The 64,526-nt window shown below is 52.3% G+C and overlaps 1 protein-coding gene across 1 annotated transcript; it reads left to right on the forward strand.

Annotated features, from left to right (window-relative positions):
- The first annotated feature begins 2,202 nt into the window (after positions 1–2,202).
- JPH3 (junctophilin 3) lies at positions 2,203–56,728 on the forward strand. The gene is made up of 5 exons (XM_065641023.1): positions 2,203–2,584; positions 18,761–19,538; positions 39,006–39,130; positions 44,452–45,371; positions 56,640–56,728. Exons 1-5 carry the CDS (start codon positions 2,203–2,205, stop codon positions 56,718–56,720), a joined length of 2,286 nt encoding a protein of 761 aa, XP_065497095.1. The 3' UTR covers positions 56,721–56,728.
- The last annotated feature ends 7,798 nt before the right edge of the window (positions 56,729–64,526 follow it).

The following is a 64,526-nucleotide window of genomic DNA, read 5'->3' on the forward strand; positions in this document are numbered from 1 at the left end:
TTCTACCCACTCTGGTTGCATCTCTTCCAGCTGAGGGACAGGAAGAGTTTCTTCCCGATGTGATGTGTTTCAATGGATGGACAAGAAAATGCATCAATATAGAAAAAAAAAAACGGAGTGGGAAAACACAGTGTGAAACTTCCTACTAGGTGGGGAACCGAGGCAGGTACGGAGCGCAACCATTCCAGTGGGATGCACATGCCTAAATCTCGCGGGTTTCCATCACCAGGGTTTCTAAAGCTCATTTTTCTCCTTGGAGTCCTGGCTGAGCTGGGTCTCAAATCCGAGCCGACAGTCTTGGCTCAAAACTCCAGTAACGCCGGCGGTGACGGCAGGACACGAACACAATTCGGTGCGCCCGGCAGTCCTGCTGGAGATTTTCTGGAAGAATCATGGTTTTGTACATTGCCCAAATTTTGCTTTATAGGCACTTGTGAGCATCTTTTTAATTTTTGTTAAGCAGAGCTCCCCCTTTAATATTTGTGCATTAATACACTCATGTATTAATACAAATATATATATATATGCATGCACACAGACCCACACAGAGACCAAGATACCACAAATATTTGGTATGTTTAGAAACAAGAGGGTGTGTGGCAGGACCAGGACCCGGCGTGCTCCAGAGGCACTAAGTGAGCTGTCACTGCTGGCTGGGGGGGATTTCACATTTTCAGCAATCCTAGGAAAAAAAAAAATCTGCGGACAGGACTGGCGAGATCCTCCTGCTGTTTTGCACCTTCCCGGCGGATGGGAAGGATCCCGATGAGACGCTCTGTGTTGAAGGGAGGGGACCGAGATGCGCAGCATCCCAGCCGGGAAGGGATACAGCCCGGACCGCTGCCATAAACCCCGAGCGGCAGCACGGCCTTTTCATGAATAAATAATTTGTGTTGCAGTGTGCACGGAGCAAATTCTGCCTGGAGACTTGGCGTTGGTGCTGCTGAAACGAGGCGTTTGGCCTTTTCCCATTGTGTCCCCCCCACCCAACCCACCTGCAAATGGGCTCTTGGCGGGGGGCACGGTCGCCCCTCGTCGCATCGAAGCGCGGTGATGGAGGGATGCAGGGATCAATAGACCCCCGGGAGCATCCCGGGTGGCGGGGGCTGCGGGGGCCGCGGCCCTGCTGGGGTGGGAGGCGAAAGCGACGCAGTTCCTGTCTCTTTAAATCCACCCTGAGCCCGCAGCCGGGAGCCGAGGCAGAGCAGCAAGCCCAGGATCGTTCCTAAGCAGGATTTATCCCCGGGGGGAGCCGGGAAGGAGCGGCGCGGGGGGAGAGGCCGTGGGGGAGAGCGCGGGTGGGGGGTTCCTCTTCCCGCCCCCTCCAGACCCCCCAGCATCCAACCCCCGAGCATCCAACCCCCGAGCATCCTCCGGCCAAGATGCGGGATCCGCCGGGCGAGGCGAGCGGGTCCCCCCGGGAGTGAGGTTTGCGGCGGGGGTGTGTGCGTGTGCGCGCGTGTGTGTGCGTGTGCGTGTGTGTGTGTGCAGGGGCGGGGGGGGCGGGCGGATCAGGGAGGCGATGGCGGCTTTTTAGGGCGCGGGGGGTGCGTGCGCGTTTGCGGGAGAGGCCGGGGGAGCGGAGCGGGAGGCGGCGGAGGCACCGCATTGCTGCTGAGCCGCCGCGCCCGGCCCCGCCAGGCCCCGCCGGGCCCGCCATGCGCCCGCCGCCCCCCCCGGCCCCGCGCCGGAGCCCCGGCCGCCCGGGCAGCGCTGCCCGGCTCGCAGCGCGGGGGCTGTGAGAGCCTCTGGGGGTGCGCCGGGCTGCGCAGAGCAGCGCGGGGTTGATTTTTCCTGCTCTTGGCATTTGGCCTCTTTTTCTCTTTTTTTTTTTTTTTTTTTTTTCCTTCCTCCCCCCACCCCCCGTTCCCTGCCTTGGATGGTTTTTAGGTGGAGTCGTTTGCACCAAAACCCAATAGCTGCTGCTGTTCTTGCTGCTATTTTTTTTTTTTTTTTTTAATGATACTGTTTCCACAGCAGGGGAAGAGAGAACTGATCCTGAACATACTCCCAGAGAATGAATAATCACAAGAAACTGGCTTAAGCAGCTCCCTGGATCTGGTGCATGATTGCGATTTAGTTTGATTTGATTTAATTTTTTAATTTATTTTTTTTCCCAAGTCATCGTTTGCATTTTATTTTCTGTCTTTTTTTTTTTTTTTTTTTTCACCTTTTGGGAGATTTTCAAACCGAATTACATGCATGTCCAGTGGGGGAAGGTTTAATTTTGACGATGGAGGGTCGTACTGTGGAGGCTGGGAGGACGGAAAGGCTCATGGCCACGGAATCTGTACCGGCCCAAAGGGTCAAGGTGAATATTCGGGCTCCTGGAGTCACGGCTTTGAGGTGCTGGGGGTCTACACTTGGCCCAGCGGCAACACTTACCAGGGCACCTGGGCGCAGGGCAAGCGCCATGGCATTGGCATGGAGAGCAAGGGGAAGTGGGTGTACAAAGGAGAGTGGACCCATGGATTTAAGGGACGGTACGGGGTCCGAGAATGCACTGGAAATGGGGCCAAGTACGAAGGCACCTGGAGCAATGGATTACAGGATGGCTACGGGACAGAGACCTACTCGGATGGAGGTAGGTGCTGCATCCGTACCTTCCCGGTGGGGCGGGCGGTGATGTGGGGGGACGAGCCTTCACTGGGGGACCTTGGCTTTGGGCTGGAGCCGGTGAGTTTGCAACCTGCTAGCTTGGACATCGGGATGCTCGTACCCCCCCTGGAGAAAAGGAACCAGCCCAGCATGGCAACAGCCCATTGCCACAGGTAGCCCGAAATGTTCAGCGGGTCTCTGGGTGCCAGATCCTCCCCACTTCCTCCTCGACCAGTCTTTTTTTGGGGAGGGGAGCTGGCTGTGCTGGTGGGGGGACGCCCAAGTTGCACGTGGGATTTGCAGTTCTGACTGCACCAGCGGTACCTGTAGGATTTGCATCAAAGCAACCCGGGGCAGGGGGGGTCTGGGGTGGGTGGGTGCAGCTCTGGTGCTGCAAATGCTTCCAGCGAGGGGCTGGGGTCTCTGCACGCCCCGCAGCCCCTCCGAACGCGGCCGCGTGCTTCATAATACCGGGCAAAAGACTTTAATTCAGTCAAGAGTCTTACATTCCTAGTTTACGGCTTAATGCTTAGCGTAGGGGCTCAGAGGGATCACCAAAGCTATTCTCTGCCGTCAACACAGCTTAACGAGATGTTGAGGGGAAACTAGGATTAAAGAAAAAAAACAAGAAAACCCAATTGGAGCGATCGGGGAAAATTGCTGGACTAAAAAGCTTTAGGGCCGAATTAGGATGACAGCTGGTGCTGTGCTGTAAGTGGCTGTATCATCCTCTCGCATGTTTTGTGGCCACTTCCATCTAAATTGCCACCATAATCCCAGGCAGGCCTACCTGCCGGGCCGGGGGCGTTCGGCAGCTCTGCCCCCTTGTTTTGCTGGCAAACGTGTCCATTTAAAGCAGGCTCATTTGGGGTTTTTTTTCAAGGCGTTATAGTTTTGCAGGACTGCCACGTTAAGGAAACTGCAGCATTGATGAGCTCCATCGCAGCCTTCCTGAAAGGTGCTGCAAAGACCTTTCTCTGGAAAACCCAGTTTGCCGCTTTGTGATTATACGGGGAGGGAAGATTAAATGTTACCTGCAGCTGCTCTTTTCTGCTCTGGAAGGGAGAAATGGAATGATCTCTCGATTTTTTTTAATTTTTTAAAATTTTTTTTTAATGATGATTTTGTGCTGGTGGCTTTCTCCGAAAGGAAAATAGAGCTGCATCCTTTTGTTTCAGCCGCCTGGAATAGTGCTGGGGTCTGAGCTGGAATCTGCCGGGCGTGTGTTTGCAAGCGGTGGATAAATCCCGGCAGTCCTTCCGTTGAGAATAAACCTCGCTCGGAGGATAACCGCGGTCTCCCACGTTCGAAGCGGTCGGGGAGGGGGCGCGGGGGGGTTTCTGCGTGCTCCCAACACTGGTGCCGTCGCCCCGCTCCCTTCCCGGCACTGCCAGGGACGGACAGACAGAAGTCTCGACAAACTCTGGGTCTCTGAGGGTTGTTGCGGGGCTGGCCCCGTCCCCGGACACACACGTGCCCCCACCCCGGCACCTTCCCCATCAACTGCAGCGTGGCGGCTCCTTGGGAAACCTGGGGAGCATCTCCAAATCGGGGTGGCTTCCCAACAGTTTCCCCCTTTCTAAGAACCTACCAGAAGCAAAGAGCTTTTTCTTCCATCTTGTCAGGCCAGCCCGGCTCCTCGGTGTTTGGGGACGGAGAAGCTTTACTGCATGTTTGTTGTTTTAGGAGGAGGTAGGAGGATCAGTGGGAGACACGGGCAGGGTCTGTAGCACAATTCTCCCCCCAGGGACTCTGCAAACCGTCCTGGGAGGAGGGGACAGCTGCGCTGGGGACGTGCAGAGCGATGGTACCTGTGGCCGAGCCCGTCCTGCTGCTGGGAACCGGGACAGCCCGCGCACACCCCGACCAGGCTCCTCCACACCAGCTTTCCCCCTGTTTTGGTTGGGCCATCGCCGCCGAGTGACTGAACCCAGCCAAAATTGCACTTCCACCAACTCGGTTGCAAGTCCCCAGAGGCCCTTTCCCAGTTGCCTGTCTCCATTCTGGGTGGGAAACACCCAAGTTGGGCATTTCCGGCCTTTTTGACACCGAACCTTAATGAACTTTGTGCGTTTGCATCCGAGAGGCTGGTGTGTGCAGGAGCTCTGCTGGAGGGGTGCGATTGCACAGAGGAGGCAACTGTTGGGAAGGATGTTTCTCATTAATCTATTCAAGTTATTACCTTCATCAAGCTGAAGTATCCTAGAATCCTCGCCCCAGCATCTGTCACTTGCCACCCACAGATAAATATTCATCCCTTGCATTTTTATTTTTTTAGCCCATCAACCAAGGCTAGGGGATGGGTCCCTAAATGCGCAGCGAAGCTCAGGAAGTGAGGTGCCCCAGAATTCATGGTTTTCACTCCAATTTTACCATTTCCTTGCGCGACAAGGGTAAGGGCAAATCTCAGCGCTCCACCGACAGTTGCCGGCGCTGTCTTGGGGAGCGGTATTTTGCGTGACTGACGGACACGTGTTGGCGCGTGGCGCTTGGATTTAGGATGTGGCCCGTGGTGGCCTGAGCCACGCTGTCACCACCCGGCTTCGCTCGCCGCCCCGGGGACCGCGTGCCCCCCCCAGGCCGGGTGCTCGCGCCTGCCGTGCACACACACACACACACACACACACGCGTGTGCCCACGCTTCCCCCACGCGCAGCTTGCAGCTCTCGCACCTCCCACGCGGACACGCGCCCATCGCCGTGCACACACGCCTCTCCTCCCCACGCCGAGACGCCGCTTCGCCCCTCCCCGGTTTGTGTTACCCACGCGCACGTGGGCTGCCCCCAGCCCCCTCCGACCCGTGCACGGATAAATGCAAACCGTGCAGGGCCCAAATAAGCAAGCGCAGCCTCGCTGGTCCCCTCGGAGCCCACGCTTTGCCAAGTCTCCCTGGCACCGCCGCACGCCCGCCGCACCTCCCTGCACCTGCGGCACACGCGGGCACCGTCCTGTGATCCCCCTGCACGCAAGTGCTTACTCGAACCCCCCGCAAACCACGATACCGCTGCCATGTCCTTATCCTTCTGCCAAAAATCCCTGCCCCCCTCCAGCAGCACCCCGATGTTGCACAAATTCCTGGGGGTTGCTTTGGTTGGGTGCTGGAGTTGCACCACTCGTTTGCTGGGCCTGATTCAGCCCAGCCCTGCAGCGGGATTACTCCCTTGATTCTGGGAAAATGGGCTGGATCCTCCTGGATCAGCCCCGACGTGAGCCGGGGACGCTGCCGTCACCCTTGCTGGAGCTGGTGGAACCTCTCTGGAGGGTCGGGGACTTCGCATTGGAGACGCTCTGCCAAGCAGGTCTGGAGATCAAGAGCCATCTCAGCTGGTTCTGTAACCCCTGGGACACTTTGGAAATACGCAGCGATTTTCCCCTGGGGACAGGTTGGGTTGTAACTGCAGACTTGCCTTGGGAATCCTCGGGCTGTGTGTTGGGTTTGGGTTTCGCTGCCGAAGCCATGGTTGTTGGGGTGGATGACGTGGGGCGGATGAAGAAAGCCCCACATCTGCTTTTACCCATTCCGTCCCTACCAACGCTGTTTTCCTCCTCCCTCCACCTTTCCCCAGCTGAACATTTGGGATCTGAGAGCAGACGGGAGCTTGAGGAGGGTACCAGCCCCTCTCCTGTGTCCCCACTGCTCGGCCAACCCTCGGGGAACATCTTGCAGTGGTTCCCCAGGCTCGAGGTGTCCGTGGGGGACATGCGTGTCCCTCCTGCTGCCACCCCCTCACCCATCCCGGGTACCCACGTGCTCCACGCAGCCTCGTTTCTCGGGAGGGCTACCCCAAAACGGCCGCATCGCCGTGTTCGTCTTGTGTAATCCTCCGTGCCCACTCACCTAAGTGAATCATCCCTTTGATAGGTGAGTGAAATATAATTAGTGTTTTCATTGTTAGCACCGTGTGAGTAGGCAAGTGGGTTTTCTTGGCTTGGGCTGGGAAATTTTTTGCGCTTTGCGAGCGATGGGGAGAGGGAAGCGGTGCGGTGGGAGCTGCTGGCATGGGCTCTCCTCTCCTCTCCTCTCCTCTCCTCTCCTCTCCTCTCCTCTCCTCTCCTCTCCCAGCCTGTCCTGCTCCGTGTCCCACTTTCCCCACCTCTGCGGTGGCACCGGTGCCACCTCCAGCCCCTTCCTTCGCAGGTGCGCCAGGAGCCACCAACCAAATGGCTTTGGAGTGGTTGAGGAGATGAAAAACAGGAAATATTCTGCAAAAGCAGGTCCCTTGCCAGTGTAAAGGGTCGCTCCGAGGGGATAGAGCAGGGATGCCCTGGGGACCTGCCTGTCTGCCCCTGTCCTGAGCCAAAAAGTGGGTTTGGATGAACCACCACCGGCTGGTGCCGCTAAGGGCAGCAGCATCAGCTGCCCCGTGCCTCTCTCCGTACCGGGGTTTTTCACAGGTTACTCCACAGCTGCAGGAAACCAACTAGCGAGGGCAAATTTCCCTGCGATCTATTCATAGCACGGATGTCAGAATTACCTTAAAAGTATCAGCTCCCGTCTTATTTTTGCTGCCGGGAAGGAATTGTTGATGCGCTTTCAACAGTGGGCGGCAACAAGCAAATACAAATGCGCCCTGATCCCCAGTGCTCCCAGTTCCTGCAGAATCTCGGCACGACCCCGGCTGGTCCTAATAAACCTCTTAAAAACCGGCTAATTAAAAAAAACAAGCTACGAACTTTGTGTGTGAAGCATCTCAGTATCCAGACGTGGTACAGAAGATGCTTGCAGTGCAGCAGGGGTTATAGGAGAGCGATAACCGAAACGTCAGGACCAGCCGAACATGAATCAAAATACTAAATGAAGATTCTGGCCAGCGTCATTAAAAATAAATGATATGAACTCATGGTAATTACTTATCTCACTGGAACATGCTGCTTCGTTTCAGGTACAGCTCGGGACAGAGGAAGAAGGATTTTGACCCCAGGGAAAAGTGCGGGAGATAGAAATTGCCAGGCAGGCTCAGACCCCAGCTCCTTCCTCTCGAGTATTTTATCCGGCGTGCGATGCTCAGGGGGTGGTGTAGGACCCCAACCTTGGGGCGATCTGACCCCCTTACCCGCCTCTCCCTGACCCAAAATAGAGGGTGACTTAATTTCCAAAAGCACAATTTCAATGTCCTTTCACTGGGGATGCTGGAGTGGGTTTCTCGTGGCTTTTAATGCAACTCTCAGGATATTTGCATGTGATAAGAGGGATGGGATTTGATATCCCATGGGGCTCCTCGTGGTTGGGTGACATCTGCTCCTGTAGCTGAACATTTTTTTTTTTCCTTGAAGCTCCAGCTTGTGGAATCATGTGATTTTGCAAGATTTTCGGCTTCATTTTTGAAGAAAGGTTTCCACCCAGACTATTGCAGAAAAGTCATTCTTACAGACTTGGAAACTAGCAGACGGGAGCTAAAAATGCCTCCTGTTTAAAAATGCCTTGATTTTCAAATGAACCTGATAAATTTTGAATGCTTTGACTCAGGTAACGCTGATGTAGATGAATGATCTGTATTAATGTAGGCATGACTTGAAGACACAGAAGCCGGGCAGAATGAGGTGGATGATGGTCTCATAGGGGGCAACACTACGGTTTAGCATCTGTCTTGTGAGATTTTGGCAGTTTTTACCTCTTTGGGGTCTGACTGTGGCATTGCCTGAAATCCTGACCATGGAAAGATTTTTATTGCAGGAGTTTGCAATAGTTACAGAAGACTCTTGATGCTAGTTTGCCCCTGCAGTAAGCTGTTTAATTTACGGTTAATGCATTTAACTGTTAACAAAAAAAGGGGAGCTTGGAGGAAAAAAAAAAATGCTCGAGTGGCAAGTGTGTATATTTTGGAGTTTTGGCTTTTCAAATATTGGCTTTATTCAGACATTGGCAGTATTCAGATATTGGCTTTTCAAAGACAGATTCTGGCCTTTCTTTGAATCAAAAATCCTTAAAAATTGCAATGGATGCATGAGCATTCCCTTAGAACAGCCACTTCTTTCCCAAAATTATTCCCCGAAGAGGTTCCACTTACTCTTAGCATACAGCAGAGCATCATGAATTTTCATGAATGAGTGAACAGCCAGAGCAAGGTCCCTACATTTGCAGATATTCGCACCAAGATGATCACTAGAATGATAAGATTTCCTGCGTGGGGGCATCACTTTGGGTCTGCAAGGTGTTTCCTTGGACTGAATAAGGGATTAATGGTTTATTTCAGAAGAAATAAATAAACCCTGCTCTTGCCTTGTCCCACCCTATGCTGGGTGCAGCCTTGTGTCCCCAATCCCATAGGATGATGCTGAGCATCTCCCATCCCTCCCAAGGGCTGCAGCCCCCCAAAAAAACCTCAGTGCCGGTACCCAGCACCGTTTGCAAGCGCCGGAGAATTAGCCCTTTCTCCCATGAGCTCTGCTGAGAAATGGGGTGAGATCACAGAGTTTGCGATGAGGATTAGAGCGCCGGCGGATTAACGGACTAAGCATTAGCCCGATTTCACTCTGCTTTGTGCGAGGAGCACATTAGCCATAATAAACGTGCTGAGTGATATGTTAATGTGTTTCACATCCCTCATGCTAAAGCCTTGTCACCGTTTTGGACGCAATCGGTGGCCAAATCCGCAGGGATTCAGGTACCCTGGGCAACGTTATGGGCCCATTTCACCAGGGGATGATGCTTCCCTTTCCAGTGGACCCAGCGCTTCCCATTCCCAGGAAGACTAGAAATTTCTTTCTTTACCTCTTTCCTTTTGAAAAGCTATGATTTCCCCTGTCTCCAGGACCTGGCGCTTTAAGAAGAATCACAACTGGCCTGAGACGCATTATGAGCCCCATCAGAATTAGCGATGCTGAGATTTGATTGTCATTATAATTGCAGCATTTCTCCGAATGCTGGCTGGAAAAGGCAATTACTAATGAAGGCAAACAGGCTCCGGGAAGCTGGAGATATAGAAATGATGAGAGGAAAGAGGGAGGGGATGCTCAGGACAGACTTGCATTTTCCTGCACACAGTGGAGAGCAAATTTGAGTTTTTCCGCCTTGAAGCAAATAGCCAAAATGCCTCAAAAGCCATTGTAGGGCGAGCCCGAACCTGGTGACGGGTCTGAGGGAATGCTCCTTGTGCAGATATTATCCGAGCTGAATTTCCATTTGTGATTTTTATGGGGTGACTTCTCCTTAGTATTATAAGGGCACATATTCATCACCGGCCGTTCCCTATTGAAAATAGTTTAATTCCTGCAGCTGGGGTTATGCTCAGAGGTATCACATCAGCTTCAGGGCTTTGCCCCATCCCCTGTCCTGCGGTAGTTTTGCTGTAGGTTGTGCAAAGCCACTTTGTGCCCGCAACAGAAGGAGGAACGCACCGTGTTTTGTTGGAGAAACTCATCCTTTCATTCCGTGCCTCAGTTTCCCGTCTGTAAGTGCGAATATCAGCAGTCTTTGCAACACCATGGTGCACATCGATGTTTGCCAGCGGGGAAGGTAGCTTCATTCTGCTGATCTCTTGATTGCAAAGCAATGTCCTCTCTCCAGCCCCTGGCTCTCGCTCCTGCAGAGGTGCCCAGCGAGGTGCTGGCTCGTCTCCAGCACCCATCTCGACCTGTTTGCAAAGCCACCTCCTGCGCTACATCACCCAAACCCAACCACCCCACTGGCTCGTTTCCTTAGATGGCAGGTCCCTGCCATTTAGCTTTAAAAAGTGCAAGCTAACCATGCTGGTAGGAGCTGCAGACTTGTAATTTATTATTTGTTGAGCCCCAGCAACAGACTTAATGCTGCCCAGCACCCAGCTCTGCTCCAATCCTTCTCCCTTCTCCCTTCTCCTTTCCCTTCCCCTTCTCCACGGATGCCCAAACCTCACCGTTCCCATCGTGTATGTGCATATCCAGCCTCGCATTAAGCGATGTGACTAACACCCATCACGTGTTCGTGCCTGCAGATCGTATTTGCATACTCAAAGATCCATACTTGATTTCTTCCCCTGTGTAAGCACTTACCAGAACGTATTTTTGGCAAACAAGCAGCCACAGCAGAAGCATCTGACTGTGTTTTTAGCGTGGCTTGGTGATGGGCAGAGCCATGGGGAGCCTTGGCAGGGCTGGGGGGGAGATAATTTGCCGCCGATACCGTATCCACGCGGCATTGCAGGCGTGCACCGTCACCGATTCCCACCTTTCACCATGGGCGACGCAGGTGGCGAGTCCCAGCCCTTCATATCATGCTGGTGTGGGATTTGGGGGGCAATCGCTGCTCTCCAAGTGGCAGCTGGGGACAGGGCAGGGAATGCAAGTCACCCAGTGCAATGCTTGTCCCGCTGCCGGGAGCGACAGTGGCGGCAGGACAGCTCTTGGGTTCCTCGGCAGCAAACGTGCACCCACGTGCGTGCTCGGGAGGACCCACACGTGCAGGTAGCACCTTTGTGGGGGCAAAATTTTACCAGCGAGACCCCCTGACTGCTGGACATCAGCTGGCGTGGCCAACAAGGATGTCCCCGTAATGAATTATTAATTATTATTAATAGCATCCTCCAGTTCTCTCTTTTCTCTCGTACATCTCTTTGGGATAGATGTTTCTGAGATGCAAAGCATGATTTTTGCGTGAATCCTCCCTGGACTGTTCTGCGATCTAATAGCTGGAAAGTGATATCTGTAAAACTTGCTCCTTCTGTTGTAATTCAAGAGACCAGCCTAATTATTGCCATCAGACGTCTTTAATTAATACACCGCAGAGTTCGAAGATAAGAGGGGAGGTGAGCATACCAGGAAAGATCCTTTGCAAGATAAACTAGTAATTTGCAAGGACTGATTACTTCGCGCTGGGTTTGGGAAAGTGGACGGGCGCTTGGGGCAACTCAGACCTCGTTCCCAAATTTCGCGGAGTGGCAAAAGCAAGCCGGGAGGTTTGGATCGCTGCCGCTGCCCAGCGCGGTCACTGTAACGGGTGGATCTGGCTGTGATTCAGGGATGGGACAGAGGCTGCAGAGAAACCTGCCTGCTGCTCCCATGTGCTGGGAAAGCCCGGGGAGCTGCACCCGTGGCGCTGAGTATTTTAACTAACCTGGAAATACCTTGCGTTGACCCATGATGGTGGGTTACTTGTGTTGGGGTTTTTTTGTTTTAAACTCAGTATTAGTGATGGATAAAGAATACTTCCCTAAACGTTAGACTTTTTGCAAGGTCATGTTGTGATAATAACACGTATGTGTCCGCGGGCCTCGAAATGCTTTACAACATCCTAACCCACTGCTTGAATTTCTCCGCGTGAGGAACGGCGGCGGAGCGAAGCGGGGCAGGGCTGTGCGAACCTCCCCGTGTGCTTTACCCGCTGTGCTCGGCAAGGGCTGCGTCCTGCAGGACCCGGGACCGGCCATCTCGGTTCAGGAAAAGCCTGCGAGGAGGCTTCAGACCGTAAGGCTGGTGCTTAATGGTGTTCCTAGAGTGGAGCCAGAGGGCTCAGCAGCCTGCGAAATGCCAAATCCGTGGGTACAGAGGGAGGGAGGAAAGAAAATGCAGCCATTCCAACCCCAAAAGTCCTGATTTCTGTCTCCTCCCCATGCCACGGTGAAGATGGATGAGGTTTATATCCAAGTGAACGGTCCCAACTCCAGCCAAGGGAACTCCCATGTTTACTGCTGGGCTGTGAGCAGCTCATCTCCATCCCTTGGGATCCCTCTGGATCATTCAAAATCCACCTCTTGCTCCGGCATGCCCTAAGGTGCTGCTTATTTATCTGAAAGACGGACTCCCCCGGGCATTGTGGTTGATCTTCACCATCTCTCCGTGAGCAGGAGAGGACTGTGGACACCAGGCAGCCTCTTGGCCAAGGCAGCAAGCGGCAAAGCCAGGTGCTTTCCACCCCATAGCATTCCTGACCTTCACGTGCTGGGCGCAGCGTTGTAGGCCACCTCCGTCTGGGCCAGAAAGGCCATTTTCTACATATTTCAGCTCTCCTTTCCCTCTCCATCACTCTCTTATGGGCAAAAAGCACCTGGTACAGAGTCAAATGGCATCAATGAAGGGATTTGTCTTCTTGCCCGAGGTTTCAGCCCCATGTGCTGCATGTGGGAAGAGCAAGCCATGAGCTGGTTGTCTCTTCCCACCATGGTGAAGACCTCGTCTGCAAGAGCGAGCAGGTCCCTCCTCAGATGTGGGGCCACAAGCCCCACCACAGTGGCTGTACCCTGGATAGATGAGATGGAGATGGAGGTGGAGATGGAGATGATGGAGATGGAGATGGAGATGGAGATAGATGGAGGTGGAGGTGGAGGTGGAGGTGATGGAGATGGAGGTGATGGAAACGGAGACGGAGACAGAGACGGAGACAGAGACAGAGACAGAGATAGAGATAGAGATAGAGATAGAGATAGAGATAGAGATAGAGATAGAGATAGAGATAGAGATAGAGATAGAGATAGAGATAGAGATGGGTCTCCTCAGGAAAAAACTCAAAAACTGGCAAAGCCAAGGAAATGAATGGAAATCCATTGTTCTTCCTGGTGTCTGCAATGCCTTAGATCCTCCTGGAGCACTTTGCTAATAGGAGCTAATTAGTCTTCCCAATATGGGGCTGAATTGCTGGAGTGCTGCTGCATTATCCCTGTTTCCAGCAGGGAATGTGGAGGTGATGAGGCTGCACGGGGTCCCACTCACTTCCCCGTTTCTGCAAGGTACAAACCAGGGCGAACCCCAATTTCGGGGATTTTGGAGATGACAGGAGCAGCCCTGCAGACTCTCTGCTCCCTTCCCAGAATGAATTTCAGCCTCCTGAGCCAAATGCTGAGAAAGCACTGAATAACTGCAACAAATGAGATTACTTTTTGGTGCTTGTCACTTCTCGAAACATACGATCTTCTGCTGGAGCATCAGGAATGATGCTTTGGAGGCCAGTGACTTCCCACTTTCTGCTTCCAGCCTGACTGGCTCCAGCTGAGGATGGGGCTCCGCACGGTCTTCAAGGCAATGGAAATTCCTGCAGGAGTGTTAAAAGCCATTTGGAAAGAACCCAGCCTTGCTCCAAGGGGAGCCAGCCAAAAAAAAAAACCAACCCACCCCAAGCTTAAGAACACAAGTGGAAGTGACCAACAACGGCATTGCCCATTTTCTTCTCTCCATGTTTCCATCCCATCCTGATTTTCCATCCCATCCTGATTTTCCATCCTATCCTGCTTTTCCTCGACTTTCTCACGAGCCCATTCCCTTTCTCACACTCCACCTGCTGTTTCCCAAAGGGGAATATTCTCCCTGATCCATCTTTCAGGGTGACTTCAGTTATTTTCTCCCAGCCTCGGGTTGTGCCCTCTCCTTATCTCTGCTCCATTCGCGTACAGGCGCGTGGCCACATCCTCGCCCTTCTTGGCATCACCTTGATCTTGGCCAAATCCCGCTGGAGTGATTACACCAGGAGACAAGAAATCTTCACCAGAGTAAAACTAGCACAACCTGCTTATTCCCTCGGGCTCTGATTTTGCTGCCATTATGATGAAAGGTGAAATTGCCATTCCCAGGGCAGGATCAGGCCCTTTTTTCAGCAGGGTGGTATTGGTGGCTGAGATTTCTTTGCCCAGCTGTCCAGTGCTCTCTTGTTGTTCATCTGCTCCTGTCCACGACCTCCCTCCAAGCCCGGTCCTGCCTGCAGCCGCCTGCATGATGCTGCCCTGGCCACGTAATGGATGCTGCGTTTTCCTCGATGCAACCACTCCATTAATCACATGCAATTAATGCTTCAGGAAGCATTTTGCAAACATTGATAGTAAAGGAAGGGCTACAGGGCAGAAGTGGCTGCTGCTTTAGTTGTATGACCATAGTAAGTCACAAAATACCGAGCTCAGGAGGACTTTCTCTGTCCGAGGCTTTCTTGGCTGCTCTTTGTTCTTCTTTCCCGGTGCAAAAGGGTCACACAGGGAGGGGACGGATATTTGTGGCGTCTTGGTGGCATCCATAAGAGTGACCTGCATGGCTGGGAAAGTGGCTGGCACATTTTCCTCCTCAGCGATTCTCCTCCATCATGGAACACTGGCCCAGGCTGCCCAGGGAGGTTGTGGAGTCTCCTTCTCTGCAGACATTCCAACCCGCCTGGACACCTTCCTGTGTAACCTCAGCTGGGTGTTCCTGCTCCGGTGGGGGGATTGCACTGGAGGAGCTTTCAAGGTCCCTTCCAATCCCTGGCATTCTGTGACTCTGTGATGGTGGCTTTGCCTCTTTTCCGTAGTGCCCCGGCTTGGGCAATGTAATCACTTTGTGGCCAGGGTTGCAGCAGCGTTGGCTTGTTCCCCACTTCCCATCCCAATGGAGGCATCTTCCCCTCGTGCACACAGTAACAAAGGGCATCTGCTCTTCTGCCCCGACCCTGGGAGCTGCTCAGCTCTCTGCATTTGCACTGAAGTCCTCAAGAACCTCTGTTCAGCATCTCAGCAGATCAATCTGGGGATGTTTTGCATCAGACGTGCTTGTCCTGTTACCCCCAGCCCCATACTATGTTCCCCCCTGCATGGGTTTCCCATCGACCGCTCCCTTTTCAGCTCTGAAATAGCTGTAGCCTGTCCATCCTGGCACGGAAAGTGGAAAATCATAAAATCCTGTTTCCTCTGCAGGGAGGAAGAGTCTCTCGGCTCCTTGTGAGATTAAGCTTTGTGTGTATATCTGCAAATGTGAAGGGGCAGAGGTTAAGCTGAGCAGTGCAAGAGGAGGAGGTGACAGTGCTTAGCAATGCAGATCAGATGGCTCTGAGACCTTCCAGTATTCACAGCCAAATCCTGGGATATTTAGGGGTTTAAAAGGTAATGAAGTCAGATGGAGGAAGGAGTGCTGTTGGGGTGAGGGAGGACGGGTGAAGTCAGCTCCTCAGAAGGAAGCGCTTTATCTGCTGGTGGCCATGAAGGTGGCCAGATGTCTTGCTGGCCATCGAGGAGGTGACTGTCCCCTCCTAGACAGTCCCCAGGGGCAGGGAAGCAAGCAGGAGAGCAATGACACCCATGAAAGTGGAGCTGGGGTTTGGGTTTTGCTCTCCAGTGCTGGGAGGGAACAGCAGGATGGGACGGCTCCTCATGTCCTTGCATCCTCTGCTTCGAAAAACCAGCCTTGCCAAGGAGATGCAGTGATTGCTCCGGGCAGCCGTGCAGTTCTTGGAGTAGGTTCTGAGGCCGTGTGAAGATGACAGCTTGTCGGGCACCTCTGCCTTGCTGGAGATACGCATGGGCTGCAGCTGGAACCTGCTGTGCCCAATTTGCTGCCTCTGCTCCAGCTGAGACGCGCTGGCTCGGCTGCTCGTTCCGCTCCCTGCTTCTGGGTTTCAGCAAAGGGCTGCGCTTGCTTTATGGTGCTTCGGTTTAATCCGTGCTTATTTTTTTCAGCTGCAGATTTGCCAGGAGATGGGTAGGTCAAGGGACCTGCCCCGGGGCCAGGGACTGAGTCAAGTGATTCAGCCAAGGGAAGGGAGCCCAGGACTTGGGCAGGGCTGGTTCTGACAGATCTCGTGCAGGGAATTTTCTCCTTTTCCCTTTGCCCACGCTGGCATCTTATTGCTCTCTACATCTACCTAAAAGGAGGTTGTAGCATGGAGGGTGTTGGTCTCTTCTCCCAAGTAACAAGTGGTAGGATGAGAGGAAATGGCCTCAAGTTGTGCCTCCGGAGGTTTAGGTTGGATATTAGGAAAATTTCTTGACGAAGAGGGTGGTCGGACATTGGAACAGGCTGCCCAGGGAGGTGCTAGAGTCACCTTCCCTGGAGGGGTTGAAGAGACTTGGAGATGTGGTGCTTAGAGACGTGGTTTAGAGGTGAACTTGGCACTGTTGGGTTAATGGTTGGACTTGATGGTCTTAAAGCTCTTTTCCAATAAAAATTCTATGGTCTTTTCCTGAAACCCATTGAATCCATCTCTAGGGGAAAGAGGAGGCTGAGCCTGGTGCAAGGACACCCCAAGGCACCTGGGGGCTGCATTGCAGGGGTGCTCTGAGGAACCTCTCTCACCCAGCTGCTGCCCACCACCCCCGGTAGTTTGTCCTGCTGAGATGTTCCGGGAAGGCACCAGAAAGGGGAGCGAGATGGTGCCAGGTCTGTAGGAGATGGACAGGTGGTTTGGGGGGCTTTCCCCTGCCACAGACATGGTTACAGGTGCCGCTGGGCATGGGAAGAGCCATGGGTGCACGGCGTCGCTTCTTGGGGACACCAAAGTGGGCTGAACCACAGCAAGCCAAGCTCACTGTTCAAACTCAACCAGAGGACGTCTGACATCTCCTCTGAGCTGTTTGCCAGCCGTCTTACTGGCTGTCCCTCATCTTCCTCCCTGCCAGCACCGCCATCGCCTCCTCGCCCTGCCCCGCTGGTGCTCGCCGTAATCCCAGAGCTCTGCCTCCCTCCCTGCTGCTAATCCTATAAACCCTTGGTAAATCCTTCCTGCCCGGCCCTGCCTCTCCGTGTCCCTTCTCCAAGGCAGTCTTCGTGGGGTCCCCTAGTATTTTTTTTGGGTGCAGAAGGCTGTCACCCAGATAGTGTAGCACCTGGGGGGTTGCTTGCATCGGAGCACCAGGAAGGATGCCCAAACCCCAGGGGGTTTGTGCAAGACAAGGTAACACAGCTGATGCACTTGAAAATGCATGCCAAAATGTGCCTGGGTGCTGGTTTCATGCTCTCCGTAAGCAGCTCCCATGCTCAGTGTGAGCTGTTCCAGCACGTTCCTGTCTCCAGAGCTACCGCTGAGCCCCAGGGACTGGGCGGTGGAAACCTCTGAGGGGTTCCTGGGAGTAGGGTCGGGCTGAGGAATGAAATGGAGCTAAAGGATGTGTAGCTGTAGGGTTGGGATTGCTCCTTGCAGCCAGAGTAGGGTTTATCTGGGATGAGGATGGCCAGAACAGCCTGTTTTAATAATCCTTTTTGGTGGGCTGTCAGAAAATATTGAGACAGAAAACCTTGCAACAAAGCAAATAGTTCTCAGGGGACAATATTTTTGCAGCCAAGAGAGCTGGCTCAGGTGCACCTGATGGGTCACTCATGTCTACATATTGCAGCCTGATTGCTAAGGCCAAAAAGCACCTTGTGCAGAGAAGGGCTAGAAAACCTCTACCAGACCGAGCTGGGGGTTGTCACCAGGGCTGTTTCGGTTGGATTCCCACAGGGTTCACTATTTCAGCAAGTCTATTTTAAGACTCCTTTGGCCGGCACAAAGGGAGGTCCCGATGCCGCGAGGTGGTGCCTGCGCCCGTCCCGGTGCAGGACCCTGCTCTTTGCATCGCTGGCCGGGGATGGAGGCAGCAGCCCCGGCTGGGACCGGCTGCAGCATCGCAGTAGCACCAGTGCCCGGTGAGGAGCCGTCCTTGGGCTCATCAATCCACCCCGTGAGCTTAGGTGGGCAGTGAATCACTGCATCTTGAGCTAGTCCAGAAAAGATTAAGCTGATCTAAGAATAAAAACAAGCCCTGTGGTTCAACCGGCTGGGATAAAATGTGAAAGCATGCCAATGGCCGAGCTGCGGAGGGGAAGGGATTATAAACCCCGGGCAGATTACCACCGCGTGTTGCGGTGCACAGCGCAGGCGGTGTGCTCTGGTTGTGGGTGGGATAATGGATGGGATCCTTGTGCCTCTGTTCCCAGTCCCGTGACAAGGTCCTGTGTGCGTTTCATCCCACTAACAACCAGTTAAGCAACTCCAGTAAGTGCTCACGCAAATGTAGGAGTTCAAACAGGGGCATGTTTCCGAGGACAATAACCAAGCAGATCTCTCCCCGTGAGGCCTTTATTTCTGTAGAGCCCCTCCCTTCCGCTGCGTGCCGGATGAAAGGCACTATGTATATAAATAAATGCATTGTGATATACCATCCGCTTTGATCACTGCTGGCAGCGCGGGTGGGACCTGAGTCTGCTCCTGGATAACGATTCCCCTACCCCTCCCCTGCTCCCTTCCCTTGCAAATTAGGGGTTGCTCCACGGGGCAATTCTTGGAAGCATCGCTCCCTATGCGCTGGCGCCTTGGCTGGTTTCTAATATTTGCACGCTGCAGCTGGAGCGCACACCTGCAGTCTCACCGAAATGTTGTTTTCTCTTCCCAGAACATGACATTACAGTCTTTGTCACGGGGGTGGGACTGGCATCCAGAGCTGCGCTTTGCGAAGGGCTCGCAGAGGGGTTTGATGCTGTTAGCCGTCGGCAGGACGCCGTGCCATGAAACCCCTCTTTGCTTTTTGTCTCCTCTTCCCAGGGACATACCAGGGCCAGTGGGTCGGAGGGATGCGCCAGGGTTACGGCGTCCGGCAGAGCGTTCCCTACGGCATGGCTGCGGTTATCAGGTCACCCCTGAGGACGTCCATCAACTCCCTGCGCAGCGAGCACACCAACGGCACGGCGCTGCACCCCGACTCCTCTCCGGCGGTGGCCGGCAGCCCCGCCGTCTCCCGCGGTGGCTTCGTCCTCATGGCCCACAGCGATGCCGAGATCCTCAAGAGCAAGAAGAAGGGCATCTTCCGACGGTCGCTGCTGAGCGGGCTCAAGCTCCGTAAGTCCGAGTCGAAGAGCTCCTTGGCCAGCCAGCGGAGCAAGCAGAGCTCATTCCGGAGCGAAGCCGGGATGAGCACGGTCAGCTCCACCGCCAGCGACATCAACTCTACCATCAGCCTGGGCGAGGGCGAAGCCGAGCTCTCCGTCATCGAAGACGACATCGATGCCACCACCACCGAGATCTACGTCGGCGAGTGGAAGAACGACAAGCGGTCGGGCTTCGGGGTGAGCCAGCGCTCGGATGGGCTGAAGTACGAGGGAGAATGGGCCAACAACAAGCGCCACGGCTACGGCTGCATGACCTTCCCCGACGGCACCAAGGAGGAGGGCAAGTACAAGCAGAACGTCCTGGTCAGCGGCAAGAGGAAGAACCTCATCCCGCTGCGGGCCAGCAAGATCCGCGAGAAGGTGGATCGGGCCATGGAGGCGGCCGAGCGGGCAGCCACCATCGCCAAGCAGAAAGCGGAGATCGCGGCGTCCAGGTAGGGTGGTCCTTGTCCCAACGTGGCGTCTCAGCAAGGGCCCTGTCCCAATGGTTGCAGTTTGATGGGAGAAGTGGGATGAGACTTTTCGCAGTAGTAGGTGCTCCGGGGGGTATTTTAAGGAAGGTACTGGAGCTGGGCAGGTGTTGCGATGGGCATCTGTTGGCACAGGCAGTGGTCAGTGTAATGTGGACAACCTGATCTGGGTGAAGATGTCCCTGTTCATTGCAAGATGGTTGGACTAGATGAGCTTTGTAGGTCCCTTCCAACCCAAACTGTTCTGTGGTTCTGTGGACCCTGAAGAAGGAGCAGGCAGCATCCTGGAAAGCCAAGCAGCTGGGCTTGCCCAAGCATCATGGGTGTCGTTCAAAATGGGGTGGATCCAAACTAAATTGTCCCTCTGCTAACTTCAAGTGAGCTGTGGATGACAGTGTTGGGTTAGCAGTTGGACTTGATGATCTTGAGGATCTTTTCCAACCAAAGTGACTCTATGATTCTGTGACCTTCCCGAACCATCTGGAGAGGCCATGCCGGGTGACCCAGCGTTCACTGCAGCCTTTGCAAGGGGTAGCGGCACTGTGGTGGGACTGCACTTGTAGGTCACTGCGTGGGGCTCGTAGGCTGGTGCTAGCTGTCATTTAGGGTATATTGGCTTATTTACCCCGTTTCTCCTTAGCCTTTTTAATATGCAGGATGATACCTTTAGCAGAAGAGCTCCTGAGATGCTCTTTCCCTGTATCCTCTGACTTATATCCAAGAGAAACCATCCCAGGGTTAGGAGGATTCCCAGCTATTTCTGTTCCCAAAAGAGGTTTGGAGTGGAAAAGCAGTCAAATCCCTGGCTGCAGCTGATGCTTGGGGTGGGTTTGCCCTGCCTGAGGCTCTGCTAGAAAGCAGCAGATCTGGCTGCCCAAATAATCCCTACGAGCCCCAGGAAGCCCCTGCTCCCTGGGCCAGCTGGAGCCACCATGGAACTGCTCAGTGGTTCAGAGCAGGACCCTGATCCGGCTGAAAACCAACAAGAGGGGGGCAAAAACGGTTCATGTCCAATTTGGGTAGAAATAGGGTCCAACTGCCAGCTCAAAGCAGGGGCAACATGAGCACCTTGGAGCTTGGTGACTTTTAGCGAGTGCCCAGGCAAGAGGGGAGCTCCTCTGCCAAATTCAGGGCCCTTTGTATCACTTTTTGGGGGTGGTTTATTACAGCATGGTCATTGCTTTCTGGTTTCTGAGCGAGCACCACACATAGCAGCCATGCTGGGGAAAAAGGGCTGGGGTTAGGGGAAAAACCCAGGTACCTCCCCAGTCTCCTGTGCTGGATTAATTGTTGGGTCTGGATGATTTGTATGCAGAGTCACACTTGAAATCTTTATCAGCATGTCTGCCGATGACTTATCTGCAATGTGAATGAGACTCCCAGGCCTGCTTTGGGAGCATATTTGGGCTTGATGATGTTTTCGAGCTGATGTTGTACCAAATTGTTGTCAAAGCTTCGGAAAAAAAAAAAAAGAAAATCCCACTAGATTGCCAGGTAGGAAACAGACTGCAGAGCAGCAGAAAAAACAGATCTTTCCCTGTGATCGGGGGATGTGAATGCCTTGATATAAGGGCCTGAGCCCTGGAAATGTGGAGCTCTAGTCTGCCATGGGATGCCGGGTTTGAGCATCTGAGCATCCTTCATCCCCAGGCTGTGATGGTCCTAGAAATCCATGAGAGCAAGAGTTGGAAGAGAAATACCCCCCTCATGTTGGAAATACTTTAATGAGCTCTTGGCATATAGCGTTCCACCTTCTAATTATGAGAGAGGAGAAGGAAATAATCAAGTTGGATAGGAAAGCTGGGTACCGTGGTCCTGAGCTCTGCGGGAGCGCAGCAGCGGTGCTGGGAGGGAGGATGGAGCCTGCGGCCGTGCGTGTGCACGGAGGAGGAGAAAAGCTGTGGGATGTGGGGACCAGCCAGGGGACCCCTTTAACCATGGGTGAAGATGCAAAGAAATGAAGAAGTGGGAGCGCAGTGCTTTGAGGATAATCTGTCAGAGACTGAACCTGGTCCCACCAGAAAACGCTCCGCGAGCAACCTGACATCTCCATCCCACCTCCCAGCTCCCTCCACCGTTTCTGCTCGGTCTTAACTAGTCTGTTCCTGAGTAGACACATGTAGAAGAAAACCAGCGCTGGGAAGCCAGGGTTTTGCTCTTTTTGTGGCACAGCCATCGCCTGCGGTGCACGAGGGCTGCTGGTGTGTTGAAAAGCCCTTTATTGATCTGCACAGCCCGTCTCTCGCTGCGGGAGCTGGGGACGGACAGGCTCCGACGTGATGCGCGGTGCATTAACGCTGGGTTACGCACTGCCGATGACATCCGTCCCGGGAATTTTCACTGCCTGTGTTGATGTTCATGCTGAGACCCCAAAATCTATCAACGACAAGCCAAACCATTCGGTTATGGCCGGGCAGGATCCTGGGTTTTAGGCTTTGCTGGAGACACAGGGCAGGTGGGATTAGGCGGGCGTGTAGGCTCGGCCCCAAGGTCTTGGAGGGTGTCTCAGGTTTGTGATTCAGCTGCATGCAGGAGAGGTCCAAGGAGCTCGAAATGCAAGTGAGGAGACATGCTTTGTGTGAAACCCATGCTCCTTCAGCTCAAGCTCTTCCCCTTTGCAAGGGTATTTTGCACCGACAGTCTCTCCTCAGCATGCTGAACCAAAACACAGCAAGGTTTTACAAACCTAGAAGCAGCTAGAAAGGCTTTCATATAATTAGTCCGATTAATTTTAAAGCTTCTAAATGAATAAACACGCCCCTGCAGCGTCCACAAACAAAATTGTATCGTCTAAACGGGAAGAAATGCACAAAATAGGCAGTGGGTGCATTGGAGGAGGATCCTGATGCTCGTTTTGGTGGTTTGGGGGCTCAGGGGTGTGATATGCCCTGTCTAAAACTGATGTGAGCTCTGGCTTACCAGCACCCGCGGGTTTAGAGCAGCACCGGTGTGTGTCTGTGTATGTGTGTGTGTGTATTCTCTTCTGTCTGATAATATGGCTGAGTTCACTCTGCAGCCTTTCCCTTGGTGGGGGAAAATATGCGCCCACCCACGTATTTCATTAAATTTGTGAGAATTCAGTATTTTTGAAAACTCTACCTCTCTGTCAGATTTGGTTGGAATTGGCCAACACGTTCAAAAGTTATTAGTGTGGGAGTGATGGCATATAGATATATAAACAGCACAATCACATAAGTAAGCCCCATTTCCTGAGGAAAGTAGGCTAAAAACATAGTGTACTGAAGACAAGTAAATTGGATTCTTAAAGTTGTTTTAGTCTGAACAGAGTACAATGTTATCTGTGACACAGAAAAGTAAGCTCATTTAGGGAATAGTTTTTTAGGTTCGGTAGATGATTCTCCTGAATTTTCTTTGATGCAATTAAAACAAAATAACACTTGCTTTCCTCTTATATCTCCCACTCGCTGAAACAGTTTGTGTAAATTCAATGGGTGAGAAAGGCTACGAGTCAGATCTGAAGAACTACTGTTGATATCAAATATTGGTTTTCAGAGGTAGCCAGGAAGGGAACCCTTTTTCAGTCCGTTTAAAATGAAGGTGCAGGGTGTCCTCTTTGTGCTCTGGGGTGTTTTATTCCCCTCTCATATGAGCCAAGAGCCATCACTCTTTCTGCTGCTGCCCTGGAAGAATGAAGGATGCACCGCAGACACCATTAGCGATAACATCGATACCTAAGGCAAATTGTCCATAGGCACTGGTGTGTCCTGGTCAACTAAAATATAATATCTAGGCAAGAGAGGTGGGTCAGAAAGCTCATCTTCACCCCTTGGCTTTCAGCATAGATGCTGGCCATGGAGGCCAGATGCGCGTGGAGCATTGGAGAGGACCATCCCCGGCTCTCTGCGACAGATGATGGCAGTTTTAATGCAGAGCAGACAGAGCCTGATTCTCTCCAGGCTTTCCTTCAGCTACCACAATTCAAGGTTTTGTAATTAGAGGCTGGATTACTGGTGAGAGGAAGGGACGTCACCAGCGCTAGGGATGTGAGTCCCAGAGATGGGTGACATTTGGTGAGCACTCAGCTCCTCTCCAGCGCAAGGTCCCGTTGTTCAGCACCTTAAATAACAGCTCCTTGCAGCAGCTGATGCCCGAGCACCCCGGAGGGGATCCTGTTCTCAGGTTAGTCCTAAGCAACTAATGCACTTCCAGGCATAATTACAGCCGAGCCATTCACCAACGATGAGAAAAATATAATTAAGCTCAATACTCTCAGGAGGAGTCAGGCTACGAATTAGCACAGTGTCATTTGACTTCAGAGAGGGAAACTGGAGAAAAAAGAAAAGGAAGCAAATAAAGACAACCTGGCAGCAAGGACGGGTAAAGAAAAATGTTTGGACTCAGCCTGGATGCTCTTTCAGGATGCTGCAGTGAGGGCGAAGCATCCGTCCGCGTTTGACGTACCGTGGGGAGCAGGAACGCAAATAAAAGCCCTGGAGAGCTGAACAGCAAAGTGCAGAAGGTTGTTTGAGCCAAACAGGTATTTTCTTCAGAAAAAAAAAAAATGGAAGTGCAGCCCAGGCAAAACCAACAGAAAAGAATAGGTTCTGCAGTTCCGATCCCAAACATTTTAAGTTGCGGTAATGTCACTACCGGCAGTACGCCGAGCCGTGATAATGCTGCTTAATGCTCTCTCAGACCTGTGCCTGCAGCTTTGCGATTGTACTCGACTGCATTTCATTTACGGTTTCCACTGGCTTTTCGGATGCCGCGGCTGCGGGGGTCCTGCATTAGTGTCATCCTAGTCCCACCTCGGGGCTTTCCCTGCGGATGGCGAGGGGCAATGCGGGGGGACGTGGGTGATGGGGAACACTGGTGCGTGTCCCCTTCCTCGGGTTGGGATGATGGGGACGAGGTGGCAGCGGATTGAAGCCGAAATGGGTCATGACAGAACCAGCTGTGGGGATGGGGCTGAGCAAAACAATTCAGGGTTCAGACCAAGCGTGTTTGGGTCCAGCCCCTTTTTGGGCATGTCTGGGTCCAGGACCCGAGGCTGGACCAGCTCTGCTGGGAGGACAGGCTGAGAGAGTTGGGGGGTTCAGCTGGAGAAGAGAAGCTCCAGGGAGACCTTAGTGTGGCCTTCCCAGACTTAAAAGGGACCGATAAGAAAGATGGGGACAGACTTTTAGGGCCTGTTGTGATATAGGACAAGGGGGGATGGTTTTAAACTAAAGGAGGAAGACTCAGGCTGGATATGAGGAAGGAGTTTTTTGCCCCTGAGGGTGGTGAGAGCCTGGCCCAGATTGCCCGGAGAGGTGGTGGATGAACCACCCCTGGAGACATCCCAGGCCAGGCTGGACGGGGCTCTGAGCAACCTGAGCTGGTGCAGATGTCCCTGCTCATGGCAGGGGGGGCACTGGGGGGGCTGGGAAGGGCCCTGCAACCCAAACTGTTCTGTGATTCTATGAGCGTGAGCCCTCCATCCCTTCTCCATCCTTTCCTTGAGGGGTGCGGAGGACAGAGCAACAGGCAGAAAAGCACACGGGGGATGGATGGAAGTGACTCGAAGGCTGAAATCAGCTGTGGCAGGTCATTCTCTTTACATCAGCATTTTCTTTTTCCTCCCTGCCTTCCCTCCCTCCCAAACAGCCCTTGTGCAACGCAGAGAGGAGCAAAGCCCGGGGCCGGCAGCCTCCGACGGGCTTTGCCGCTGGCAGAGCCGAGCAGAGCGTGGTGACGGTCCCCTCTGCCACCTCCCTGCCCTCCCGTGTGCGGACGGGGGTCAGGCGATCCCGCGGGCGGCGGAGATTAGGACCAGCTGTTGTCCCTCCCGTTCGCGTGCTGCTGTCAGCCGGGATGACACGGGTGCCTCTGACTCAACAGCAATTTCCACCTCTAGTCCAGGACATTCTAGGAATGGCGGATCCTGGAGCATCGTGTCCTTCCCGCTGCTCTTGGGGACCTGCTGCCTGCACCGTGACTCTTTAAGTCCTCCCGCAACGCCAGTTTAATAACTTCCTGCTCAGACAGGACTTAACAGCGTTAAGCCCTTTTGCGGCCGTGTCAAAAGTCAGGACGAGCCGTCACGCTTGCGCAGGGCCAGCTCTGCGTGTCCCCGCCTGCCACCCTGCTGCCTGGGGCGGAGGGACGCTGGGAAAATTAAGTGCTTTTCATAGGAATGATGCTTTACAGAGTAATCCAACTGGAAAAAACCTCAGCGGGGCCTTTTTTAGCCCCTAGGAGAGCAGCTCAGTGTGGGTTTCGCTGGCGCCTCTCCCTTCGTTGCTCTCCCATCCTTCAGCCACAACTCGGCAGCTCCCATCACCTTCCCTCTCCGCTGAGCCGAATATGAGCTAAACCACCCCGGCTCCGTGAGCCAGGTGTGCAACATGCTTTAATTTAATCATTGCCAACATTGCCAGGTCGTGATGAAGTGACATGAGCTGGGAGGGGGATTCAGCCCTTCTCAGGAGATGGTGCAGGATTATTGCAGCCCCCTTGAGCTGTGTTGGATTCCCCCCACTAACAAAATAACCTCCTGCCTGTCCTGACTGCCTGCACAGCACAGGGAAGAGGGAACGAGCTGAAGAAGAGGACGGTGAAGCCTCTTCCTCATGCGCTTGCTTTTGGGTGGAGCAGCCCTTCATCAGATGGGGAAAAAAAAAAAAAAAAAAGAAAAAGCCAACAGCAACAAAAAAAAACCCCAGCCCCTGATTTTCCTTTCTGCTGCTTTTCCTATTCAACGAGCAGAAACTGCAGCGTTGCTTTTCTCAGCGATCTTTGGGAGGGAAGGGAGGGATCCTCCCGCAGCAGCTGCCTGGCAGGCGGGCTGGCTCGCCGCCCCGTCGCTCCCTCCATCCTCATCCTCATCCTCACCCTCCGCGGGCTGCTGGGAGCCTGGTGGGGTGACACCCAAACCCACAGCCAAGGCCAAGGGCTAGAAGTGGGGGATGCTGAGCGTAGCATCCCTGCCACCGTGTCCCACCACCCGAACAAGCCGGAGAACAGAGATGAAAATGCAGAGCTGGGCAAAAATATTGTTTTCCTTGCTGGTGTTTGTGGGCATTGCTTCTCCCCACAGCCAGCGATTGGGATGCTGGGGGGCCTGTCACCGCTGGGGGGGGGTCCCAGTCCCACAGGGCTCTTGCAAGTCGGTTTGAAAAGCCTTGAGCAACGAGGTTTCTGTCACCTCTTCTATGCAGGACAAATGACAAATTGTCCTGGCTTCCTAATCCAGGAAATTAAAGGATTTCGCCATAGACTCTGCTAAGCAAATTTCCCCCCCTGAAAATCCCAGAAGGATTTAACCCATGGATCCGACCGATTATCCCTTTAAAGTTGTGACTAAGAAAGGTCCCAATTCTTCAGGGTGCTGAGCACCTTAAAATCCCATGGCAGCAGTGACGTGGCTATGCCTGGTGCTCAGCTTGTCATCCAGCAAGACCTTCTTTTCAATTTTATCCCATCTCTGCCAGCCCTTTTCACCAGTGAACAGCAGCCCTTTGCTGCCGACCGGGACAGCACAGCCTCGCTGCAACCACAGCCCGAGTCCGCCCCATCCCAGCACCGTGTGTCACCGTCCAGGGACATGGCAGGGGAGGAGTGTTGGTTTTCCCAGTTCAGCATCAGGAGCGTCCCATGGGACACGGGCTGGGTGCACCCTGATGGGAGCTGGGTGGGCAGAAGAGAGCACGGGACCAGGGCGTAGAGATTTTCTGAATTAATTCTGCTCAATTAAAGGGTGTCTAGTGTCCATCCTCAAAGCAAACCTGTTGGAGATGGGGAACCCAAGCAAGGTTGGGTCAGTGGACACCCCACCATGAAGCATCTTTTGTGAGCCTCAGTGATGCCATCCTGAACCCTGAGCAGCAGTTCTTTAGGGTCAGACTCCCTTATGGAGGAGAGATCAGTTTGTGGGCTCAAAACTGGATGCAGCGGCCGCAGGGGCTGTCCCACAGCCACCTTGCTGGCAGGTGGCCACAGCCAGTCCCCATCCAACGTGACAAAATCCCTGGGGAGCTTCGAACAGCTGTGGCAGGTGGCAGCTCTTCCCCTACCCTTCGCTCCTGGGGATCTGCATGAGAACAACTCTGTGTGTGGTGCTAGAGCCAGGGATGCTGTTGAGAAGGTGCTTGTTCAAGGGGAGACATGTGGGGCAGGATTTGGGGGTCGGTAGCCCTGGGCTCACCTGAATCGTACGAATCGTATAAATGGCCTCTCTGGGGAAACAGCCTGCAGCCTTCTCTCGGTTATCTGGCTGTGTCTCTGTCTGATCTGTCTCATCACCACAGCACGGAGGTGAAGCATAAATAATTAAAAGCCCAAATTCTGTCCTGGCAGAGCTGCGTTTTGAGTCTCTTCCCCTGTTGTGTCGCTGGCTTCTTACGTGGAAATTTTCACTGGCTTTGCCTTGGAGGCAGCACAGACCCACAAATGTGGGGTGTCTGCCAGCCTTGGGGCACATTGGCTTTTGGGGACTCGCTGCCCCAGTGGTCCCCAGTGGCAGCATCCCACCAGGGGGGTCCCATGGGATGCTCAAGGTGCACCAAGATGAGCAGCACCCACCAGCTGAGGATCCAAGCTGGGTGCAGGAGCAGGCAAACCCACTGCAGACCCCGCAGCTCACACCTGACCCCCTAATCTTCAGATGCCTGGTGAGAAATGGGGTTTTTGGGGATGCAGGCTGGCTTTTGGGCTCTTGGGTGCTCAAAAACACCCAGGTGACAGGGAGGAGAAACCCACACACACAACGAGAAATTTCACTGAACACTCCTGTCCCCTCCATCCCTCCCCGTGGGGACCGGAGCTGCAGAGACCAGTGACAGCAGCCTGGCACTGAACAGATTTCTGCGGCGTTTTAGCGTCTGATATTGCTTTTAGGAGGGCGGGTTTGGTGGGTACCGTTTCCAGCTGAGATTTCCGTGCAGGTCTGTGTCCAGCCAAACTCTGCACAGGGCTTGGCTGCACCAGGGGTTGGTGGTACCCTGGGTTTGGGGCACAGCCAAGGAAGGTTGTCATCCCCCAGGATGCTATAAGCAATAGGGTTAAGGGGTGCTGGCTGTTTTCCTTGGGGATCATTTTTGTTCTGAGTTGGAATTTTCTCTCTGGGTTGGCGTTTTCTCATCATTCCTGGAGGTTCCCAGTGTGCAGACGTGGGAGCTGGACGTGGCAGTGGGGATGGAGGTGACATTGCCGTGTCCCATGTGTGGCTGTCTCTGACAAGCCGCTTTGGGGCTGGTTACCCCTTGGAGCAGAGAGAAGGTCCCTGTGGTCACCAGGTCCATCCCGGTGAGGCTGAATGTGGCAAGAGGTGCACAGAACGGTGCCCATCACCGATGTCTCACTCCAGGTAGGGAATCAGCCTCTTCCCAGCTGCATGAAGCAAGACATGGACATGATATTTGCTTTCTGAGCATCTCTTATGGCCCTGGCAATAGAAATACATTTTTCCATCGCTCAGAAGGCTGGCCTGTTTTAAGCCATCCCTTAGAACCCTCTCACATGTCCCCACAGGGCTGGAGGTGGAGAAGTCTCGGTGGGAGAGGTTGGATATCAACCACGTCTCCTCCGACAGCTGGAGAGCATCCGCCAGCGCTCCTGAGGCCATTTCAGCTCCACGTCTTGGCCTCAGACCAAGCTGTGCTGGCACTAAAATATTAAGTTCAGTTAAATGAGTTTGTTGTTGACTCTGGATGAGGTGGGGTTTTTTTTACAGTTTGCTCTGAACTGGGGTGGGTTTTGCTGTTGAGTGTTGGCTGGTTAAAACAGCGTGTGGACGTCACGGATTGTCCCTGTCTGTCAGCTCATCACCGAGGGAAAGGAAAACCATGAGCTCAACATTGTGCTGCGTCTTCTGGGCTTTTGTGGCTCCAACAGCAGAAAAAAAAAAAATGCCTGGAAAGTTCATTTGCCAAATGTCTGTTTTACTTGAGGTGACCAAAACTTGTGAAACTGCCAAAGAATTTCAGCCAAAAACCTGAACAGGGTGAAGGGTCAAGAAAGGGAAAGATACTTTTCTTTGCGATTCTGTTGTGTTTTGCTTCAGAATTTGATTTGACTTGTTTTTTAGGCATCAAAATGAAACTGAAATTAAACCAACAGATCGGTTTTGCTTGCCTGTCATCGCCTCCCTTGCCTGGGGTTTTACACTTGAACTTCCCAAATTCTCTTATTCCGAGGACTTTTCCCTTGGCTGTAGGGAAAAGTTCCTGACTATTCCCAAAGGGCCAGGCTGTGCCGACAGCTCCTCAAAGGGATTTTAGGGCTTCCCATAAGGCAAACCAGAGGCTCCTTCATCTCCCTTGGCCCATGGCCTGGTTGAGTTTCTCTCTCTGTGCTGCATTTTGCACCTTTGGCTTTGAGGTTTCCAGCCCACTCTTCATCCCTTGCGTGGCACCAGCCAAGCGAGGAGGTCAGTGTGAAAAACGGGGAGGAATGGGCTGTTTTGGGGATAGTGATGGAGGTCAGGGTGGGATGCTGATGGTCCACCAGATCCTCCACCTTTTGACCAGGTCATGGCAGGAAGAGGCACCTGGTGTCCACGCTGAGCCGGGCTTTTTCTAACCACCTTCATCCATCCCATGAAGGTTCCTCCAAATTTGTGGCTGGACTGGGGGTGATCATATCCCGACTACATCTCTAAACTCCTCTCCCCGATAAATCCAGGAGGATGCGTAACGTTACACTCACCACGGCCAAGCCTCCCACCAAAATCCTGGCATCTCCCTGGCGTAGCGAGCAGGGATGGGCTCACGAGGGCTCGGAGGTGCCGCCTTTGGAGCCAGCCTTGCCCAGAGACAGGGCGATGCGAGCGGAATGCGGGATGCAGCCTGAAGCCATTAGAGTCAGCAGCACGTACCGCCAAACCCAACGCTCCACATGTCCAGGCAGGCTGAGTTATGGCTGCTCGGGGAGCTATAACTTGGCCTGTTGTGCATTTAAAAATCTCCACCCAAATGCGGCATTGATATAGGGCTTTTTTGCTGTTCTGGTTTTGCATTTAATACAGACAGTATAGATCTGCAGCGTGCGGATGATCCAGCACTGCCCGGGTTCCTTGGAGATTTGGTGCCTTCGCTTGCTTTTTTCTTGGGCTTTTTCTTATTTTGTTTTTAATTTTCCGAGGGTTGTTAGTGATTTCTTCCAACCTGTTTTGCCTCCTGCCTGGAAGTGGCAGGATCATTTGTAATGCGCTATTTTTGCGCAGGGTTAGGGGAGTATTTATGGCGTGGTTGTGCCTTTGGGACGTTTGCATGGAGGGCTGTCTGCTGGTGCTCTGTGAGAGCACAGCATGAAGAAGGGGACGTCAGTGTTTCCCATTTCCATTATGTATATACCCATTTTGCACATGTCCATTATGTACATTTTCCACTATGTACATGACAATTATCCAGTAAAGTCATGGAAACCTGCCCCAAGACATCTGGAAAGCAGGCAGCATCCCCTCTGCTCACTCGTTTCACTTCCTTGAAGCTAACTCTTCCCAAACCCTGCTCCGAGCAGGTTCCTACAGGTTTTGCATCACCACCCATAGCTTCCCAGCAGCTAATGACACTCCCAGCATCACGGCAATTATCTCATGCCTTCATCAATTTATAAGAAAAGGGGAAACTCCATCCCTGGAGCTGGAGTTTGCTCTTGCTGCCTCTGTGTCTGGTTTGGGGGCAGTTTGTGGTACATCACTGTCCATCTCTGCCGTGTTTGAGCCAGGAAACAGGTCTGGAGTGAGGCCAAACCTGTCTCCTTTGGTCGGTCAGGCTGGGACCGCGATGGGGACGATGGCATCAAATCTGTCCTTTTTCCAAGGCAAAGCACAGCTCCTGGGCTGGCAGGTCCTGCCTGGCCGCGTCGCTCACCTGCATCCTCCATAGCTTCATCACAGGTGACAGATGGCAGGAGACGAGACTCCCTCTCCAGATGTTAATCATCTTGCGAGCTGTAAATAACATCTCAGGGCAGCTTGTGCATCACCTCTGGTGCAAAAGACCCCATCAGCTTTGTCCTTGCTGGGGCGGGGGGCAAAAAATTAAAAGGAAGGAAGCCCACCGGGAGGGAGATGCACGGGTATGCCTGGCTCTGCTTATTCTGCATGTCCCTTGGCCAAAGAGATGCTGGCAGTGAAAGATGTGCCTTTGGGTACCAACTCCACCTGGCCCAGCCCCTTGAAGTTAATGGAGTTTGATTTGCTCATGCCAGGGCCTGAATTTTTTCTTTAGCAGCAACAGGAATAAATTAAACAAATCCAAGCAGCGCCACAACTGATTTGGGATGCTGGATGGAGATCATTGCGGTGTGATGGCCTTTTGGCTGCTCCCACCATTCTCTGTTGGGAAGGATGGGTCCCAGGGTCCCGGGATGGGAGCATCCAAGATGTCACGGTGCAACTTGCTGCCTGCTCTGGGCTGAGGTTTGGGCCATGTTTCTCCCAGGATTTTGGGACATGACATTTGATTGTGGCTCATCCTTGTCCCACAAACCACTGGGATTTTGCACCATTGCACGTTGTGAATTCAGTTCTCCAGCAAAACTCATTTTGTCTACTTAAAGGCGAGGCACAGGGCAGGAGCGCACAGCCTGGGATACTTTTTTTTCTCTTACTTACTTACATGAAAAAATGGTATTTCAGTGCAAAATGGCAAATGACGCCTTGGTGAATTTGCTCTCCCATTTGTAGGCTACAAAAATATAAAGGTAGAAAAGAATCTGGCACAAGTGCCTGAAGCAAGGAGCTAAATGAAAACTGGCTCCATTCCTGTTTCCACGAATTTCGGAGAGCCCGCACGTGCCGTGCCCCAGCCGGGACATGGGCACCTGCTCTCCACGAGGTCCCCCAGCTCACCTGGGAACAATTGCCCCCGTAACGTTACATTTCCCAGCGTATAACCACAGGGAAACTCAGATTTGGCCTTTTGACCACAACGTTTCCCATGCTTCTCTGTATTTTTGCTTCCTTGGGCAATAACAAACAAACGCATCGAGGTTTTTTTTTCAGGATTAAAGGCTTTGACTCTTTTTTTTTTTTTTTTAAAATTCAGGACTTTTCTCGTGAAATGTGACTTTCAGAGTAATTTTTCCAGAGCCAGCAGGAGCCATTCCCTCCGCCCCGTGCCATCCCAGCTCATTGCTCCCAGCACCGGCACACGGAGCTCAGGCAAGGATGCTCCATCCTCCCGCCCCAAAATCCCCGTCCAGAGCCATGAAGCCTGGCAGTGGGCAGGGGAAACCAGGCTTTCTCTTTGCTATGCGCAGCACCTGCTTTCTGTCTGGCTTCAAAGAGCCGTTTTTGGCTGCATTACGTCATGTCAGAGGTCACATTAGCTGCTTTTTCTTCTTGATTAAAAATTCTAGCAATGTGGGGGGGGAAGGAAAAAGCAGACCAGAGGAAGCGGGCGAGGCAAATATGCTCGCGATAAGCAGGTAAATGGGAATTTATGCACAGCTAGCTAATTGGTGTGTCTAATATTCCACCCCCTGAGCACCGGCACTGTATTACTGCCTTCACAAATCACTCAAGGCAAGCCTAGCACAATAACAACCAAGTCAGGAGAGCCGTGAAAAGAGTCAAGCTGGAATTAAGAGTGGGTTTTATCAGGGCAATAAATGCCAGATCGGGAAAATTAACAAACAGGGTGTTAATTGGTGCCATCTCCTCGCTCCCTGAAGGAAACGTCTAGACAGAGCCTGGCCCTGGTTTGCTCCTACCCCGGCCCTTGCAGGTATTGCAGCATTTTTTGGGGGCCAGAGAGGTGCTGGATGTGGGATGCTGTGCCCGATGAAGGATGCTGAACTGAAGCTGATGCCGGGGGCAAAGCGAGGCAGGACAGGAGCTGCAGCTCTGCCCTAAATCAGAGATACTCCCGCAGAGGTAAAAGCCAGACAGTCTGCAGCGGTTATTAATAATTCAGGCCCAATTTGTCCCATCTAGGAGAGCGTGAAGACCAGCTGAGCCTCCCCTCCTTGCAAGCAGGGTTTGAGATATTGCCCCAGAGCTTCTCATCCCTCCCCGGTGCCGGTTGCAGTTATCGATCCCATTCTGGCAGGGGGGAGATGCCTCTGCGGGGTGCGGAGCGATCGGATAGCCCCGGGAGAGCCTGGAATTGGCGCTCGCCCACTCCCCTCGGCTCTGGGTTTCAGTTACCAGCATCGATCACTTGGGGACTTTTGCTTTTGGTGCATCTTGGCTTGGTGCAATTAGGGAGGGGTCCTGCTCTCCGCTGTGCCAGTGGGAGAATAAAATAACTCCTGGTGATTCAACACAGTTGAGGGGCTCGCGCTCATGCAAGCCTGGGTTTTGCACATGGGTTGGTTGGACTGAAAAGCTCCTTTTTTTCGCCTTGTCCGGCCGTCCCCTCCCAGGCTGAAGTTCATCCCGACGCGTCCCTGCGCACCCCTGAGCCAAGCCGGCTGCTTGGCAAGTGCAAAACAGAGCCGGGGTTGGAGGGGACAGCAAAACACCGAGGCTGAAACACCCCGAAAACGCTCCCTCGGAATTTTTCCTGAAGTATTTTCCTGCAGCTGTGTTTTAATTGAATTTTGGCATTTGAAAAATACATGAACCTCTGCAATAGAGGGAAAAAACATTCCTGCTATAGGAAGATAAAGATGCATTTGGAAACAAAAAAAAAAAAAGCTGCATGATTACATATTGACCTGCGAGACAAAGCGAATCCAATGGAGCCAGCCTGGCCCCTTAGGAAAACTTGAGGCTGTTCATTATGTCCCATGATGAGCTCACAGGCTCGTTAACTCCATCCTTGCTGATGAGCCAGTGCTCATCTGCCCAAATGCAAAGACAACACATGACGAGTTTGCATGTTTTGCATGACAATATGGACCACAAGGCTTTCTCCTTCTATATGATAGGAGGAAGAAGGCTTTAATAATAGTTTTAATATTTTTCTTTCGATCTCAGCTTTTTCACTTCATTTCTAAGCTCTGAACGGTTAGATCAGTCTGTCCATCCCTCCAGCCCCTCCGTCTGAGCAAAGAAATTGAAAACAAGGGAGAAAAGATGTCAAACCCTGTTGTGTTCACCAGGAGCTTGGCTTTTTGGGCTCACTTGCAAGAGGGTCGATTTGTAGGTCCAAAGTCAAGGTAGAAAAGATTAAACCCTAATTGCCCTGCTGAAATCAGCTCAGTACTGAGCAAAGGGTTTAGGGCTTGTTGCGATCTCTTGTGTGTCAAGGAGTTGGGACTATCTGGAGAGCTCAGGGGAGGTTTCCACCAGCTCTTGGCATGGGATGGAGGAGGGCTGGGGATCTCCCAAAACCCACCCTCAATAAAGCAGCGGTTTCATAATTCCCTGTGAAGCCTCCATCCCACCAAGGAGGGGATCCCTCGGCCGAGCTTTGAGTTCACGGGAACGTCGGAGAAGCAAGGAGCTTGCTTGCAAAAGAAGGGAGATGCCCCAGCAAGAGCTGCCATGTGAATTTGGGAAAACAGACCTTCTGTTCCAGAAATCTTGCCCATATGATGCTTTTTTTGCATTCAAACCATGAATAATGTGGATTTCCCCCTGTGTCCAGCACACGGCTGCCTTTACCCCAAACATACTTTGGCTCAAAGAGTCTGCTACCTGCTTTTTATTAAAGAAGAGCCTGCTTTTCATACAGGACTACAAGAAAAAAAGCAACAAGGATGGCGAATCCCTTGTCTGGTTCCATCTCACCCTTTGCACTACCCCTGCGCTCAAAGAAAGTTGGATGGAGGTGAAGGATCCAGAAAAAAAAACCAGGTTTTCTTGGACACCAGGTGCCATCTCTGCAAATACAGACATTGCGCTTACGACTCCTGAACAGACCTGTCTGTTCGGATACATTTCTGGTAGTCCATAAACTTGCTCTAATTTCAAGCCTAATTTTTAAGCAGTTTGTTCTGCTTGTTCTTCTGCCAATGCAGTCCATTAACCTAAACACCACTCAAGCCTTGTCTGGTTTTAATTTTGCTTCGTTTCTTTATGAAACCTTCAGGTGCCACAGATTTTGCTGGGAACTCACCCCTTTTTGGCTAAACTAGCCCCGAGCATGAGGTTTGCAGCAGGAGCTCTTCACTCGCGCAAATCCAGGTCAGAGTCTCCGTTGGCATTCCTAAAAAGCCAAGTGCTTCCTTGCAAATCAGTTTATTCCAGCTTCTTATAGATTAGCTGGAGCTGATGAACCTGGCGTTACGAACCCCTCGCAGGTATTATCCCTTCCCTTGTCAGTTCTGGCCAAATCACAAGAGATCTGCAAAGATTTACAGAAATCCGTTTGGTTGGGATTTTTCCCTGCCTCTTGCCAGCTCTTCTTGCCAGTTTGACCGCTTGCCTGGTCATCCTCCGAGAAGAGTGAGTCAGCTGGGCAAAAAAATGCATAAATCAGATATCCCAAGCCAGTCCCAGCGTGGACACCCTGCCCCAACCCAGACTGGACCCTTGGGTCTTGAGAGCTATAAACCACCTCCCACCATCACCCCTTGCCAAAACACCCTCCCCCAGTTCACCTGGGATGGCCAAGTGCACTAAAATGTGATTTTGAGGTTAGAACCATCCTCAAAAGTCCCTCTGTGCCTGGGTGTGCTGATGTTCAGAGAGCTCTGGCCATCTCCATCACACTGGGATCTGTCACTCCTTCTCCCTTTCTCATCCATTGATGGCAGATGAAACCCAGCTGAGCACCTTTGAGCTGATGTGCAACTTGTAATCAGCTGGGGCAAGAAGATAAGGACACCACCCTCTTGCAAACAACTCGTTACAGGATGGAGGACGCCACAGGAGGTCATGAAAGAGCGATGCAAGAGGATCTGTTTAATTCCTCCACCACTGAGCATCCCCAGCCTCCTCCTCCTCCAGCCGTGATGGATCCGTAGGGAAGGATCCAGCCTTATTTTGACTCTGGTTTCCAGGATGGTGCCTCCGTCCAGGAAAGATTCATGGCAGCGCTTACAGCAGAAGGAGAAGAGTGATTAGATCAAGCCCCGTCTATGTGTCGTGGAGAAAGACCCACTTTACAAGGAAATAAACTCAAGCAGTTAGCTGGGGAATTAAGATTTAGTGCACGCTACGAGCAGCAGGCATGTATAAAGGAGACAGCTGTTAAATTTAGTATGTGACAAAGTCACGCGAGCACTAACTGGATTACTTGCATTTATTTGGGAATACTTATGTATTTTATTATGCAACGTATAGATCACCATAATTCTGCTTTTCACTCCGACGGCGCCTCTCCTCCAAGCATCTTAGAGAGCATTACAAACAATTAAGCCTGCCTGCGCCTCTGTGCAGCGCTCAACGTTAGATCCGCTTTGTGGGTATTGAGTATATTTTAGATCAGAGATGGCTTAATTAATGTGATTGATTTTTAACTCTTTCTAGGCCAAAGCCCCAGGCTGCTGCTCTTCCTGGGCTGATCCTGGAGCCCACAGGGACGGACTAGTCCAGAAGTCGCTGGGAGCGAGTTTTCCAGGGATGGAAATCCATGCCTCCCCCAGGAATGATGATTTTGACCCATTTTGGTGGAAAAAGGGGAGGTCGTGAACGCTGGAGAGGGGAGCACAGCTGGTGGCTCCACGTGTGCTCTCCCAGCACAACCTCCCGCTCTGCAGACGCCGTCGTGTGTCCCCAGGACCCTCGCAAGCGGCACAAGCTGCTTTTCAGCTCATCCAGCCTCCTTCCCTGGCAAGAAGTGACAGAGAAGTGCCTGCGGTGGCATCTCCGGGGAGGCAGCGTGTAATCCTGCCTGCTGAGTTCTGTCCAGACACTATTAGACGTTATTAATCCTTTGTATCAGGCCAGCGGGGAGCGGCAGCCTGCTGTATAACTGTGTATGGGAGGGACAGTCCCTTCCCTGAGCAGTTTGCACTTTGAGGAGGGACAAACGGATGGAGGATCTTTGGGAGCCAACATCCGCACCACTGAGAAGCTCCCGTGGAAGATGCCGTTTTAACAACCTCAAAGTCAACATCTTAATTTTAAGCTTCAGGTGGCACCGTCCTTAGCACTGGGGTGGTTTTTCGGTGGGTCTGATGCCCCAGCTTTTCCCAGCAACCACTTTTGTGCCAAAAACGGGAGCGGTTTGCGCCGCCTCTCCCAGCAGTTTGCTACAGCTCCTGCTTGGAGCATCCCTGCTCCTCCTGAACGAGCTGAGCTGGGATATCTGCCGTGGGATGGGGCTGTGATGGGCTTGTCCACTACTCCAACCCTGCATGAGTGTGGAGCAGAGTGAGAGCTGGAGACAGGGTGGGTAAAAAGACGTTTAAAACCAATTTTTTGGTTGCATTGGACCCATGGGAACTGCAACAGCATCACTCCACCACCTTCAATAGCTCCAGGAGAACAGGTCGTATCTGCTTCCTTGGCTACAAAGCAGCCAATTTATATAAATAAAGCACTTATTAGAGCAAAGGCAACTTGTCAGCACTTGAAAACAAGTGACAGGTCAGCTCTGGGAACAAGGAGCAGGCGTCTCGCCCGGGTTCGAGGAGGTGCTGGTGCACAGATGCTCGCTAAGGCAGTTTTGTATCCCCGGCTTGTGCCGCACGGTGCAACTCCAGGCACATCACTGCCCCGATTTTCCATTTATAGGAGCCTGTCAGAAATGGCACTCCTCTCTGAGCAGCTGTCGAAAAATTAGAGGGAATTCAGAGAGCGGCAGGAAAAAAAAAAAAAAAAGATTAAAGGAGATGGAGGGCCTGATTTTGGAGGGAAAATAAATCAGCTGAGTTATTTATAATGCAGCCTGCACCACGGTGGGTAGGAACAGGCGTTTTTTTGAAGTGCCTCGATAGCTTAGCTAAGGGAAAGGGGCAAACCGGCCTCCAAAGGATGCTCGCAGGGATGGGACTGCATAAGAGGGTGGAAATCCTGAGCAATGGGGTGAAATACCATCCAATACGAGTGTCTGGGGAACCGCCGATAATGGGTGTACGCAGGGGATGATTGCTCATCCAGAGTGGAAAAAAATGCACCAAAAAAGGTGCATTAAGGGGTGTTAAAGGCGCTACCGATGGCAAACCCCCACTCCTACATCTGTTCTCGGTGACAAACCATGCTTGTATTTACATCCAGTGTTTTACACAAAACATGTCGTGAAGGGGGTGGAAATATTCGCTTTTTCATCTAAAAGCAAATGGGTTTAGTTAAAAAAAAAAAAAAAAGAAAACCGCTGGCTTTAAATTCAAGCGTTGAGCCCTGGAGGCTCGCGGGGGATGGATGCAGAGGTTGGGCTGGGGTCCCCTCGGGGGGATGTATGGTGGAGGGGACCATCCCCAGGGGCACAGAGCACCCTGTCCCCATTTCCACATTGCCCATGGTGATTTGCAGGCTGAGAAGAAGTTCATGAACGTGTAATCGCTGCAACATCACCCGTTCCCCAACAAGCCCAAGCCCCTGGCTTCTCCAAAGGGGGTTAGAGCAAAAGGGCTTTGTGGGGACGATTTGGGTTTTTCTGTGGAGGGAAGATGTCTAACGTGGTCCTTGTCTCTCTGGTCGCCTTGCAGGACCTCTCACTCCAGGGCCAAGGCGGAGGCGGCTGTGACGGCGGCGCAGAAAGCGCAGGAGGAGGCGCGGATCGCCAGGATCACTGCCAAAGAGTTTTCGCCTTCCTTCCAGCACAGAGAGAACGGTCAGTATGTGCCACCGTGCTGGCCGGCCCCTTGGACGCGGCATTCGCCCCATGCTGCTCTCTGCCCATCTCAGCCCTGCAAAGACCCAAAATCCCCCAAAACGAGCCCTGCGCAGGGGCTCGGTCAGTGCCCACAGCTCCCAGTCCTCACTGGGAAACGGCCCCACAACAGCAGCTTTCGGGGATTTTAGCACAAGGCGTTCAATATTCAACACTTCCACCCTGTGCGGTCCTGGTGTTAGAGGGATCTCCTCTTTTCACACAAAAAAACCTGAATTTTTTAGTTCATAGTCCTTGATGGTTGCACAGAAAAAACCCAACAAGAGCTCTGAAAGCAAAATGCCAACAAGGGATCACAGAGGAGGTCGGTCACTGATTTTTGGCCCCGTGGCTTTTACGGTTCATGGTTTCTTTTGAACATTTGGGCTGGCAGAGCTGGGCTGGCACATGTTGGTACCTAATCCTTCACTTGGGCGTGCAAATTGGTCGTATGTGCCTGCAAAGGTGTCGGGAAAATGCGTGTTTGAGATTTACCCGGTGGGTTTTCCTTCCTACATTTTCTTCGGCATTTTTTTGGCCAGTTTGTCCAAATTTTTGCTCGTTGACATGAGGTTCAGGTAGGAAGAAGCTGAAGCGAAGCCGTGGTCAGGCAGAGGCTGCAGCGGGTGGATGCACGGGCAGGATTCGCCCCACGGCGGCTGCGTCTGTCCGGGAGCGAGAGGAGCTGCTGCAAGTGGGAGTGGAAAGCTCCAAGTCCCCACAGCAGTAATTAACATAGTAATTAATATATGTGAATGGTTTTATTCAAAAGTTTCCCTGCACCAAACCCTCATTAGGAGGCGTCTATCATTATTTTTCTCGCCCTTCCAGCTCTGTAACTGAAGATTACTCATTCGGCTTCATTGCTCCAGGGGTTGGTGCCGGTGACTCACGGTCGGCGGTGCCGTTCCCCGAGGCCGGGGAAAAGTGATTGTTGCATCTTGTGGACCAGCCAGCCCGCGTACAAGTCCTCACTTAACCGCGGCTGCGGGGGCGGCTGGGGGCATCCCATGGCTCGGCAGCGATGAGCCAGCCGCTGTTTGAGGTCTGGCTCCAAACCTGCCCAAGTTGGGGTGATGCACGTAGCAAACCCCATCCAGGACATGGCCACGTGTGGATGGGCATTTCGGGGAGCAGAGGCTGCAGAGCCGAGCATGCACAGCCCTGTTCAAACACCCCTTGGCATTTCTCCTCCCGCAGAGGTGCAATTTGTATATCTGAGCTTTTTTGCAGGGCTGTGCAGTCCCAGGGGTTCCTTCAGCCCTGAGATATTCCTCATCTCCATTTCCTCTTGCCAAGAGACTTTGCTGTTTTAAATCACCTCTTGAAAAGATATTTTTAGGTAATACATTTTTTACTAGCTTCTAGACGGGGACATGGTGCTTGACTTGTGCTGGGGCTTGTGTTTCTGGTGCTCACGTCTGGGTGGGTTGTGTGTGAGTGAAGAGCGGGGGGAAGGAGCTTCCACTTAGAGCACATTAAAAAACAAACACACCATCCAAGATGTGTCGGGAAACCTGGATGCACCCGTGGACCAAGTCAGGCAGATAATAGCTGTGAGCGGCCGCGTCACCCCGCAGACCCTGTAACCTCGGGCTGCAAACGACTGGTTGCGGGGATTGCAGCAGGGGCAGGGTGAGCTGCTGCCATGCTGCACCGTGCTGGATGTGCCCCCCTTGCAAACTATTGTAGGTGCTGGATGTGCCCCCCTTGCACAGCATTACAGGTGCTGGATGTGCCCCCACTGCACAGCGTCGTGGGTGCTGGATGTGCTCCCATTGTACAGCGTCGTGGGTGCTGGATGTGCCCCCATTGCACAGCATTACAGGTGCTGGATGTGCCCCCCTTGCACAGCATCATGGGTGCTGGATGTGCTCCCATTGCACAGCATCATGGGTGCTGGATGTGCCCCCATTGCACAGCGTCGTGGGTGCTGGATGTGCCCCCCTTGCACAGCATCATGGGTGCTGGATGTGCCCCCATTGCACAGCGTCGTGGGTGCTGGATGTGCCCCCCTTGCACAGCATTACAGGTGCTGGATGTGCCCCCACTGCACAGCATCATGGGTGCTGGATGTGCTCCCATTGCACAGCGTCGTGGGTGCTGGATGTGCCCCCCTTGCACAGCATTACAGGTGCTGGATGTGCCCCCACTGCACAGCATCATGGGTGCTGGATGTGCTCCCATTGTACAGCGTCGTGGGTGCTGGATGTGCCTCCCTTGCACAGCATCATGGGTGCTGGATGTGCCCCCATTGCACAGCGTCGTGGGTGCTGGATGTGCCCCCCTTGCACACTATTGCAAGTGCAGGATGTGCCCATTTTGCACACTGCTGTGTGTGCCATGTGCCACCCACCTTCAGAGCACCAGAGGGGGGTTTGTGCCCACCCCAGCGTCAGCCCCCCAGGCACCCTGGCCCAGAGCATCCCTGCAGCACTGCCCCTATTTAAACAAAGCCTCCAGGCCAGCGGGCACTGGCTCCAGCAACCCCAGATGCACCAAGGCCTTTACCTGGAAAAAGCAAAAAAATCCCTGCTCAGTGCCCTGCGTCACCTTCTCGCCTGTGGTTTTCCACCTCTGTCTGCCGGGGGTTCTTCCATTTCCCTGTCCGGTCACTGTGGTTGTGCCTCTCCGGTTCCCGGCCATGGCTTGTCTGCCCACGGGCTGCCCGGTGCCGGAGAAGTGACTCCCCCAAGGTGACGGCAGCACGTCGGTGGCAGAGGCAGGAGCTCAGCACCATTCCTGCACCCCGTCCGTGGCTCTTGAGGGTCACGGCAGCGCCCAGGGGCACGTCCTTGGCTTTGAAGGTGCCACGGCCAAGCACGGCTGCCTCGGTCCTGCTGGAAATCCGGATTTGGTGCTCTGCGTCCTCCTTCGCGCTCTCACAACTGTTCTTCCAGGAACATCACGTGCTCGGCGACTAATTTTAGCTCAGAATAATTGTTGCACATCCTCGGGTGTCGAAAGCCGGCAAGACGGCACCGCGCATCTGTCGAGTTCCTCTGCGAGGAAACGCCTGCGGGCTCCGGGGCTGGAGGGGCGGCCGTGCCGCAGCATCTCCATCCCATTTGACTGTGAGCCAAAACTCAGGGAATTAACCCATGGAAAAGCGGAATTAGCTCAGCCTGTTGCAGGCCCGGGTGTGAGAGATTTGGGATGAAAGGGAGCTTAATAACGTGGTTCCCGGTGTGGGTCTCTGGGGTGAGGATGCCAGAGCATCATTGGGATTTCTCACCCCCATCGTGGGGCTGGGGGGGGGGGCCAGGGATGATTGGGGTTGGAGCTAAAATGCAGGAGCAGCGCGTGTAGCACGGCTGTGGCTGGTTGTGCTGTCGGAGATCGGTTCTGGGGTCACCGGAGCTGGTGGGAAGCTTTCCAGTCCCTGCACCTCCAGCCTGAGATGAACAGGGACACCCCAAGCCTTGGGTGAGCCCGTTTCGATAACTGGCTTTACAGTTTTCTCATACGAAGCCATTTATGTCCTCAGTTCCCCACTTTGAAACAGGAAGGTGGCTGGAATGGGAGCATCTCAACAACAGCCACAAAATCAGTCTGTATTTTTCCCCAGAGACAGTTATTCTGCTTAAAAGTGGAGGGGGTGAACTCCACCTGCCTCTTCCACCGCAATTTCCCACCAGTACAAGTCTCGCTCGGGGGCTCCAGATAAATCCCAGGAGGTTCAGTCTCTCACAGACAAACAGAGACACAGGGAACAAACTCAAACTTGACTATCTGAGTATTGTCCCAAAACACAAACAGAATTTTCCCTGGCAAATAATATTAAAAAAAAAAAAAAAAATTGCAGTCATTAGAAGACTGATTTCCCATAGAGAAATTGCTTCTGTGGGAAATATCCAAGCCTTGCTACTATTTACCTCCCCTGCAAGTGCTTTGATGGGACACCCGTCCCCACGCTCCTGCGTGTATCCAGACCAGGGATGCGGGGACGGCTGCGGGCGAAGGCGCAGACACGTACCGGCGGCAGCAGCTCCCCGAGAAGATGCGATAGAGAAAATTACTCAGCAGAAGCAAAGAGATTAGAGCAGGCGCCTCAGAGCATTTATTTTTAAACCGTGGTAAGAAATTGAGTTCTTCCTTTTTGAGACTCATTTCTTGTCTAGCCATAGCAATTGCAATTAGATGCATTTCAGGGGCATTAGGCAGTTAATATATTTATCAAATTATTCACGTAATTTAGCACGGCTTTAGCTGGGAACAACTATGCCTTGAGAGGGTAAAATGAGAATTAACCACTATTAGCTTGCACTCCCTTGAAATAATTCGGTGTTTCATCAATAATTAATAAGTTGCAGGGGTTTTTTTTTAATTGTCCGGAGAAGCAACATGTTTCTTGCCGGCTGGTCACCTCCAGCAGAAGATGCTCGGCCACTCTTGAAGTGCCTGTCCCCAGGGAGGCATCGTCTGGGGTGTGCTCTGGGCTCAAAGGGCAGGATGTGCATTCAGCACCGTAAAGATAAGACGATGATGTATATTGTACTCACCTAGCCCTGGACATGCTGCTTTAATCCTGCCTAAACGTGCGAGGCACGACCGCCCGTGTGTGGTCCAGCAAGGGGAGCTGAGCGGGGAAATTCCCATCCCCTCCGTGTCTGTTCGGGGCAGGAAACTTGTTCGTTATATGCTTTGTGGGGTTTTTTTCTAAATGGGAGGCTTGCACACCTGCCGCAGTTCTGCAATGTGAGCCGCTTCGCCACATCGCTGGGGCTGAAAACTATTGTGAGTCCTTTTACCTGCAATGCATCCGCACGGTTTTCCACACACGTCCCCAGGCAAGCGGGTGCCCAGTGGCAGCAGGGACGGCGAGAACCGCGGGCGCTAAAGGAGCAGCCGCTGCTGAGCCCGTTTGAATCAGAGCCACGGGGGTGCCAGGTGGTTTCTAAAAGGGTTGGTAGCTCTTGTGTTTCCAGCAGTGGAGAAACACAACCTTAGCGCACAATACCAGCGTCTCGACAACGCCGGCAGCTGGTGCCAAACCAATTTCCGCGCGCCGGGCTGCAGCCGCTGGCTCCGCGGGTGCTGGGGGTGACAGCGGGTTTGGTGTAAAACCAACAGGCATTGTCTTTTCTCTTGGTATAGTGGCAGAAACTGTTTATCGTGCTTTACCGCTGCTGTCCTGACCTTGCCCTGCGGTTTCCCAACGCTCTCAGTCCTGTTCTCTGACATAAAAATCCTGGTGGGTGCCCCCACAGAACAGAAATAACCCTGTTGCGTTTCTCTCTCCCTCTCCCCTTTTTCTCTGAACCACGCGCACACAAAAAAAGGACTCGAATGCCAGAGACCCAAGCGCCAGAACTCGAGCGATGACATCGAGGTCCTCTCCACCGGGACGCCTCTCCAGCAAGAGAGCCCCGAGCTGTACCGCAAAGGGACCACCCCGTCCGACCTGACCCCCGACGACAGCCCGCTGCAGAGCTTCCCCGCCAGTCCCTCCTCCACGCCGCCCCTGGGCCCCGCCGGCCGCAACAAGGGCGCCCACTTCTCCCGGCAGGTCTCGGTGGATGAAGAGAGGGGTGGGGAGATCCAGATGTTGCTGGAGGGGCGCGGCGGGGACTACCTGCGCCCCAACAGCTGGAGCGAAGAGAAGGTCGGCGGGACGCGCGGCGTGAGAAGCGGGACGCTGCGCAGCGGGCAGCTGGGGTCCAGCTCCGTCCCTGAAGATTACAGAGGTCGGAGCGGAGGACACAAACATTCGGCTTCCAACCACAAGCAAAGAGAGAGGTGGACAGATTCCCCGGCCACGGTTTCGTGGACTTCCCACCACAGGTCCCACAACCACAGCTCAGGGAGCTCCAAACTGCTTGAGCTAGATGAGGAGAAAATGAGCAACTACGAGATGGAGATGAAGCCCCTTATGAGGATGGATTCTTATATGCAAGAGATTCACACCCAAAAAAGACACTATAGCAAAGGAGGACCCTGCCGGAGCATGGCTGACGACCACCGCGGGGAAGACCGGGGCTTCGGGGTTCAGAGACTGAGGTCTAAGTCCCAGAACAAAGAGAATTTCAGGCCAGCTTCCTCTGCCGAGCCCACGGTGCAGAAACTGGAAAACCTGAGATTCGGGGACAAAGCTGAACCTCGGCTACTAAGGTGGGACTTAACCTTCTCCCCGCCACAGAAATCCTTACCTGTTGCACTAGAATCTGAAGAGGACAATGGGGATGCGCTCAAATCCAGTACGGTAAGTAGGCAAAAACTGCGTGTTGAAATCTGGCCGAGGAACCCGGTGCAGAGCTGTTGTGGTGTTGCAGGGAGAGCTGAACCTGAATTATCGTGGGTTTTTGTCTTGAATCCCCTTCCTTCTCCCATCCTGCGTAATAGCCTCTGCTGGAAGCTGGTGTGGGGTTTTCTCCGCAGAATGTCTCGGTGGGAACAGCAGGTTCTTCACTGGGGCAAGTTTGAGTTTGTTTCGCAATCCGGGGCCAGCAATAGAAATATATTATTGCTAGGGTTTCGAGCATTCGCCTGGTGGAAAAGCTGCAGGAATAAGCGAGGTATTGGTGATGCTTCCATATGCTGAAACAGCAGTTTTGTCACTGCATTGCATGGGAGACCTGACCCAGGTGGAGGAGGGAGCCACGGTCCTGGAGCAGGGGACATTGCAAAGGGGTTGCATTCCTGAGCCGACACTGCTCGGCTTTTCCCGTCCTGATCTGGGCAATACCACTCAGGTTTTTCGATGTGTGGATGCTGCTGAGCCAGGAGGGGGTACAAGCCCCTCGGGGGAGGATGCAATGCAAATGGTCTCAGCAAAATGCAGACAAGGAGATGCAATTCAGGAAGGGTATCCAGGCAGGGAGAGCGGTGGGTGAGTACAGCAAGGGTTGTGGGCTGTTAGAGCTCTGCAGGTCAGGGTGGTATCGCAGATCACAGCCAAACATCACTCGATACTGGACGAGCACAAGCACGTCTCACCCCTCGTGAGACATCCAGGCCTGGGCTCCTCGTTTTGGGAGGGACAAGCATGCATTGGGCATTAATGTTGGGCTGCTGGGAAGAGCTGAAGGTGTTCAGGCTGGAGGAGACAGAGTGATCTGCAAACACACAAGACAGCTGCTGCAAAGTGGAAGGGAATAATCTGTTCTCAACGAACAGAATTAATGGGCTTAAATTCAAGCATCCAAGGCAGTGGTTGGCCTTTAGCCATTCCCATTGAATTGGGGGCTGGAATAAATTGCTTAGAAGGCCCTGGTGGCTGGGTGGGAGGAGGTGGTTTGAAACCTGCAGCTCAGATACAGCTTGCATAGAGCCCAACCTGCCTTGGGAGAAGGCTGAGCTGTGGGATTTTTAGGTCCTTTCCAGCCCTTTTTTGATAGTTTCTGGACTTACCATTGAGAGCAGCTTCCTCACTTATTCTCACCATTTGGTCCCGTGCCGCTGGATGTCCCACCGCCCAGCACAGACCTGCACAGCAGAAACAGAATGTGTAACTCAGGCGGTGACATTTCAGGCTCCAGCAGAAGAAAGATGTTAAATCCCCCTGTCAGGGCAGCAGAAAATGATGCTTGCGAGACAGGGATCATGACACTGAGATGACATTTGTCTGTCACGCTGAAAGTTTGAGCTAGAGGCATCGTGGTCCCTCATTTCTGATTACCGTTGCCATACCTACAGCATCCCTGCTCCTCCAGCCCCGCCGACAGCTCTGCCAGCAGAGCGAAGGTGTCGGCACCTGCAGCAAAGGGAGAGGGGAGAGAGCGGCGGCATCCGCAGCCCGTGAGCAGCCGGGATGCGGGAAGGACCAACCGACGGATCCGCCACCGTTCCCCTGCTGTGGCGGTGGATAAATCACCCCCACACGCAGCCCTGGAGCTTTCTGCCTTCCTATTCATCTTGCAAGCTTTCGGCGCAGGCTCGAAAGCACCCACACAGCATTTCAGAAGAGCTGAACGCAGTGTGTTTTGCCAGCGGACTGCACCGTAGGACACATCTTGCCAGTCCAGGAGAGAAAAAAAAAAAAAGCCGTGAGTGATGCCAGCCCTGAGCACACAGCAGTGAGCAGAGCCGGGCCGGAGCGGGCTGTCCTTGCCTGCTGGCGGAGATGCCTGTGAAGCACTCGAGACATGGCAGGCAGCGTTAGGAGCCTGACAGGCTTTCGGAGGGGAAAAGCAGCAGCAGTAATCGCACCGACATCGACCCTGTTGAAGTCTGTGGGACTTGCAGATGGTCCAGCACCTTTGATAATGTGACCTCACGCGGCGGCAGGGAGCTGGGAGAGACATAGAATCATAAAATCACAGAGTCACAGAATGGTTCGGGTTGGAGGGACCTCCCCAGCTCCCCCAGTGCCCCCCTGCCACGAGCAGGGACATCTGCACCAGCTCCGGTTGCTCAGAGCCCCGTCCAGCCTGGCCTGGGGTGTCTCCAGGGATGTCTCCATCCACCACTTGGGCACGGGTCCCAAAGGAGGAATGAAACCATCATTTCTCCTCGCTGAGAGCCCGGCATTCCTCAGAGAGATCGCTGGCACAACCTGGTGTCTCTCCCCAAGCACCCAAGTTAAAATCACTGATCCATCAGACATAAACCTCCTGCCCGGGGAGGAGGGCTCGAGCTGCGATGCTGGAGGTAAATAGCCACTAATTCAACATTAATGGCTATTTTGAATGAATCCTGGGCAATAACGAAGGGGCACAGCCTGCATGTAAAGGCGCACAGCAAAGCCATTAGGATGCACATCATACTTTTAAAGTGCTGTAGCTGTGAAGCAGCATGTTCAGTTTTCTCACATTCATACCGAGGGTGGAACAGATGGCGAAGGTTTGGGAGGAAGCTAATGTAATACAGAGGAAGAGATAATATGTGGATTTAAATAACCTACAATGCCAGCAACAATTTGTTCTAGCGAGAATTGCACCATGCTCGCAGGGTTTTGTTCCAGTGGCCTGGCGGGGAGGGGGTGGTGGGACAGGAGCAGGGGAGCCGCCGGCCCTGGAGGGGTTGAACAGACACAGAGGTTCTCAGGGACACGGGGCAGTGCCAGGGTTGGGTTAACCGTTGGACTCGATGATCTTAAAGGTCTTTTCCAACCAAAATGACTCTGTGAAGGAGGCGCAGGACAGGAATGGGAGGTGCGGTGATTTGTGTCCCAACCTCCTGCCTAACGCTGTGACCTCGCCTGCACCTGCCAGCAAGGATCTCAAAGCATTTCCAACTTTGTCAAGTGTAGTGAGTCCCTGAAGAGGAGGGGAAGGCTTATGGGGAAGGATTTATCCCACAGTTCTCATCTCCCAGGCAGCGGGGCTGTTTCAGAAAGGTGCCTGCCAGCGAGCAGGAAGGATGCTCTTAGCTGGGGAGGGATATTTTTGGCCTACCTGGAGTATTCCTGCATAGAACTGCGGTCATCCTCGCAGGTTAGCTTATTTTAAAAATAATGTGCTGTAAACCAGCTCTACACACGCCATCAATGAGCCCAGTGGGGTGGCTCTGCATTGGAGTGGCAGCTCCAGCTTTGGGCAGGAATGGGGTGGCAATGCAGGTCTTGCAAAAATACAGTCTTAAAATTATCACTTCTCTCCCCATAGCTCTTGATTTCTGTCTTAGAAATGAGGCTGGAACAGCTTGGAGGGGTCCCTTGGTGTCCAGCCTCTTGCGATGTGTGCCCAGATGGGGACGCAGACCTCTGGACAGGAGTCAGGGGTATAGGTTGCTGCATGAGCTACAGGAGCTTTGTTCTCAGTCGTTTTTCACCAGTCCCTTAAAAAGAGGTTCCCAGAACTCCCCTTCACTGGGGCTGCACATCAGTAATTGAAAATTGCTCTTATAAAGGTCATTTCTTGAGGCCACCGCTCAGTAACATTGATGAAATTCAGCGCTGCTTGGTATTCGCTATCAGGGGACTTTGGGGATTCAGGATCATCAAGCGGGTGCAACAGTCATACAAACGCTTTAAAATTCCATTTAAAGCCACCTGATCTTTCTGTGTCTCTGTGTGCACTGACCCCTGCACGCACAGAACAAACTCACATCACTTGTCATCATTCGGGCAGATGAAAATGGAACCAACACACCAGGACCGGCGTCAGTGTTGTCGGATTAAGGGACTTACGTGAACGTCACCGTCTTTTCTGGCCTTAAGAGGCGCAAAGCTCAAGCCGGTGCTGGAACGCTTCACAGGTTCCCAGAGCCTTTGAAAATATCTCAAATGGGAAAGGAAAAAAGGAATCGTTGAGGCACTGGAAAGGGAAAGAGGCTTTCTGAAATGCCAGCCACGCTTTCATCCATCAGCACAAAACACATCACATTTTTAGGGTTGAGGAAAAAAGATGTACATATATCTCCTTTTCTGCAGGTGCTGAACATCTGCAGCTGCTGAAAGGGGTAAGAAGTGGTTTAGGCAGAGAGAACCTCAGCACGCCAGCGAGGAGGGCCGGTGTTCGGGCACGAACGGAGCCTGATTCATCTGCCCGTCCTCATTTAGCGGGAGCAGTCGCGGGTGTTTAGATGGAGACTTCTAGGGACACGTTATGGTCTCACTGAAGGCACCCTGGAGATGTGAGTAGCATCGAGACTTGGCTCTTTAAAAATCCCCGTCTCATCTCATGGAGAAAGCCCGACCGCAGTGCAGCAGCCAAATAAACCCCCACCCTGGCCACCCTTGATATTTTCTCCCATTGTCACATGTCGGAGAAAATCTCCGCGGTCTCAGCTGTTCGCTTCTGGTTCTGTCTCTTATTGGAAACAAACCAGGGGAAACGGTTGCAGCAAATGGGGTTTTGGAGGCATCTGCTGGGTTGGGGATCTCAGAGACCCCCCCTTGTCACCCCCCGGTACCCGCTGGGGAGGGATTCCAGCAGCTGCAGCATCTTCCTCGCTCGCTTGCCGTGCGAGGGGCGTATTTTCCATCCAGATATTCTGAGCAGGTTTTTGCTGTCGCTGGGGAAAGGGAGGAGGAGCAGCCAATCTGCAGGCAGCGCCGGGCAGGGATGGAGCGAGCCGGGGGGGACGGAGCACAGCAATTTACCCCAGAAACGGCACCTCCCTGCTGATTCCAGCGATGGATGCTCCTTTTTCCAGCGGTTGCAAGGTGGTTCTTGAAGGGATTGACCTCGGGTGGAGCGGTTTGTTTGTTTTGGTTTTTTTTTTCAGAAAAGTTGGGCACCTCGAGCCCTCGAGGGTGTAAAATGAGATAAAAATAACAGCTGGCTGTTTGCTCTGTCCCGAGCAAGCATCCGCTGTTTGAGTGGTGAAGCTTCACCTGCATCTCACACCGGGCTTGATGCCGTGCATGGAGATGCTCCCTTCTATCTACCGACCAGACTGCTGGAAAGGGGTCTGGGGACTTTTTTGTAGTCAGCCTCCTTGCGACTAAACCCTGTGGGTTATCCTGGTGATCCTCTCAGTCTTCCCCCTTCAGGTTTTTCCATTATTATTATTTTTTCCCCAGCAGGAGCCTTCCCCCCGTCTCCTAACACAGGCGTGTCTGGGTTTTCCTTATTTCTCTCATCTCAACCAAACAGGTTCAAACCCCAGTCCCAAAGGGCCGTGGCACGTGCACGTGTCCGTACAGGTATAAACTGTAATTAAATGGGAATAAGGAGGAGGATCAGTCCTGCAGTTGCCATCACTCCTCTAGAGAAGAGCCAGGTCTGAGCATCCTCCGTGCACGGGAAGAGCTGTCACAGGCACAAACCGTTCGGGGGTTGTCGCTTTTTAAAATAAATAATAATCGGAAACTGTTCTTCCTCTAATCTCTTTCATGTACAGACACGGCAGGCATTACTTGTAACAACACGAGGTAAATAATGTTCAGACAGAAATGTGATGTTTAACTTGACAGGGTCCTTTTAAAACCTTTTTAATCTTGGGGGCCCTTTGATGTACCTGAAGAGATCACCTCGCTGACGTTGCTCCTGTCAGCCTGGATCCGTTTTAGGGTTTTGAGCCCAACTCCACATCTTCCAGCTTTGAAAAAGCTGGGGCCAAACACCAGCTTTTGACTGCAGGAGAACCAAAAAAAATGTTAAAAAAAGACATATAGCTCCAAACATCCAGCTCGCTCCCAGCTACCAGAGGGGACAAAAAAAAAAAATTTAAAAAAAAAAATTAATTAAGAGACACCATCTTGAGGTCAATCCCTGCGTTCGCTTTAGCCGCTTTTTTCCTGCAAAAGCAGGTTTTTCCGTACCCCCCACTCAGTTGCACACCAATATCCGGTGCCCATCCCTCTGGCACGTTCAGCATCTCCCGGGCTCCTTCCTCGAGTCGCAGGAGATGCTGTAACACGCTGGAAAAGGCAAAGTGAATCCCTCGTGTTTCTTTTGCTAAACGCTCCTTAACCATTTCGCAGCAGCCCCTTCCTGGCAATTATGTGACAATTCAGCACAAATGTCACGGAGCTGCTAAGTTTTCAGCACTTTCCGCAGTGCTGAGGATGGAAAACAATGCACATATATATTTTTTGCTGATCCAAGTCCTTAGTAATTACACTTAATAGATCCCTGAGGGATTCCTGGGTAACCTGCACTATGGTTTCCATGGCAGAGAGACAGCGCTTGTACCCTGCGATAACAGATAATAATGGATTGTTAATGCTTAAATTAATTATGCTGCGATCGTATTTGTAAAGCAGCTGTCCCTTGTATTCCCAGTAAGACTCCTGAGTTGCTACACAACAGTTAAAGGCTAAAAACAAACAAGACGGAGGGGCAGAAACGGTGGAGCCACCATCGGAGCTGCAAAGTACCAAAAACCGCAGGCTGGAAGAAACCTTCACTCGTTACTTCTGGAGTCATAATTGCTGTTATTACTCCTGTGCCATAACAAGGGTTTATTCACATTTTAGTGTTTGTATGGATTTAGGTCTCTGTTCTAACCCTCTAGACTTTGAAGGAAATCTCAGTCCTTGGAGACCGTCCCTGTTGATGCAGGAGCTGATACTGGTGCACCATGCCCATCCTTGGCAGATGTTTCCCTCCTCCTACCAAGGAGCCCAGGGATCCTAGTATAAAAACCAAAAATATGAAATCCCAGCCCAGATGAGATTTGCCATCGCCCGTCACGCTGGGTGATGTTTAGGCGCACCAAAGCTTTATTTAATTTTTCCCTTTCCCGGAGCCAGGCTGGGTTACCGTTCTGGGTGGAATTTGTCTCACGTCACTTGGTCTACAGACAGCCTAGCTGGTGTTAGCACAGACTAGATGTCTAACATTTAGACAGCTAAAATTGGGTGAGAGGATGCTGCCAACTGGCGTCTGCTTCCCAGGAAAGCGGGTTCTGGACTGGCGGGCACTGTGCTGGGAGGCTCCGCAGTGACAGGCAGGGCAGTTCGAACAAATCCCTGCGGTTCCCAGCGCTTTAGCGCTGCTATTTCAGGGCTAAAGAGAGTGTTGTAGCTTTCTAAAAAAAAAAAAAAATTTAAATAAAATAAATTAAAAAAGAAAAGCTTTGCAGGCTGCTTTGCCGTCTGTGACACACAAACCCCAGGCTTGGGAAATCAGCTTGACCTCCGGCTTTCTAGCACCCCAGAGCCTGCAACACCGCTGGCCTCGGGGGTTCCTTTGGGCTTTTCTAAGTCTCAAGAAGGCCAAAGATGAGATAAAGCACCACCGGACTACTAAAGCAACATGCAAAGTTGCAAATCAAGGGTTATATCTCTTCCTTCTGAAGGCGGGCGGCTCACGGTAGAGGACGAGCGTGTGGCGCGAGGAGCTGCGAAAGCTTCGAGTTCTAAACCCACGGCTGTGGCTGCAGTAAAAGGGCCTTCGCTGACCCATTGCCAGGCTGGGCTCAGCAAAACAGCTCTTCCCAACCCAGAAGTGATTCATCTTCTGCCTGGGCACTGAGCAGGAATCGCTTCTTAGGAAGGGATGACACATATCCCAGGACATCCTCCCATCAAAGGGGAGAAGGGCGAGCGTTTCCTCTGAGCAGAGGTTAAGGCACAAAGACCTTTCAAGTTAGAAAGAAGCCAGACATAAGCATTCAGAAGTGCGGCAGGATTTGTAACTGGAGCTAAAACAGAAGCTTCGGAGTCATAAAGCTGCTTATGCGCAGCAGCTGCCACCGCCTCACCAGGGGAAGCAGCCGGAGCTGCAATTGCTGCCTGGAGAGCCCGAGTTGGAGTTCGCACAGGGAAGGGGCTGTTAAAGAGAGGGAACTGTGAAAAAAGCAGAATTTGTAGGTTGTTAGACAGCGGGATTTGAGCTGTTCGGTTTGCAGAGACCCCTCCCCTCCCAGGTCATCCTATTCCTGGGTTGCTTTTGCTGGCAAATGTGGAAGACCCCGCATACGCGGTGGCAAACCCAGCATCTGTTCCTGCCTCTGCATGGAGCAGAGGCTGCGAGATGCAAACAGGCGCAGACCGAAGCACGGAGCTGAGCAAAAACATGCGCGCAGGTGAATCCAGTTGCTGCTGACGCAAGTGGGTGGCTGCATGTTGCTTATTTTGTTCTCTCCCCCCGTTTTTCTCGATGAGGGGTGTACTGGTGTATAGATGAAGGGCATGCTCCCTCCCAGGACACCGTCCCATCAGCATCCCCTGAACACAAGTACCAAAGGGTTGGGATTTGGGTCAGGCCAACAGGTCCGTCCCAAAGTGTCCGTGTTTGTGAGGGTAAAAGCTCAAACCCCAGAGAATTAAGAGGCAGCCGGTCCTGCTCTGTGCCTGTTGTCAGGGAGGAGAAAGCAACGTCCAGATTACCCCGGGCTCGTGTCAGCTGGTGCACGACTTTGCCTCCTTCACGGCAGTGAAACGATCTCATAGTCTGAGCAGGAATGGTGGCTGCTGCCTTGGCAGGAGAAACCAAACGGCGAGTGGACGGAGGCCGATGCGAGAGCAGTTAAATCCTCCCCTGGCTGCGAGGTGGAGGGAACCGAATGCATTTTTGTGTCTCCGCGGTGCCCTGCCAACAGAAACAATGACAGCGATAATCGCTCGCAATCTGTTATTATATTAACACGAGCTCGGGGAAAAAAAAAAAAAAAAAATCGTAAAACCCAATAATCTTTTGAAATGAAGCTAAACCCCTCAAATGTAAATACCACATCGCATCGCAGCGCTTGGCAGCAGCCCGGCTGGGGCTGGGGGGGAAGGATTGGCAACAGGGGGGTGGTTTCTGCCTTTGAAAGGCTGTGCGTGGTTGCAGGCGGAGAGATTTGCTGGAAGCAGTCAGGCGTGGATACCTGGCTGCCAGGAGAGGCTCTCTGCAATCCCTCCGTTTGGTTGGCTTCCTTTGACCCTGTTGCTAAGCTACAAATATGCTTTTCCAGCAAGCTCCAGCATCCTCGCTCCCACCCACTCCCAAATGCGAGCTGAATCAGCCTGCTCAGAACAGAAACCATCTCTGGACAGCAAGGAGCCTTTTTTTTTTTGCGTTTCTTTTTTTTTTTTTCCCCAGCAGCTCTGCAGAGTGGTACCAGGACTTACCGAAAAAGGGCACCCACCCCTGCCCCATGCCAACCCAGCAGCCACAGCAGAGTTGTTACCAGGACAGGAGCACAGAGAAAATAATTTATACCATTCCAGGCGATTGAAGCTGGCACGGCTCCGTTGCAGCAAGAATAGACGAGGATACCAGCTACTCCGAGAAATAGCTACCACCTACCTGCACACACGCTTGCTCGCCCTGATGCGAGCCACGTTCACACGTTATGACAGCGAGTGTTTTATGGCAGGGACGAGGTGGCAGGGGGGATGGTTTTTTTTCTGACCGGTGTTCTGCAGAAAGATGCGTTGGAGGGTTGTCTGCAGTCCCATGGTAGGGTGGCCTCTTCCCGTTGTTCCTGGGGTGCTCGTAGGGTCCAACAAGCTCCTCAGGTCCAGCACGAGGCGTCTGGGCAGCCTTGATGCTCATGGGCTGTGCTGCAGGAGTTGATAGATGCCCCATCCCTGGAGACATCCCAGGCCAGGCTGGACGGGGCTCTGAGCAACCTGGGCTGGTGCAGATGTCCCTGCTCGTGGCAGGGGGGGCACTGGGGGCGCTGGGGAGGGCCATACAGCCCAAACTGCTCCGTGATTCTATGATCGAACCCAGCCCATGGTGGGTGTCTGACACGGACCAGCTGTGATGCAAGTTGCTGCAATGGTTTCCACATAGTCCCCAGGAGCTTGATTTGGTCCATAGGAACCTCAGGAAAGGTTATTAGAGCTTTCCCAAAATGCGGCCTTAGCACAGACCGCTGCGTACTGCCCCGACCTTTGCCGTTATCAGGAGACCTGTACAAGCAATCGTGTTCAGTGGGAAATGTCCTTTGAAGAATCCTCCAAACAAACCATCCCCAAACAACTATATGATCCAATATATACACTTTTTTTTTTTTCCCTTTTCATTGACCACCCTGGGTAAGCAACCGATTTTAGCTATTTCTTTTAAGGGCAGATTTCCTATGTGCATTACCTGGGGGAGTCCACAAGCAACTGCTGCCTTACTGGATGGGTCCAGTGGGTGTGAATCCAGGTGTCTGGGTGGCACATGCTGGGTCAGCAGCTCACATTGGGACTTACGCGCCGTTTGTGCTAATGCACAACAGCAGAGTCTGCCTCAAGACTTGCTGGTGTGCATTGTCTATTGTGGTAAATGAGAATTTAAATTTCTCCTTTTCCTGGAGAACAGGAGCTGAGGGGAGACCTTCTCGCTCTCTGCAACTGCCCGAAAGGAGGTTGGAGCATGGAGGGTGTTGGTCTCTTCTCCCCAGGAGCAAGCGCCAGGACCAGAGGAAACGGCCTCAAGTTGCACCAGGGGAGGTTGAGGTTGGGTCTGGGGAACAATTTCTTCCCCAAAGGGCTGTGGGGCATTGGAACAGGCTGCCCAGGGCAGTGCTGGAGTCACCATCCCTGGAGGGGTTGGACAGACGGACATGAGGTTCTCAGGACATGGGGCAGTGCCAGGGCTGGGGGAACAGTTGCACTCAGTGATCTTGAGGGGCTCTCCCAAACATAGTGATGCTATGATTCAAAATGGATGGAAATTAAGTGTTGAAGTGGCACCGAAAAGCCGAGTCCAGCAGCTTTGCTGTCACTCAGGCATACGAGGGGCGGTGGTACCAGGGATGCTGCGGGTCCCAGGGATGTCGGTGTGGGGAGGGAGGAAAGGGGCTCCTGGCAGAGCCCAGGTCATTCCTGTCGGTGACACAGGACAGGGATTTGTGTCTCTCCATGCAGAACCAAGCGGCTGCCTTTGGGACATCGCCCTTAGATGAAAGACTGAGGGGTGACCCGTTTATTGTCACGGTGACGGAGGCACCAAATCTGGGTTTAAGTCCCCGCATCTCCCCATCGCTCACCTCATCCCCCTTCGGGAGATCTTCATTCGCACCTTCCTCACCAAAGCAGCAGCAGCCTGCAAAAATTCCGCGAGGGTCCCCAAGCACTTCGGGATCGTTTGCTGGAGGGTGTAAATCTGTTCTCTGGGGGCTGCTGACCCTGCGACCTCCCAGACCCAGCGACAAGGCGACCTCAGATGGACTTTCAACGTGTCCTCTAACTCCTCTCCTTCTCTTTCTCTTCCAGGGCTCAGCTCCAATCCTGGTAGTCATGGTGATCTTACTAAATATTGGAGTCGCCATTTTGTTTATTAACTTTTTCATCTAATTCAAGACTGTCTTGTTTGCAAAAATGACAGTTACATGTACGAATGGGAGGAAAAAAAAATACAACAACAACAACAAAAAAAACAACAACAAAAAAATACACCAAACTAACAAGAACAAAAAGGGAGAAATCATAACTCGAACCGTCCTACGACAATTTCCGAGTCTTTTCACAGAAGAACAACAAACGATCGAGTCTCACTCACAGTTTGCCTTTTTTCCTGGGTAATGTTTTTTGGATTTTAGCCAAAATTCTTTGCTTGTATAACACTATGCTGTGTGGCATGGCAAAATGCTATCAACACTCTGCCCCCCCAACACTGGAAAGGATGAGAAGGAATCCCAACAAAATAAAACCTCATTTCCCTTCCCCTCACCCCCCCCGCAAAAAAAAATATATATTCGTAACAACAGTAATGAACCCCCAAATGGAGGCTAGATGAGGGGACCATGGGGAGATTTCGTGTGTCCGGGTCCTGGGTGCTCCAAGCTGAGTTTCTCAGGAAAATCCACAACAGCTTCAATGATAAAGTAAATGGGAGAGAAAAGCAAAATTGGGCAACTGGTATTGTTGTTCCTTCTCTGTTTGCAAATGGAGCAATGTTGCTGGAAGAAGGAGAAGAGAAGGAGCCCGGGGAAGGCAGGAACCCCGTCTAGATGCGAAAGATGGGAGAAGGGCAACGGGCCCCATTTTGTTGTGTTGGGTTTTTTAAATTTTTTTTAAACAAAGCAGCAATTGGCGTTTTGCTAAATTTCTCGGGGCGGGGGGGGGAATAGGGAACACGAGGCGTGAGCAGCAGCCCCACCACCTCCTGCCTTCACTCCTCCCCAGGCTGCTCCCCCCACGCAAGGCAGCAAAACCACCCAGGGCTCCTTTTAACTCACAGCTAATTTCTCCTAGGCAAAAATGTCTACCCAGATTCCCCCCAAAAATACGCAGGTACCTTCAGCGACACGAATTAAGTAGCTGCTGGTCACCGTGCGGTGCCGAGCAGCGTTATTTGAGCATCCCATCCCAAACACACACGTGCACCGAGATGCTGGGGAGCAGACTGGTGGGGAGGGACCGGGCAGAGCGGGCTCAATTCTGATCCCCTCGGGATAAAAATGAAACAAAACGAAGCAAAAATTAGGTACAACTGTTTTTCCAAGGCATCTGGGGAGGAGCACCGGAGCATGTCCCAGAGAGGAGGGAGAGGGTGGTGGGTTTGTCTCTTACATCTTGCTGTGGACTGTTTCAGACATCATGCTTGGGCTCTGAGCATGTAGTATTTTGCACTTTGTAATGCAGGATGTATATTCCAGCTTCCAACATGTCCCTGTAAAAAAAAAAGAAAAAAAAAAAAAGAAAAAAAAGAAAAAAAAAAAAAGAACATCATTGGCAATGGCAGCCTCTAAGGATGTATTCTTTTCTTTTTTTTTTTTTATGTCACTTAATTTGTTCGTTTATACCATCTTTGTAATATGCCTGCCTTGATTTTCTCCCCTCCCCTGTCCCCACTGATAATATGCATACTCATTAAAGATGCCGTATCCCTGTTCTGAGCTGTTCTGGTCCCAGTCGCAAGAGTGTGGTCTTACCTCGATCGCTTGGAAACGGATGGTGTCCCCTCGCTTGTCCAAAACGGCTGCGTGATCCACCCCCCCGGGCTGGTTCACACGGCTCGGTTGGGATTCGGTACGTCCAGGGACCAAATTCCACCCTCAGATCTCCCCGCGGCAGCTCCCTGAGTGTGGCAGCAACCCGGGGGTGGGATGAAACCCCTACAAAGATATATTTGGGGGTGGGGGAGGAGGGGAAAAAAAAAGAAAATCCTCCTCGACATTTCACATCCAGCGTTGTTGGGTAAAGCCCTGACTTGTGGGCTCGGCTTTGCTTTGCTTCTGTTTTAGCTGTTTCTCTGCTACCTTTTCAGCAGATTTCTTATTACACTGCACTGGATTGCTATATTTTTAACCAGAAATAAACTAAGGATTAGAGCATGTGCCAGTTAAATTCAGTTCTTTTCCTTATATGGTCTTATTCCCTCCTGTCGCGGTTTTTTCTTCCTTTCCCTTTTCAGGCAGAGGGCTATGGGTGGACAGGATCAATGAGAACTGAAGGCAGCGAGACCCCAGTAACTTTTAAATTTAATTTTCCACAGTAACTGTCCATCATCTTCATAGCTTTTTTTTTTAATTTTTTTTTTTTTATGTGTGTTTTTCCTTTTGGGTCTTTAGTCATCTTTTTTACTCTTGATTGGTTGCTGTGTACTTGAACCAAATAACGACACGTTGTGATTGCAGCCCTAGGAGCTCATCCATGTGTTTTGTAATCCTGGTTGCAGCTCTTTCTAAAGACTCTCGAGGACTTTTTTTTCTGTATATTCAAGTGCATGGCACAAAGATCCCACCAGGAGTAGGTTGAACAGTTACATGCAAACACAATACGATATTTAGATGTATGTATAAAACAGCACAAAAATGCCTCTCGTTATCAATCAGATAAACGCACTGGTGATTTGATGAGTAGCTTTTTCACATTGGTGACCCACTGGTTATTCCTGCTCTTGCCCACGTACCAGCGGTTATGTACAAACATCAACGCAATTGGATTTTTCATCTCTTTGTTCCACGGGATAAAACCTCAGTCGAGCTGAGGTTTGTTCAGCATGAAAGGTAGCCGAAGACTAATATTAATTGGCTTCCAAACCACATGTTTAAAAATAATGATTCTTTTATTAATCATGGGGAGCCGAGCAATTTGTCTTATTTCTGGGCTTTTCACATTTGCCCAAGGGCAGAAATATTCTTGAGAAGTAGCCCAGAGAGAGAGGTAATTCAGTATATTTCCCTGTCTTATGAGCCCTGGATTCACGCGTATCTACCTCAGGCACATTAAAACGCCTGTCATCGTGGCATATAAATCTATGTAAATTGTCCATACCTGCTGCTTTATGTCCACACTGACAGATGCGTGCGAACAGCTGAAGGTTTATATCATTTTTTTAAGGCTGCAGTGGTATTTTTATGTTCCTACAGTGGAACAAGCAGCAGCTGCAACACAAGGAGGGGCCGGAGGAACCAGCACAACTTCTGCCATCCCAGTAAAAGCTTTGGGAAAAAGTCCCGCGCCGGGGACACCCCAGGTCCTTTGGCCAAACCCCACCGGTGCGAGCGATGGTTCGACACCACATCTCTGGGGAAGGAGCACAAACCGTCCACCCGCTCGTGCCACCGCAGCTTCTCGCCACCCGCCTGGCGTCTGCTTGGCTTGGACCCGAGATCCAGATCCTCCGAGGCTCTCCAGGGCCTGGGCTTTCAGAGATCCTGAGCTGCCGCGGCGTCTATTTACCTTGTGCGGAGTTATGAAGCCTCGGTACTGCTGGAAATTAAAAAAAAAAATAAAATCAATCCAAACTGCATCAGAAGGGGAAGGGCGAGAAGAGAAATAATGTCGTTTCGGTGATGAAGGATTTAATTGAAACCCAAGGACTAATTAGATGTCCTGACAGGCTTTGGCAAATTAAAGGAGGATGGAAAAGTAGGAATTTTTACAAGCTGTCATAGGGTGAGGTTTGCTCCAGAGAAGTGTTCTAAAGAAGAATTGAGCGGAGGCCGCCCCGGGTCTCCTGCCCATGCTCCACAGCTTTGCTGCACATGGTAAGTCCTTCTCACAGAAGATGGGCCTTGGAGACGCTTGGCATGGTGGGAAGTTCTCCTGGTGCAAGGAAACGGTTCAGCTTCTCACACAGTCCCTAAATGAATCACATCATCGCGTTGTTGCCTCTCACCGGCCTTCGCAGCGATGCTCCCTGAGCAGGTCTGTGCTGATCCCAAGGCTTGGACCATCGCTGGAGACAACTGGGGGTACAGCAGGCACTAGACAGGTCCCTTGGAACAACAGATCCACCAGGACCGTGCTTCCCTCAGAGGCGTTTCAAGCTCTCGAGTTCCTTTTATTGCTCTGTTTTGACTAATATTAACCCACGGGCCCTTCACTTCAGCGCTACCACCAACCTGTTTTTCCAGGGTGTCCATAAATACCTCCTGGCCACGCCGAGGCGGGGAGTTCCAACAGGCAACGAAGCCCCACGGCTGCTCCTCAGCGTCCAAAGGTCTGATACGTAACTCAGACACGTCGTGAGCTCTGTCCCTTCACCCGAGGCACCTCGGAGCTCAGGGAAATGTCACCCTCTAGATCGTGAGAGCTGCTGAGCGTTGCCCAAAAGGTTTTGTTGGATGGACGGCTTAGAAATGCTGTGGTGGGCTGCACGTTCCCCATGGAGGTGTCCATGGAAAATGAACTTTAGAGAGACTCCAGTTCACGCATAGGTGTTATTTGTTCCGCTTCACTGCTTCCCAATAGATTCACAATCCTTATCACCTGCCTATTTCCTTTTATCCCCAAATTTCCGTACAGTATGAACAGCATTGATAGCATCACAAGGCTCAGGCTCTCAGACTCACCTGTTTTATGGTGACAACCACCCTCACCTCCTCCATCGGAGCAGTGTCCCCACCCCAGCAGCAGCTGCATTTTGGTTCCTGGTGTTTGGTGTTGTCAGAAGGCAGAGCTGTGAGGTTTACTCCCTGATCCCTTCAGCATGGAGCACCTTTCAAAGCTCTTTTCTCGTCCGTCTGAAACGTGCGGTCACTGTGGTTAGCGAGCAGGGATGGCGCAGCTGTTGGGCCAGCAGCTGTTTCCCAGCAGAAGCCCAAGCGTTCGAAATGCTCCCGTTCCCACTCCCCATCCCGTGGACACCTGCTTTTGTAGGAACGTCCGCGTCTTCAGCTTTTCTGTCTTGCCGGCAGACACAACGTGCTCAGGGCTGCTCAGTGCTGGTTGCACCCACCCATGATATTGCTGGAGCAAGAAAGAAGTTTTGCAGATACAAAACAGATGGTGAATGAACCCAGATTCTCTCCAAGACATGAGGAAGGACGAGATGAGCCCAGCATGTGTGGAGCACGACAAGTCCAACAAAGGAGCAATTTGCCAGCAGAAGAGTTCGGGGCTGGTTCCTCTCCAGAAGCCACCCCAGCAGGTCGGCAGCACCGCGAGGAACCAGAACTCGGCGTGAGTGAACTTGGGCTTCACCGTCAGCAAAACCCCACGAGCAGAGGTGCCGGGAATGGTCTGTCCATCTGCAAACAGCACCTGCCTCCGGGTCAGCCCCGTTGCCCTGATGCTCTCTGATAAACCCCAAAGCCAGGTTCATTCCCTTCCATGCCCCTGTCACACCCACAGCACTGATGTCGGGGAGGAACAAGCTCAGCTTGAGCTACAGATTGAACCACGAACCTTCTACTGTGGCCTTTTTTGTGCATCCCCTAAAGGAAAACACATTGCAGCTGGCACACTCCTTTACTCTCTTTTTCCCTTCCTAGCTGTGCAAGTAGACACAACATATAAATCCAGTTGCGCTGCGCTACTTACAGCACAATTCCAGCATGTGTGTGACCCAAAAGGAAAGGGATCGCTGAATGCATTTTCCTCAAGCAGTTAAAAAAAAAAAAAAAAAGAAAAGAGTGTTTTCAGCAGTGTCTTTTAGCTGAAAAAGAAAAAAACCCAACAGCTTGATTGTTTCCAGATACAATAACATACTGAGGTCTTTTTCTTCTATGTAAATGTTTATGTGTTCACCCCTTTACAAGGAGATGAGCAAAACAATGGTCTTGTGGATGCCAAAGGAATAATTGAGTTTTATCTGGGCATTCATACACTAAAAAAGTACAAGCTGTTCTTTGTATGTGTTAGACAAGAATAACTACTGTTAGGATAGATGCTGCTGGAGTTTCTCTGTTCCTGGTTTTCCACCAAGTTGGAGCCCTGGCCCTTCTCTTGGGTATCGTTTCAGACAAGCCACTTCACCCATGTGTGTCCTCCTGCAAAATACTCACCTTCCTCTTTAAGGCAATTTTGGACCCAATACCAGAAAAAAGACCAGATATCTGACCCAGCAAGAGGCTTCAGTGGAACTTCAGCCACCGCTCAGAGGAGCAAGGTACCGTGATAGTTGGATAGCGAAGTATCACAGTTTGCATTTCTTAACCTCCTGATCTCCTCTGTAGCAGTAATCATCGGTCCTCCCTGCTTAGGGGAGAACTTTTACCTTTCCTCAGAGGTTTCATTTGCTCACCCAACACATGGCAGCTTCCGAGGCTTCCAATTGCACCAGTAAGAGATGGGCTGTGGTGTGCAGACAGATGTTCCAGCTGTGGCTGGCTGCAGCGCTCCAGGGAACGCCACGTTGGTCCTGTTGGTTCTGCTGAGCAGCGGCTGCAGATGCCCCAGAATTAAAGTCCAACGGCTGGGAACGCTCCAGCGAGAAGGGACGCTGTGGGGGCTCCAGTCCCCACACAGGCTGGTCCAGCCTCGTTTTCTCAAAGCTGACAACTGAGCCTCCGTTTTCAGGCCGGGACAGTTTGCCAAGGCAGGATCCTCTCATCGTACACCCTAAGGTGGCCACCGGAGCCTCCTGACCCAAGCCACCTACGCTGGCTCATCCAAAACCCCAGCTCTGGGAAGAACTGAGCCAAACTGCATGCCCAGGTCAGCCCAACCTCCCAGCAGAGCAACAGCAGCCCTGGAAACCAAAGTGGCCCCCCCCGAAAGCCTCCACTGTGGTCCCTGTGCGAGGCCGCACAAACACGCTGCTGCTGTCGGGAGCGGGACAGTTGGCCCAACACAAATCACAGGTTCCTTAGAAGAATTTCTCTTCCTGTCTACGGCTTTTTCAGTCTACGGCTTCTCCAGTCAAGCCTTGGTACAATTAGGACTACGTTCCAGAGCCCTCGAGGAAAAGGAAGGAAAAACCTCCGATTATCCTCGCACACGCTCCAGCTCATCTGATGCGTCTTGTTCTCTCATCCAACCGTCTCTCTACCTGGGAAGGGGGAGGGAGAATCTTCTCCTGCGGCTGCAGCAGCACCGTACAAAACCACACCTCATCCTTGGCACTGCCGCAACCCGGCTTCAGCTCAGGGGAAAAATTCTTTCAGGGTGTGTATCTGTATTGGAAAAAGCAAAAAAATGACAAAAGCGCATCAGGCAAAAAGTGCGTCTTTCCTCCGTTTGGTTGGGCCTTCGGAACGGAGTCCTGCGCACAGATGCTGTGATTTTAAACCCGCTATTTTTCAAACAGAAATAAATAAATAAAAATAATAATTAAACCAAAATCTGCAAATGCAACTCAGCAGCAGATTCCCCCAAAATTGGCACAGAAAGCCACAGACATCACACACACAGCGAGGATCAGATGTCAATGAGATCAAGGTATTGCAAACCAACCACGTGCCAGGACAACAGGGTGACCGACGCTGTCAGCCAAGCCAGCGCTGCAGAGTCTCTCCTACGTTATCAATAAATGGTTTGTTGTCACCTCTCCCGTAACTTCACACGCAAGGTACCTCCCTATCAAATACATTTTTATCTTGACAATTAAATCACATTGGCAGCCCGCTCTGTTTAATGTTTATTACACTCTAATCAGCCTCGCAGGACCTACCACTGCTCCCCTGAGAGCCGGTTCCCTGGTGATGCCTCTGCCAAAACACCACCCGTGGCACCCGCATTTCTCTGCACGAGGACATCCCGGGCCTGCTGGTGCCAACTCAAATCAGCCCTTGTTTGCTGCAGCAGCCACACTTGTGTCTCATCTGTCGTCCCTACGGACCACAGCGCTGCCGGGCTGGAAAGAAAGTGATGGCGTGAGGAGAGGGGCTGAGTCAGGAAACCGGGGTGAAAAACACCAACCAACCGAGCAGGGAAATTTCACAAGAAAAAGCGAAACCTGCTACAGGTAACGTTAAAAAGGAAGAGACT

The sequence above is a fragment of the Caloenas nicobarica genome, chromosome 9 (assembly GCF_036013445.1).
Source record: "Caloenas nicobarica isolate bCalNic1 chromosome 9, bCalNic1.hap1, whole genome shotgun sequence".
NCBI classification, from domain to species: domain Eukaryota; kingdom Metazoa; phylum Chordata; class Aves; order Columbiformes; family Columbidae; genus Caloenas; species Caloenas nicobarica.

Bases quoted from the DNA above. Each gene is read 5' to 3' on its own strand.
- JPH3 (XM_065641023.1), top strand. From the start codon at position 2,203: ATGTCCAGTGGGGGAAGGTTTAATTTTGACGATGGAGGGTCGTACTGT. The intron at 2,585-18,760 runs GTAGGTGCTGCA...TCCTCTTCCCAG, and splicing joins AGAGACCTACTCGGATGGAG to GGACATACCAGGGCCAGTGG. The intron at 19,539-39,005 runs GTAGGGTGGTCC...GTCGCCTTGCAG, and splicing joins GCGGAGATCGCGGCGTCCAG to GACCTCTCACTCCAGGGCCA.